We start from the raw sequence: 70,952 nt of genomic DNA on the forward strand, positions 1-70,952 counted from the left end.
GTCGAGGTCCCCTGTGTTCAATTGCTCGGGCACACTCGATCGTTGGAGAGTCCGCTGCATTCGATCTTGGGTGCTTCCTACTCGCTCGGATGGCATTACGCTCTTGTTGGGGCCCCATCTGTCTCTGTTTGGGTTCTGCAAACAACGCACCGATTAGCATGACACCTCTCGACAAGTTAAAGTCCTTCAAGTGAGTCAGCCCATGGAAATTTAGACTGGAAATTTCTCACAGCCAGTTTGGCAGCCACTATGACGTCCTACAAAGATTAAATGGCGCAATAAAATGTTCACGTATTTGAGGGCATGGCTACTAAGTAGCTGCATTATGCTGTCTAGAGCAGTCTTTTGCACTTTGAAGCATTTTGATAGCTACAAGTGAGCCTATTTCATCATATCTGATGTTTGCCCCCACATGTTCAAATGAGGAACATTCGCTCCAACTTGCTGGGGTACTCTCAATTGCTCAGAGGGCCTTCACATTTGTCTCCCGTTCTCTCACCTCGCTCGGAAGACCCTGCGCTGTTGCTGGAGCCCGTTAAGTTAACACGCCGAGGCAATCGATGATCAGAGGCCCTCTGCATTGATCTAGGACACTTTCCCTTTGATTTCATTTGTTGGAGACTCCTCACTCTTGTCGGGGCCCTTCCCGTTAACCCGCCTGGGCTCTCTTAATGGCACAGGGGCCCGCTACAATGGTATAAGACAACTCACACTCGCTCGAAGGACCCTTAGTTGTTGTCCAGGGCCCTGCACATTCATCAGTCAAGGGATTCTTGATCGCCCAAAGACATTAACCCATGTATACTGGTATTGAGTTCTTTCCGTTTGCCCAGAGGGCCCTGTGCTCTGGCTAACCCCCCATATGTTATCATTTTCCCTGCTCTCGTGTTGTGCGCGTTCTGTCGGCTCCCGCGATTGGTGTCTGCTCCCATGTTGGTCGTCCTCATGTCCTTGCACACACGTCTTTCATTCCTGTTTTCATGATATTTGTATCCGTGCCATCCGTCCCTGTACGGTGTGCGTCTGAGCAGTGACTTATCCTTACGTTCTGTTTTGCCTTGCCTACCTCCGTGGTTCCTATTTGTGTTCCCGTAAGATACCGTTCCGCTCATGTCCGCTGACGTTCCCACAGCTCATGCCCAGACAAGCTGACTGAGGAAGGCGAGCGCTCCTGGGCAACGCATCTTCCGCAGCGGTCCGCTCTGCCAAAGCATTCGTTTACATGGCCTCAGTTCAGCGAGTAAAGCTCAGAGACCGCCAGCGCTTAGTACAAAGATATCGTGCTGGAATTGGCGCATGTTAAAAAGCTGCCTAGGTCTTCGCCCCCGGGCATGGCATACACCATGCTACGCCACACCTAACTGGCGAATAGCGATCAGGACATTTGGAGAGTTGTATTCCCGGCGACAGTAGAAGTCATAACAAAAAAGCCGTACCTCCGGCTCGCGCTGACCTGCCTGGCTCACATGAGTACGTATCGTAGCTGTTCATGTGACTGTTCGTCGACGAATACAGGTGTTGCGGTCTCTAGTCTGCCTAACAATCCACCTCTACGAAGTCAGTGCGTTTCGCAACACGTGTGTAGTGTGACAGGGTTTGAAAACGAGTGTCGGATCTCGAGGATCTCCGATAGTCTGATGATTTACAGGTCGTGTCGATACCAGACGGGCCGACTGCACTAAAACGCTTCCACCTTGCACTGCCTGTATTTACACGCCGAATCAGACATATACATATGCTATCCCCGCACTCGTGTTAAACGTAATAAGCGACGTGCACATGGAGGTGCCAGGGAGGGCGGAGCCGACGGGCGGGCCGCTGAGAGCTGACCGGAGCAGCAGCCACGCACTCGCTCTTCCGCGCCCGGCACCCTGGCACGCCCCGAAGCCACCAATCAACACGCCCCCAACGCGCCCAGTCGGCAGCGCCATTGTCACTCATTCATTGGTCAACTGGACTGAGTTTGCCGCGCGGTGTGTCCCCCATCTTCATTCCCGCTGCTCATGTATTTCCGATGCTATGCGAGGCCGGCACTAGTGGAAGAATCCCCTGAAATAACATTGGCATGTCAGTGCCAGCGTAGCGAAAAAGGAAGCGTTGGCCTGTGGAAGCATTTGTAAACCTAAACAAATCTTAATCCCTCGTCGTCCTATTATACGTCACAGAGCCTGAGAACCAACGAAGAATGATCGACTTTCTAGCTCATCCTTCCAAGACCCTCGAAATGCCGAGCTACTCAACTGAGAATAAGACAAAACATAAAGTAAGAGAAAACACTGCGGAAATCAAATATGTAATGCATAGTAGAAAATGCGAGAAGAAATTCACTCACTTCCCGCCCGATAAGTACCTGCCTCCTTTGAAGGATCTGCCGGATAAAAATAACACATTCATCAGTGGTAGAAAACAAAATCCTCAACCATTTTACCCCAGATGTTGCCAAGTAGCATGTAACATTGCCCACACCAAAAACTCGTTCGCCCACGATTGCAGTACGACACCTTTCTACGGAGTCGCACTCGTGACCGCCGCGTAGGGTAGGATTATTGAAACGAAGGTACAACAGTTTCTTCAAAGGCTGCTGGCATTTCGATTTCACCACTCAAAAGCCAGGCACTATCGAGTTGCCCTTTTTATTTCCCAAACAGGGACGGAGCCGGAGCCAGCGATTTATATTGCTCGGGGCCCCACAGCGTCTAACAGGGGCCCTGTGTTGTCAAGGGGCCCCGAGTCGGCCAGAGGCAGTGTTTGAGGGGGCCCGAAGAGCCTAGGCGGCCACGGGTCCAACGATCAAGGGCCCGATTAGAGGGTCTAAAGGCATAAAGGGCTGGTCGGATTCTCATACAGGGGCCCCGACCTGCGAAGACGGACCCTCAAGTAGCGATCATAGGGCCCTTAAGCCGATCGGGAGCCCCCTGAGTCGATATGGGCGTATATGTTGGTCAGGCACTACCAGTACCGCACAGCCGGCTTCGTGTCGGAACTGGCCTGAGGGACCACTTCCCCACTTCCCAGTGAGCTACGAGGCCTGGACCAGTGACTTACACTGGTCGGCTCCTCCGTATCCGTCAGGGACCCATAGTGTCTAACAGAGGGTCCTGTGTTCGCAAGAGACCCCACGCCGACCAAAGGCAGTGTTTGATGGGACCCGAAGAGGGGCCCGGGCGGCCCACCGAAACTGATCAAAGTTGGAGGGCATAGCGACCCGAGGGACTGGCTGTAGATCACATAAAGAATCGCGACCTGTAGTGTAGTGGTCTGAAATAGCAAACGAAGGTCCTCTTGCACCGTTCGAGGAAACCCGGAGACATTGCGGGTCTAAATCGGTCAGAGATTGCGAAAAAACGATCAGTCGGCTCCATGTCCGTCTGCGCCCCTGAGACCCATTATCCAAGCAGAAACGAGACCGGGGTCCGCAATTTGCAATTTTCGGGGTTTCTGACACAATGAGGGGTTCCTGGGTCGGTAAGGGACCACGGTGCCGAACAAGGATCGTGTGGCGGCAAGTGGCCTCGAGTCGGAGCGGTGTTTGAGGGGGCCCGAAGACGGGTCGAATGGTCTCTCGAGACCAAACATCAAGGGCCTGTTGGGATGGCTGAAGGGTCGGAATGGCTGGCTGCAGGCCACCTTAAGGACCCCCCCCCCCCCTCCGTCCATAGGGCCGTGATCTTAAATGTCAGTAAGGTGATCGCTTGTCCCGATACGAACCACTGAGACAGGGCGCTCCTCTACTTCGACCAGATATCACGAACAACGAACAGTCCACTTCATGTTGGGCCGAGCTGTGGGGGCCCATTTTCCAAGCAGAGACAAGGCCGGGTCTGCGAGTTACCTTGATCGGGTTCCTGTACCATTCAGGAGCCCATAGTGCCTAACAGGGCATTCTGCGTCAAGAAGGGGCCTCCATTCGGTCAGGCAAGTTTTGCTCAACAGGGACGGGGACAGGAGCCCGAATGACGGAGAGTCGCTTGCGGTGGTCGGGGCTCTCTCACAACTGAAGGAAACATAACGACTTGTCATGAGGGCTCGCATTGATGCAACAGAAGAGTTCAGTGCCAGTCAGTCCCCCCCCCCCCCCGCCCCTACCGAACGGTGGGCCTCCAACCCTATTCCAGCATGGGCCCGTTAAGCCCGACTGGAGTCTACGTGCCAATTATCCGGCCATCTGCGGCGAGCAGGGATGTTGTTGCGTTAATGGCGGTTCATGCCTCGATCCGGGGTCAACTGCACAGGTCAGAAGGCTTCCCGCGTCAGGGAGCGGACCAATGAAATATGACGTATCGCTCTAAGGGCTTCCGGATCGGCCAGGGGATGTCGCCCCGTGTCGCCAGAATGACGGCCGGAAAACACACTGCGGTGGAACGTTGCCCTGCAAGACCCTGCAGCTCTTGACCGGGAACAACAATGTGTCCCGTAGCGTTGTACTCAAGAGGGCCCCTACACCGAAAATAAAGGGTCTCATTAGTGTCGAACGGAATAGGTCGAAATGTGTTCAATACACACGAGGCCATTTCACGTTTCCCTGAGAACGTTCATTATTTTGCAGAATCGGCAAGTGAAACAAATAGCATCCAAAGGTTTGAACCTCCGCGCTGGGCGCCGTGGTAAACGCGCCTGCATTAACCACTGCGCGTCTGGGAAACCACAGGTACGGGTTCGATTCCACACGGTGTCCGCCCTTCCTACCAGGATGAGAGGCCGGCGATGGCCTCAGCAGCTGAGTGCATCATAAAGCCCCGATGACACACCCGAATTTTCGGGAAGCAAAGAAAGCGATGGCTTGGGTTGCAGCTCTCGCGAAACCGAACGGCGTTGGCCACTGCATGTAACGCCAGGGGGCGGGCGTAGTGCGCGCAACAAGGACCGTCGTAAAATAACGTTCCTAAATGTCTTTCAAAATTGAATGGTGCAGTCCATAGATTCCCAGGGTAAGTCCTTTTTAAGACTTTGAGGTTGCCCTCTGTACAGATTAGCGGTTACAGCTATACGGAAAACGGAAATTTTATTCTATGTCACGATTCGTCACCATTTTCGCCCACCCTTTGATCACAACCCGGCATTAGCCGCGGGGCCGACGCATCGCGACCTGAGGAGACTGCAACGCCTGACGTTAAGCATTTTGTTACCAAGATATGCGACCGCGCCTGCCCAAAACTACCTTACATAATTTGTACCACCTAACATTCCGATCGAATGTTGAACATATCCAGACAAAATGGCTTGGGCATGTTACCACAAATTTTTGACCCATTTCGATCTTCAATATACATTCGCGGAATCCTTGCTATCTGTACAACTCAGTTAACCATTCTGACAAAATTTGTGAGTCCTATCCATTTAAGAAGTAATTGGACCACTGTAAAATAAAGAGCGCCAGCGATTTATTCCATGCAGCCTTTCAACGCATGATTTTGTCTAATCATTTACTGTAAACTTAAGGCAGAATTGATCTCGCGGTAGCTTCTGTCTTATATTCCTGCTATGGAAGGCAAAAATGTGTAATACATATATGTACACATATATACACACACACACACACACACACACACACACATATATATATATATATATATATATATATATATATATATATATATGCGTGTATATAAACATTCCCTCAACAACAAATGCGTCAAGTCAAGCGATTTTTTTTCTTGGGAGGGGGGGGGGACTTATACTATCAGGTTGCCAACCCTGTGTCCCCTCCCCCTTGGCAAAGCTCTGGCCGTGCCCAAAGGTGGCAGTGATAGGACGACCGCGGCCGGAATGGAGGGGCCCTCATCAGAGTTCAACAAATCGATATTTGTCAATGCCATGGGCTCGCAAACAAAGAAAATGAAACACAATTACTTTAGGAGGCTTTGTGTGCCCTTTGAAATGAAAATGAAAGATATACTTTATTCCTGCAATATTCTGGCATACATGCTGTATATGATTAGATACCAGACCCGCTCTCGTCGTTGTTATTAAGGCTTCGCGACGCACCCAGCTGCTAAGGCTTTATGGCGTCGCCTGCCGCTCACCCTGGCAGGAGGGCGGACAACGCGGGAATCCAACCCCGCACCTGTGGCTTCCCAGACGCGCAGTGTATAGCGCGGACGCGTTAACCACTGCGCTACCGGCACCCAACCCGCTCTCTTCCGTCACATCTGGAAATGACTCGCTAACCCAGCACTCTGAACCCTGTCGAAGGCAACTGTTTATCACTCATGTTCGTAATTGCTAATATTTGCAATGATGGGCAACTATCCGTATATTATATTGTTGTCCATAAACACAGATCCTCAAATTGCAGGTGCTTGTGACGTAAGCTCAAAAATAAAACATGGAACGCGAAAGAAAAAACAGCTGGTTTCTTTTCATAACCTGAAGCTCGAAGACTTTTCTACAAAATGGCAAGGTTTTAGTTTCGTTAGGGCCCAATATCATTATTGTCAAATCTTCGGGGACCCTGATTTCTTCTAAACAACGGTTGGAAGCCCTGCTATGACTTGATGTCTCCATAGACTAGAAACATATGTGTACGCCACACACTGCACAAGCATCAGGACGGAATAATGCTATGATGAATTTTATACGCGTGTTGGTCTGTGGCCTGACAGGCTTCATCTCCAGCGTGGCTCATAGATCAGCCAAAGAGATAATACAATTTGAAGAAGCACACGAGATGTGGCTGCGCTTGGCTCAACTACTTTTGATAATAGCGAGGTCTGAGGCCCAATTAGAGTACCATGCGGTGGCCAGTTATGTGGCATGAATACGAGTACTTGTTTGTCGCGCTCATCTACGGCGTTTTTGTTGTTTTTGCATTGCATTAGTACATTTTGCTTTCCTTTCGGGTGAACTTACAAATTTGCGTCTACGAACATCTCAACTTTAATGTTTCTGAATTTTAATGTCCCTGCTTGTCGTGCGATGATCCGACATGCAAGCGATATCTGTGAAGTGCCTTAGTGCGGCACTGAACAAAGGCGACGAGGAGGCAAAACAAATACATAGTTGTATCGCTTACCCGTATCCGATGGTGTGCCCCCCGGCTACATGAACGATCCTGGAACACATCAAACCGGACGCTCAGCGTATGATAAATGACGTGCCCACACGACAAATGTGTAAAACATGCACGTTATTCAGCCATCTCAGTTCTCATCACGAGTTATTCTCGATACGTTGCTATGCATGCATCACGCATCATGACGTCGGAAGGGAAAATGGAATGCTTCCCGTAACATAATGTGACGCAATCTTCCTGTAAACTGACAGCTCTTCTGAAATGCACAACTGATCGGCGCAGACGAGCTGGGACCACTGACCCTGATCCGCCGCCGAAACTCTTGGGGCCCAGGCGTAGGCCAGGCAGAGTCCTGAAGCTCCGCTGGCACACGTTGAAGTAGTCCGGAGCCACCCCGAACAGGTCACTGTGGGCACGCACGAGACGGGCTGAAGCAGCGGGCAGTGACTGGGCGAAACTCCATCGGGGCTGGAGGCGGCACCATTCAGATAGCAGACAAATCACTTGTGCTGAATTTATAGCAAGAAGTTGAGTTTACCACAGAGGTGGTCAAGAAGTAGGCGAGTGGATTGGTCGGCACTCGGTAACAGCGTCGTAACCGAAGGGTCCGACGTCTTACGACCGAACGACCGATGCCGGTCGTAAAAAGACATGCTGCGATTAGGCCACCCCTCTCACAGTCAGCGGCATGGTATGTTAAAGAATACAGCCCCCGCCCTCTGAGCCTTGACGGGAGACTGACCCGAGGTTCCCGAATTTGCGTCCCCGGAAGAAGCTCGGGACGACACTGCTGGAGAAGCTGGAGAAGACGCTGCCGTGACGGAGAGGCTGGCTGAACTGGTCGCTGCTGTAGTGCAGCAGCGAGTAGGCGGCGTAGGAGCCGAACAGGTTGTCGAAGAAGTACCGCTGCAGGCGAGCCGGGCTGGCGGAAGTGCGCCGTTCGGTTGGTCACCGGTTGCGAGCCCGGACGACGGAAGTGGCGCGGCTCACACCGCTGGACAGTCGCCAGGTACCGAGAACCGAGCCGTGCGACGCTCCCAGGTGTGACGTGTCATTCGATCTCACGGAAATGAGCACCCTCGTGTTGGGTGATTTCTCCCAGACTCAGCATCACTGCCTTCTCTCCCACTCAAAGCTGGACTCCGTCTCACATCTCCCGCCAGCGCCAGCCGTCTCTCCGACATGTGCCTCTCATAACATACGGCTACATGGCAACAGAACCTACCACGTGACACAACCCCTACTCACTATTGGAAGAAGAAGCGAGGCAGCCACTTATGCTTCCTGACCGACGCGAGCAGGCCCGAGAACTCGCCGTCACTCAGCGAGAACCCGAAACTCTTGAACGGACCGCCGCTAAGGTAGCGCGCGAAGCTATCCACGGCGAGCGCCGGCTTGACGGAACGTAGCGTCTGCACCTCGTTGAACGCGTACGACAGCAGCTGGCGGGTGTACGCCGGCAGCAGGCTGCCCGACGGTCAAACGCGTTAGCACGGCACCCGCTAGGTGGCAGGCACGTCCGGGGTGCGGTGCTCCGCGGAACAGTGTGCGAATGCGGCCGCGAGCGGACGGTGCGGGTCCAACAATCGCGCCTGTAGGTTTGCTCAGTGGGCAGTTTAGTGGGAATACATGCTCCGAGAAGATCGAAACAAGATGTAGCACGCGAAAACAAATAATAGCGTGTGAATCTACGATGAGTTAGCGGAACGTCACATTAAAACTGCAACTTAGTCCACGCCAAAGTACCCGGAGCCCCCTCAAACGAGACTGGCCGTCAGCGCTGTGTTATGGCACAGTTACCGGCAGCCAGATCCCAGCCGGAGCCCCCCCCCCCCCCCAAGCGAGACTGGCCATCAGTGCCGTGTTATAACACAGCTACCAGCGGCCGCGCCACCAGCCGGTCGGCACCTAAGTCCCAGCGGGCGTAGTGTGCGCTGGGCGAAGGAGGACAGCTGCCGCGGCCGCAGCGTCAGCCGGCCGGTCGGGATCTTGAGTCGGATGCCGGCCGACAGGGAGCCCGTCGTCAGCGCGTCCACCAGGAAGCGGTTGGTGAGCAGGTTCAGGTAGGCCGGGTTGTAGATGCGGTTCACCACCAGCCTGGCCGGAGCGGCGTGCTGTGGTCAGGCGGACAGCAGAGGGCGCCGTCCAACGACACGCCGCGTGGTAACGCCAAGGGACGTGAGGGCAGGCGACTGGCGACGTGTTGTGTAGCCAATGACCGACGACGTCAGCTCAAAGGTGATTGGTTCATTCACGGCAACGGTAACTTGCAATGCATGCATATTGGCGCGTCAATTCTTTTGCCATCAAGCGCCTTCAAAGTTCTCCTTAAGTCGTTCTAGATTGCCAGCATCCTCCTAACGTCTACAGCATCAGTGAATGGAGTCTCTGTCTGCCAGCTTCTGCAGCGCCCAGACGGCTGTGGGCGGACAGGTACTCACGGCTTCCTCAGGCGGGCGAAGCTGGTGAGCGAGTCCCTGAACAGCTGGTTGACCCGCAGGCTGTAGACGCTGCGCGGGATTCGCAGGTTGCGGATGCCGTAGGAGAATAGGAACTGCAGGTCGGAGACCGAGTAGGTCCTGTCGAACACGGTCCTGCCGGCGCCGCACTAACGCTCAGACATCGCACACCACGGGGGTGACATGCGGGAGCCACCTAGCCACCGGTGCTGTTTGAGCATGTGAACGCTGGGAATTTACGAACAATCATGCTCACGAGTTAAATGATAAACAGCTCACTTCGGACATGATTACAATGCCTTTTGCGAGACCAAACAAGTGATAGGTTGCTTGGCATGGTAGCAGGCATGTCCGTTTCAGCGCAAAACAGCGCAGCTGTGATTTGTGATTGCATGCCCCCCCCCCCCCCCCATACCTCCAACCATCCCTCACATGTCCACATGCTTCCACCACGCAGAGCCGTTCGGTCTCCCCGCCGCGCCGCCGAAGTCAGGGCCCGGCCGATCGGCGTACTCACAGCGGTTTGAGGATGCCGCGCACAGCAGTGAGATCGGCGGGGCTCAGCTTCAGCACGGGCCGGCGGCCGCCGAGCGAGAGCGCGCGCACGAGCGCCCCGGCGTTACCGAGGTCGACGCCGCGCAGCAGGGGCGCCGCGCCCGGGAAGCCGAGCACGGTGCCCAGGCCGTGGTAGGTGACCGGGCCGTAGATGGGACGCAGACCGGCCAGCGTGGCTGTCACCACGGGACGCGAGAGCGTGGCGGAGCCGAACTGCAGCGGACGCACCAGCAGGCTGGAGACGGCCGCAGGGCGCGTCATTAGGAGTGGAAGGCGCCGTGGGGGGGGGGGGGGTGGCGCTGTTGGGGGATGCACGGGGTCACTGCGAGCGGGAAACACAACTGGGAGTGATGGCAATGGGAACCCAGAGCCGCAGGTTGGATGGGGGGGGGGGGGCATCGGCACGAGAGGTACGACACTGAGGTCGCGGTACAGAGGACGTCGACACTGAACACGGCGTGGGACACCGGAACAGCCACAGCACTGGCTGCGACGTGCAGGTCGTTCACCGATGCTCGGCGTTGTTCAGCTCAGAATTCAGCGACACAACCGAATGAACAAGATCGTTAAACGAAGCGTTATCGTGCAGTACGGTTCATTGACGAACCTGAATGGGCCCCCCCCCCCCCCCCCCCCCTCCTGTTTCCGTTGTCCTTACGGCACGGACTTGAAGGCAGTACAGTAGGCTCATGCTCGAACTCACCCGCCGAATACCAGCTGCGGATAGTACTTGATAGCGTATGCCAAGAACGTGGTCGCTTTGAACACCCTGGAATCAAAATTATGCTGGCATTGACTACAGTAAAACCAATCTAAGCACAGCACATGCAACTCGTGCACCGTTCGGATTTCAGTAGGCATATTCGATGAGCTGCATAAAACGCATTTCGATCACTTTCTAAAGCGATCAAGTTTTGCCCATCTGGAGGACGTCAACCATTTCAGACGGGCAAGAGTAATCTAGCTATAAACAAGCCCGTGGCAGAAACAGAAAAGGGCCTGCCGATGAAAGCAAGAAACCTCGCAGCCTGGTAGCGCGGCAAAACCAAAAATCGGAGCGCTGCCAGGTGAGCCAAGGTCGGATTCGGTACTCCGCACCGTCTGGTCAAGGGTCACATTCATCTGCCGCACACCTATCAGTGGTACTGACTTGTGAACCCCGTAGTAGGACCGCAGTGTGGCCTGCACTGTGGTGGTGATGATGGCGCCCTCCAGCTTGGTGTAGCCGTGGCAGTGAATGACCAGCGTGTCCAGCACGTAGGCCAGGCGAGCCTGCCATCAGCCGGGAACCATTAGCCAGCCGGTCTCGCTTTCCCATCACATAATGGCAGCGCTCTTAAGCATGTCAGCTGCTTCGAACGCTCCTTGCTGCGTTTGATTTCTCCCCGCCACTGCTCAAATCCAAGGAAAGGCTGCCATCAGATTGCATAATTATTGCATTGAGTTGTTAGCGCTAAAGTCGGCCCAAATACCTTTTTTAGGGGACACCACACTCACTAAGCACCCCATTTACACTTTAACCCAATCCGCACATACATACTTACAACGGCCTTGGTGAATGCGCTGTCCTTGACAAAGTCGGGGACGGTGGAGATCTTGATGGCTGTGGTGACATCAGGCTTGAGTCGCGGCAACAGCACCGATTTGATGTAGTCGTACAGCTTGTCGGGCGTCCGCAGCAGCTGGAGCAAGCAGCGGTTGCGCCAATAGCGCAGCCAGGAATCCGTCCAGAAGGGCCGAACCGGGTCATGGGGCCTTTCTAGCCAGCGTACGCACTTTGTCGCGTAGGGGTCATGTTTTTTATTCGGGGCCTTTTTAGGTTCAAGGTCCTATCTTAATGCCTCGGTAACCAGCCATTCGATGTTTTGGAAGCCAAACGAACGTTTTGAACTGCCGAGGAGTATTTAAGTCTGGCTGAGAGGCATTCATCATCTTCAGGGGAACTGTAGCTCCAAAAGCCTGGCCTTGGCTACGCCACCGACATATGCGTGGCGAATTGACGTATGGCTTTGAGCCTTGCCCGATGAGCCCTGCGTTTTGTACGCCACTGGCAACGACGGGTTATCTTCTGCGACAGATTCCGCTGTCGTCGAACGGACTCAAACTAGAGTCATCATAGGTGACGAGACCTTGCCTTCACTCGCTTTCAAGCCCGCAGACAAAGCCAGGACTCATATCAAAGACATCACGTGTGCTTCGACTCGGCAAACCCACCTGACGACAGCCCCACAAATCGCATGTCACACGGTGAGAAGACGATGTTGCGCCCGGCGGAAGCCGCGTACCTGGACACTGATGACCCGTCTCTCGACGAACAGCTGGAGCACGGGCTGCAGCAGCTCGACCGTCAGCACTGGAATGCCACCGCTCAGCAGGGTGTAGACCCGGCGGGCCACGGCGCTGCGCAGGGTGACGCGAGCCACCACGACGCTGCCAAACAGCCGGCAGAGGCATCATGACGGTTCTGCGACGCGACAGGCGCTGGACATCACCGCTTCGGTACGTGACAGAGCGGGCAGTGAACGTTATCACCATGATACCGCAGCATAGGGCCCGTGGACACCGCCGGGATGCTGGGGAACAGCGAGCGTCGAGCCACAGAGAGCTGAACGGAACAGACTCCTGAACTTGTGAGGACAACGGGCCATCACATCGGCAGACAACCCGATCATTGCCGCCTACGCCCCGCCCGCACGGACCAGCACACACACACACACACACACACCACGCAACCCGGGTGGACAGCGCGTACGCTCAAAGGCCCAGCCGGTGCACACCAGCGCGGCCCAGCCAGTGGACCGGCCTGCTGCACCGGTGCTGGGCGGCGTACCTCGGGAAGGGCGGCTGGGTGACGACCGGCACGGTGGGCGAGACCGGCCGGCCGGGCACGAGATGCAGGCCGTTGGGCAGGCGGATGAGGCCCTGGCTGAGGGCCGCCTGCAGCGACAGGATGCTGTTCAGCGGCACCAGCTGGATCTGAGGGCTAACGCGGAGAAGCCAGGTCAGCGTCGTGCCCGCCGACGGACAGTCGCAGGGCGTGACGTCACGGAGGGAGCCGCGGAAGCGTCACGTCAGCGTCGCGCCCGCCGACGGACGGTCGCAGGGCGTGACGTCACGGAGGGAGCCGCGGAAGCGTCACGTCAGCGTCGCGCCCGCCGACGGACGGTCGCAGCGCGTGACGTCACGGAGGGAGCCGAGGAGACGCCCCGTCAGCGTCGCGTCCGCCGACGGACGATCGCAGGGCGTGACGTCACGGAGGGAGCCGCGGGAGCGTCACGTCACGAGAGGAGCCGGCTTGTTATGTGGGTCAGGTGACGGTATCGGTGGAGTTACTGCCCTTGCGTTCGTCTGCTGCTCACAGGTACACGACAACCTCTCCCGACGGAACAGCTAACCTCATACTGTCTACTGCAGTCAATAACCACTGAAGCGTGGAATTTTCCACGCATGCCTGCCGGGTCCAAATCGTAATCCGCGAAACGTGAGCACGGTTGGGACTCTGCCTGAAGACTGGCAGACTTGTCTGAACAAGACGATGCATCCACCGAGCGAGCCGTCGCTCGACTGCTGGTCACGCCTGAAGAGTGGCGACTCCCCCTCCCCCCCCCTCCCCAGCTCGCTGACGCACGCGTGGCACGAGCGCGCGCTCACATGCGTCGGATGGCTGGCAGAGTGTTGGGCAGAATGACGCGGTTGAGCAGCACGAACGGCCGGATCGGATCGGCCAGGAACGACTGGAACTGGGCAGGGCTGTAGCGCTTCTCGTGCAGCAGCCTGCGGCAGAGGCACGGCCATCAACACGTCTGCGGTGACCGAAACAGGTTTCCTGGGGTGGTGTGCGATCACGGTGGGCTCATTTAGGGTATATCCCTTTGCACGCGATCCTAACTGACCAGAACTGAAATCCGGAAAAAGTCTTGTGCGCACGGTGGCATGCATATGGTGTTCGAAACTGTGCGCATTGAAATTAATATATCAAAAAATCAAACAGATGATCACGTACATTTCGAGAACCGAATTGATACAAGCTAGCACCGACTCAGACTTTCATTAACAAGCATTTATCCAGCCTACAACCCTTTGCAATATAATTATCCCGGGGTCGACTGTAATCCCTTCACGACTTCCATGACTAGTCTACACATCAAACATACCTGAGCGCTGCAGGTTACAATGACGCCCACTCCGACAGCGGACACGGCCCACAGCCAAGCTGTCCGGCGCCCGCGGGCGAGGCTCAGTCGCAAGCCCCGCGCGGGGGCGGCGTCACTCACAGACTGGCGAGGATGTCCCGGAACAGCAGCGTGCCCTGCTGGGGAGTGGTGTAGCGCACACCGTGCAGCAGGGCGGCCAGCAGCGTCTGCGTGATGAAACGGTCACTGCGGGCCGCGCGCAGAACTCCCGGAGTCAGCCGCGGCGCCAGCCTGTCAGAACACAGACACAGTGACGGTCTGCCACGGCGCCAGCCTGTCAGAACACAGGCACGGTGACGGTCAGGTGCTGCGCCAGCCTGTTAGAACACAGGCACGGTGACGGTCTGCCACGGCGCCAGCCTGTCAGAACACAGACATGGTGACGGTCAGCCGCGGCGCCAGCCTGTCAGAACACAGGCACGGTGACGGTCAGGTGCTGCGCCAGCCTGTCAGAACACAGGCACGGTGACGGTCAGGCCGCGGCGCCAGCCTGTCAGAACACAGGCACGGTGACGGTCAGGTGCTGCGCCAGTCTGTCAGAACACAGACACGGCGGCGGCCGACAGCCGTTGCCGTGCCGAGACAACGGCCGAGAACACACAGCCGACACCGGAAGTCCTCGGCAGATCGCCGGTGACCCACTGTGTCAGTCCTCTACAGCCACCCCAGCCAGGTCAACAGCGGTAAGTGATCCTGCAAGGGCTCCGGACTGGTATGCAGGACCACTGGTGGTGTTGTTTGGCTGCCGACTCGACACAACACGACGTCGGTGGGAACGTTCAGAGAAAACGCGTAACTCAGTCTGTCTCTGAGTGGCTGACGTCAGTATCATCACTGTGAGGTCCAGCCGACCCCGGAGCTTCCCACGAGCGCTGACTCCAGGGACCTCAGGATGACCTCGCGGCGTCACGCGACGCTGGGACGCGGTTCGGCAGGCTCTGCGGCCAATCAGCGCGCGTCTGGACTGACCCGGGGATGTTGAGGCCGGCCAAGCTAGCGCCGAGGTCGCTGCCCTGGATGGCGCCGATGACACCCCTCGGCAGGCCGCGGACGTAGGGCAGGTACGGCAGCGTCTGGATCAGGCCGGCGCTGTCGGCGCCGGACGAGGCCGCGTCAGACACACACACGTCACGCAGCCTAGCACGAGCTGTGGAGGCAGCCGGGGAGCAGCCACCGCTCAGGATCACTGCGCTAGAGAAACAGGTCCTGCGCAGCACCGCTGGGCTGGGGCGACACGACATGATTTACGACACAGCAGCCAATCGCAGCCGCAGCAAGACACTGAGACACGACCGTTCAGCCTTTGAGCGACAGCTCGCCCCACAGTGTGCTGCGGGGCTCCGGCACACTGTCGTTCTCCCCGACCCGATCAGCTGGCGACCTCCGCCGGGGGCGCGGCTGACCTCTTGTCCAGGGCTCCATAGCCGGAGAGGGCGCGCAGGATGTACCGCGCCACGATGTCCGTCTGGCCGGCGTGCAGACCCGGGTAGTAGCGGTTCGCCAGCAGGCCGGAGTAGCCGAGTTGCGGCAGGCTCGCCAGGCTGGCACGGAGCGCGCGGACTGTGTCAGAGCGACTGACGGAGGCAGACGGAGCGCGGTGCGAAGGCGGTGGGCTTAGCCCTGCTGCGTATGAAATTGGGCCGCGTTCATTTCGAATTCATGCGTGGTTTATATTACAGGCCGTACCGTATTTACATGCTCATTAGTGCCATTGGGCTGGTCTGGCGCCAGGCAAGCCCATGCTAAATTTGACCAATGCTGACGTCACAGATAACATGACGCACCAAAAAGCATACAAAATAAGAGGCGGTGTCGCCATGCAGTGCTGAACACTTTTAGCTCGCTCAGTAAACCGCGTGTTTTCAAGTGATAGACGTCACCCTTCCGAGAGGCCTACTGAGGTCGATGTCACGGTCCTCGAGTGACGCCAGTACCTGATGCTCTGCTGGACCTGGAATATTCCGGAGAGCACGCTCCTGACGGCGTTGAAGTGATCCTGCTCAAGCTGGAGGAAGAACTGGTCGGCCACATTGGGCACGCGGCGCCTGCAATGTCCACGGTGCAGCTGGCGTGAGCAGACATGTCCACAGATCAGTTGGCGTGAGCAGACATGTCCACAGATCAGTTGGCGTGAGCAGACATGTCCACAGATCAGTTGGCGTGAGCAGACATGTCCACATATCAGCTGGCGTGAGCAGACATGTCCACAGATCAGTTGGCGTGAGCAGACATGTCCACAGATCAGTTGGCGTGAGCAGACATGTCCACAGATCAGCTGGCGTGAAGCAGACATGTCCACAGATCAGCTGGCGTGAGCAGACATGTCCACAGTGCAGCTGGCGTGAGCAGACATGCCACAGATCAGCTGGCGTGAAAATACATGTCCACAGTGCAGCTGGCGTGAGCAGACATGTCCACAGTGCATCTGGCGTGAGCAGACATGCCACAGATCAGCTGGCGTGAAAATACATGTCCACAGTGCAGCTGGCGTAAGGACACATGTCCACAGTGCAGCTGGCGTGAGCAGACATGCCACAGATCAGCTGGCGTGAAAATACATGTCCACAGTGCAGCTGGCGTAAGGACACATGTCCACAGTGCAGCTGGCGTGAGGACACGTGTCCACAGTGCAGATGGCGTAAGGACACATGTACGCAGTGCAGTGGGCGTGAGAACACATGTCCACAGTGCAGAGGGCACGAGAACACAGGCAGCTAATGATCTCAATAGCGTCAAATCCAGCTACACTGAACGACGGCCACCAGAGCTTGTGGCCGGATATCGAGGGCTCGTGCATAACTTTGCGAAGTTACGCAACCGTGACAGATGTCGGCTTAGTGAGAAAACTCTGCTGACGTCTGACTACAAACAGCTGCAGACAATAAATCACGAAGACTGTCCCAGCAGAGCCATAAAACCCGCTGCCACGTCAGCGATGCGCTACTGTCCCAATACACCAAACAAGGACATGACTACACGGAAACAGTACTCACTTCAAGATAACACAACGAGATACGTGAAATACCCGCCATCAGGCTTAATGGAGAAAGGCCATGATAAGTCATGCCTTCGCAGCCCGAAGGCATGACTTATCTCTGTCTTAATGATGCATGGCACAATACCGCACGCGCGGAGATGGTACGTCACAACGATCCTGCCGCGTCACACACGTGATAATTCTGAACTGGGCCGTGTACCGTACCCAAGAAGACCGATTCCGCTGTTGTGCAGAATGTATCGCCCATCGACGTTGTTTGCGAAGTCCTGAATCAGCAGAGGACTGAAATGGAACGTCTCAGGTCAATTCAATGAAACAATGGCGGCGATTTGCCAAGGTGGGGCCTGTTGTAACATTTTAGATTTGTTTGCCAAGCTGAGATTTTGATGCCGTCTTCATGCGCATCCCCACAGTCCAGCAGGCAGACTGACATGTTCCAGACAGCTGTGGTGCCATTAGTCAGCCCAGATCTGACCCGCAGTCATTCGCCGCTAGTTCTGCCACTTCACTGACGGTGACACACTAAGCCAACAATGCTGATGCAGTGTGGAAACACGGGACCCCGCAGCGCTCGGCGCCGGGCCAGCGTCTCACTCGCCGTGTTTCAGGGGTGGGCTGCGTAGCGACGACCCGAACTGTTTGACCTTACAGCTCTGCTACATGCAGTATGCAGCAAATAAGCAGGTCCAGTCAGGTCGAGGCTCGCCGCGTTAGCAACTCAGCAGTGATCCTTAACCCTCAGTGACTGTCAGTCCAATCATTCCATCCTCAGGGATCCAAGAATCTGAAACTGCGGCTGCACTGTCCAACTGCCGGACGGCTTCTCTGAGGGACAGCTAGGCAGCACCGCACCAGTGACGACCGTGTTCCGCCGGTCCTCCGCCCCCCCCCCCCTCCCCCGCGCGGAGAGAGGGCCGAGACCGGGGCGCAGGACGCACCTGTTCCGCAGCCGGGACGACAGGCCGCCGCCCAGCTGGCGCAGGTACAGGCCCAGGCTGGTGGAGAAGTGGCGCACACGCAGCTGCGGCGTCAGGCCCAGCAGGAACTTGCTCCGGCCGCTGTCCGGCAGACGGCCCGGTCACGACGCTGACCACAGCTGATCACAGCTGGCGCTGACCGTAACACTCACAAGGTGCGCTGTAGAGGCCACTGGCCTCTCCCATCGAGGACTGGTCACAAGCACACGCATATAGCACAATTTCGAACAAACCATGACAAAAAGCGTTTATTTCCCATGAACTGTGCCAAAATGCAGGCTGGATGGAAGAAACTGACAGCTGCTTTGGCGTGTGGCATGCTAAGAGGTGTCATGAGGTGTCATCGTTATAATCAGTGTATCGCTGCCAAAGGAACGGCTTGATCTTACTTTCCAGCGATGACCGAGATGAAGGTGTTGTAGAGATTACGCAGCAGGGGCACCGGGAACCTGTACCGCTTGTTGAGCTTCAGCAGGTCGGAGCGCACGGTCGAGAACACGCCATTATCGACACCGGAGTTGAGCAGCCTGAAAGAACAAGCAGGGCATGCCGTCACGTGCCGAAACTCAAGTGCGGAAAACATCAGTATAGCTCGCGTGGTCATCGCCAGTATGCTGACTAGAATACAGGGGACGATCTTCGGCACATGTTCCTACATTGTCAACAAAACTTGCTATTAGCATCGCTTAGCGCTGTTCGAAAGAACCGGTGCCCCCGCCCCTGCCTGGGAGCCACCAGTCACCACCACACACTGAACGGTCACGAGTGCGCGGCGAGGTCCCCTCCCTCGTGCCTGCGGGCCACCGGTCACCACCACACACTGAACGGTCACGGGTGAGCAGCGAGGTCCCCTCCCCGTGCTTGCGGGCCATCGGTCACCACCACACACTGGGAACGGTCATGGGTGAGCAGCGAGGTCCCCTCCCTCATGCCTGCGGGCCACCGGTCACCACCACACACTGGGAACGGTCATGGGTGAGCAGCGAGGTCCCCTCCCTCGTGCCTGCGGGCCACCGGTCACCACCACACACTGGGAACGGTCATGGGTGCGCAGCGAGGTCCCCTCCCTCGTGCCTGCGGGCCACCGGTCACCACCACACACTGGGAACGGTCATGGGTGCGCAGCGAGGTCCCCTCCCTCGTGCCTGCGGGCCACCGGTCACCACCACACACTGGGAACGGTCACGGGTGCGCAGCGAGGTCGTCCTCACCGGGGGTCGATACGCGTGAGGAAACGGATGAACTGCCGCTGCACGCGCGCAGCGGTCAGACGCCTCAGCGGGTGGAGGACGTTTCTCCGCGAGAACAGCCGTGCCCTGAGGAGGTCGGAGGTCAGAGGCAGCAGTTGGTTACACCATGGCTCTGGTTAGTGGACACACGCCGCTTGGAGCGGCTCTCCTCTCCTTGTCCGCGCAGCAATATGGGCCATTGGGCGACAGGGACTCAGCCTGGCTGGCTGCGGCGGCTGAACACAGGGAGCTGATAGAGAGGCATCGGACCGCGTGGCTGAACAAGTCTGACCTGAGTTGACCCTCGCGTCACAACAGATCACAGAACATGGCAGTGATCAGTCATTAAGCTCCCGTCACCGGACGGAACAACTTAGCAATGCCGCCGGCATTTAATGACGTAAGAAGTGCAGATTTGACACAGGTCTGCGTGACGGCCGTGGGAAAGATAAAAGTGTATACAGTGCCTAACTTCTACTCTGTGCTTCACCTGATCCAGTTCACCGGTGTAGTGGTCGGTTTACATTCACAGAATCCATGCTGCAGCCACCCATCAACCCCAGTCGTAAAGGTACAGAGGCTCTGACTGTGCCCCTGGCCATGCGCCAGTGCGCTACCCACCCGCCGCGGTTGTACAGGTAGTAGGGTAGCAACCCCGGGTAGATGGGCTCCACGAAGCGGCGGTACGGCCCCCGCAGCAGGCCTGCCAGGCGCGGTGCCCGCTGCGCGCCGACCAGCTGCTGCAGCAGGCCCAGCTGGGGATTCGGGTAGCGCGCACCGATCAGCTGGCGCAGCAGCCGTCGGGCCAGCTGCGCCTCCACGAACGAGAAGCCGAGTCGCGGATTGGCTGATGGCGCGATCAGCGAGCGCACCGGCCGCCGGTAGGCCAGCGCCCGCGGCGATATGTAGGTGGCGCTGGCCCACAGTGCCAGCGACACCAACGCCAGCAGCGGGAGAGCTCTGGAACAGCACGACCGCTGGCGTAAGCAGAGACGCAGCTCGGCGACATCGAGACCGACAGCATCAGCGACGGCGCAGCTTGCGGCAGCGGGATCGTGCACAGTGCCAACAGCGGAACAGTTCTTCAGCAGCGGATCCGTCAATGGCGGTGGAAGCAACCACGCAGCAGCGGAACTGCCGGAGTCAGCTGAACTGTAGCCGACGAGCCACCGTCTTCTTGGGGGCCCTTTTGAGACGTTATCATGCAGACGGATCCGCGCCACCTGCTCCCTAGCCCTCCCCCTGCTCTCCTAGTCCTCCCGTCTGCCTTTCTTGAACTCCCGCCTGCCCTCCTAACACTCCCGCCTGCCGTCCTAGCCCTCCCGTCTGCCCTCCCAGCCCTCACGCCTGCCCTCCTAGCCCTCACGCCTGCCCTCCTAGCCCTCACGCCTGCCCTCCAAGCACTCCTGCCTGCGGTCCTAGCACTCCCACCTGCCCTTCCTAGCCCGCCCGCCTGCATTCCTAGTCCTTCCACCTGCACTCCTAGCCCTCCCGCCTGCACTTCCAATCCTCCCGCCTGCCCTTCTAGCCCTTCTGCCTGCCCTCCTAGCCCTCCCGCCTGCCGTCCTAGCACTCCCACCTGCGCGCCTAGCCTCTCGCCTGCCCTCCTAGCACTCTCGCTTGTGGTCCTAGCCCTCTCTCACGCCCGTCCAGCCCGCCCGCCTGCTATCCTAGCCCTCCCGCTTGCAGTTCTAGCCCAGGTAGTTTACATATAAGAATAGTTCTGCGCAAAATGCGAGGCAGGATCGGCTCAAGATTTTCAAGTGGCCATAAATCGCACGGTCTTGTCCGGCGTTGTTGTAGGAGCAGTACGATGAGGTAGAAAAGGCGACTACGGCGACTTTAAAATCACATGAGGGTGCATCTGGACGAATTACACTACACAAACATCACAAGGTTGAAACGGTTAACGAACATACCCATGTTGGCTGCACAAAACACATCGCGAAGTGCACAAGGTTTGCGGTACGATCGGGCTGAACTCGACCGGTCGGAGACCCCCGTCTGCGCCCTGCGGATGCCGGCCGTGCCGGGTCCTCTCGCCTTACCTCATGTTGTGCTGTGTTGGGTCGCCCTGGGCACGGTGCTCGCCGGCTGGTGGCGCCCCATGGGGGAACGGCGCTCTTATACGGGGCGTGACGGCTGGTGACGGCTCGTCGCGCCGCGACACATGGAGGCGCAATCAAACCGTCTGCAGCCGGTACAAACAGGCCGACGGCCGCCAGCGCGGCTGACGGCCGGCTCAGGGCCGGCTGGGCCGCGCCGCGCCGTCACCCTACCCCCGCCTGTCCGCGGCGACAAACACACGGCCGGCCGGCCGGCAGCGGCGCCGCCCGACTGGCTAGCGTGGTGCCACCGGTGCGGCACTTCCACGGATGCTCCGACTTTGTACACGGATGCGCAGGCGGTATCGGGAACCACGGAGGATCACGGCACGTCGTGACGGCGTGTCGTCGCTAAATCTGTCACGTGCGATATCGGCCCACCAGCACATGGCACCTCCCGCTGCTGTTGACAGTGGGGTACAGACTCAGTCTGGTAAGCAGGCATTGCAATAGATTCTCGGATGATTGTACGCCCATAAGCCCTGGAATAGTCATCATTACACATTTTGAAACCAGCTGATAGTTCCAAAGCAACCGCAGAATATGGCTAATAAAACAGACGAATTTGACGACAAGGAACGTCTCCGGCCACTGAGAGGCGGTAAATGTCTGCTCGCTCCTGACCACATGATAGCGCATTCGAGCACGCGCCTGCTTGCCTGCTCCAAGCTACCAATATCAGCGCGTGACTCACCTATGGAAGAGGAAATCTACCGCAGCGTAAGTGGAAACATAACGCAGCGGCAAGCGGAAACATACACATGGCGCGCCAACTGGATGTCGATCTTCTGATTATTCCTGTTATTTTGTTTGCTGTTTTTGTCTCACACAGCACTGTATTTTTGTCACCGTCATGATAGACTGTGTCACAACGAAGCCACTGACCAAGCCAGTCAGATGCACCGTCTATTTAACAGACAACACGCGTGCGTATGATGTTACAGAACTGACCTGACTGGCCCAGCCGCGGGCTTTGCTGCGACAGTGACACCATGTGTGTGACACCAGTGACACCTACAGCGACACCATGGCAGGAAAATCCGTTTCGCGCCAGGCAGCAGTAACAAGCAATGTGCCTGGACGGTCGACGCTCCGCCCGACGGCGTCTGCATGCGGACCGCTCACGAGGTGTACTTGGCACAGCACATCTGAGCGTGGGGAGCCGGGTTCAAAACCGACACACCGCGCAGTTTACGGGTCTTGTTGCGACAGCTGCGACGTTCGTGATCATGCTGGCTACAGCTGTGGGTGAAGTAAGTAGGTACCGTGATGGACACGCAGCACCATACCTTAAAAGACTAGTAATTGTGGATTTCAGCTGACAAAACATCACGCTTGTCGTTAAGCCGGCACGCGACGGCCGCATGTCGCAGCACGTGCAACATCGGCGCGCCTCTTTCATAAAATCCGTGAGAAGAAGTGTGTCGAGTTGGCCTGGCCAACACGCCCCGGGAGCATCGGCGCGGCACCATTCCACCGCCGTCCGGCCCCCTGTGCCACGGTCAGCCGGGTCGAGTCGGTTCTCCGAACCCGGCGCCCGAGGCGACAGTGCGTGTTACACACCTCCCGCCGAGCCGACGCCGCTAATGACGACCCAGTTCTGCTGGCCGCCCGTCCTCCGCCGGCGTTTTTGTGTGCGTCTCACTTTCTCTGTGACACGCCGCTGCCCCGCACATTTCGCGTTCCCGCGGAGGTGGCGCTCCGCCTGGGCAGCCCCGACCAGCCCCGCGTCCCCGCCCGCCGACACGGCGCCGGGTCAGGGTCACCCATACCAGGGATCGTATCCGGCGCCACATGCAAATTCTGCTCCGGATCCATCAGCGGCGAACGCCCGGAGATGGGGCGGCGCGCCGGGGCATCGGTCGGAATCCGTTAGATGTGTCATGCTCCGTGGTACGGTCGCCAGCCGCAGGGAAACGGCGTATCTTTCCGCTCGCGCAGCCGCCACACAACACACCGGTGAAAGGCAGCGTTCGGATAAACTATAATGTATTCTGCACCCATATAAAGCATCGGACAGCAGGAAACAGAGGCGCATCTCGGGTGGGGACAACCTGCGACCGAATAAATACATGGAATAAGTTACAGCGACGACCTATGCCGGCCCAAGTCAGGTTGTCATGCCGTCAGGTTCTGCACGACGACACCCCGGCCGCCCACCTCGACGCTGCGGACGCCGTAGCCGAGCTGAAACAGAGCGGAGCGTCGGTCAGACGGGGAGACGGAGCGGCCACTCCCGGCCGAGGCGGGCGTCGCAGGGAAACAGCGAACCCTCCGGTCGTGGCAGAGACCGATGCTCTCGTCCCCCGTCCCGTCAGTGTCGCAGCAGCGGGTCGGGGGCCGGGAGCACGGCACGTGTGCTCGGTGCATGCTCTGTGCATATCGCTGGAGCCCTTCGGCACAAACGACAGCGAATACGCCAACCCCCGCCCGGTACCGCCAAACTACGTACTGGCGCACCACCGGTACTCCAGTAGTTCCCATTAGCTCCCACTAGGCGTTCGCGCACAGTCTGCAGCACGACCGGGCCGTGCGGGATGTACGAGGATGGCCCCAGAAGCTGCCGCCAGCGGCGTCACTTCCGACCCGCCCGACACGGGAAGGGACAGGCGCACGCCGCCAGCGACGACCACGCCCCATGCTTCGAACACTTAAGCCCCGGGAGCGTCGTCAGCACGCCGCCTGGCGACGCGCGCCCACCCAGCCACTAAAGGATTGGTTTACGTTACAGACCGCCGGCGCAGACGACCTTCACTCCCCATCAGTGGACGCCTCCGAACCCACAGATGTGTCACGCAACGGCCCTGGCCTTCCTCTGCCGGGCAGGACGCATGACCGGGCACCAATGGAGCCAATTCAGCGCGTCGCCCGGAAATCGGCCATCAGATCAAAGCCGGGTGACGGAGCACGGGTACGAGGGCTACGGTGCGCCGCCTTTTTACTGAGCCGCTGATGACGCGGCCAAAACACTTCCGCCGCGGAGAGGCGAAAAACAGCCCGTGAGCGCGAACCAAAGCCGACCCCCACGCACCCCTTTGGCGACCTCCGCCGAGGCGGCACGGCCCTCACCTTCTCCAGATCCTCCTGTATCTGAACCTTCTTCTTGTCCGGCGTGTCGAGCGGCAGCATCACGATGGCGAAGCCGCCGCCGCCGGCGCCCGTCAGCTTGGCCGTCAGGCCGTGGCGGGCGGCCACCAGACAGATGGCGTCGAGCGCCGGGTGCGACACGCCCAGTGTGCTGAGCAGGCCCTGGTTCATCTGCACCAGCCGCTCCAGCGCCGGCTCGTCGCCGACGGTGAGCGCGTCGCGCGCCGACTCGGCCAGCGCGTCCATGGCGCACAGCACGGGCTCGATCACGCCGGCGAAGCGGTCGTCGGCGCGCCGCTCACGCACGCGCTGCACCAGGGCGCGCGTGTCGCGCGGCACGTGCGTGTCCACCAGGAGCACCTGCCGGGCGGACGGGGCACGGTTAGGGGTGGCCTGGGGGCGGTCAGGGACGGCCTGGGGCCAACGGCGGACGCCGAGGTGGGCACAGGGGGTGGGGGGGGGGGGGGGGGGGGGAGGCGGATCACAACGGCGCCATGAGCACAGTGCGTCACCAGCTATGGATGCGTTCGTTTCTGCATCTCGGAATAGACCGTCGAGTGGTGGACGATCCAGCGACAGTCTCCCGCCAAAAGCGGTGAGTTCGGGACGGTCAAGCCTTGTGTTCCGCGAAGACCGTCGAACGCGGCATGGGTCTTTACATCCAGCGGGTATTGAACAAGATGCAGAACAGCCTGTGCCTCCACATACAGGGTGTCAAGTGAGGAACGTTTGACTCTGTGCGGTACTGTGACGGGACGGGGGACGAGAGCACCGGTCCCAGCCAACAGCGGGGTATCTTAACTACCCTGTCGTCAGCTCGCGCAGCCGAAGCTCGGGCGCTGATAACGCCGTGACATGTCTACCGGATCTCGATAAGCTCTCGCGTCAGCAAGCAGAGGCGCACACAATACCCGAGCAGCTAATGAGCCAGTGGCGCGCTTCACTGATGCATATGTACACTGACATGCGTCTGGAGCCGGCACAGGGGTCGTCAGCCCACCGCGACGGAGCACGCCACGCCGGTGCCTCGGCCGCGCCGCTTGACGTGACACCGCGCCGAGCCGCGACGGCATGCTCGGCACCCGGGCTTACGTCACGCGGTGCGGTGTCGCCGGTCGCGCCTGCGCCCGCCCACGGACCGCTTGCCCTGCCCCGCCACAGTCACGTACGCCACCACCGGCGCCCCGCTGGCCGGGCAAGCCCCCGCAGCCGCCTGAATGGGCCCGCGCCGATTGTCTGCCGTCTGCAATCTAATCTGGCCAACGCGGCCTCTGACTTCGGAGGTCAGCAGGTCACCGACTCCAAGCACCACCCCACACGTGCAGGAGTCAGGAATGGGCCACCAAGGCGGTATTTTCGGCTAAGGCCACGGCTCACAGAGCCGACCAAAAAAGACTCACAAACCCAGTCCTCGAGGTTACAGCCAAAGCCATTCAAGTAAGTCTGCACGACTTAATCAGGCTGGGTGCGCATTTCGTTTTCGCAGCGCGATTTCGTACACACGTGCCCGACAACCGAGTATCGGACAGGTGCCCGTCAGTGACTGCGCCGTGGGGTCATTCGTTTGCCTAGATGATTGGAGTATGGCGGTGCGCGCATCTGTATCGTGTGTGCCTGATCCGGGCCAGTAGCCGAACGCCCGTGCAGCACTGTCAGGAGCGGCGCGAATTCAGGTTCTGTCAGCGTGGAGGGACTGGGTGCGGGGATACATCATTTCAAACGTTACCACCTGCGCGAGGCATGTGAGGGTCCCCCAATGACCTGGCTTTGCACGCATTTCCCGTGCATACGTTTGGCCCGGCGTGGGCGCGCCACTCGCACGACTCTCCAACCGAGTGCGAGCGTATGGTAGGGGGCGCGATCGCACCTCCGGAGCGCGCGCGCCCCACACCACGAGCATCTCCACCAACCTGAATCAGCTGAGTATCCTGCAGCGGCCGAATCTCGCTGGCACGGAAGGTCAGCGCGCCGCCGTGCGCGCAGATGGCGTTGTCGATGCCGCTGGCGTCGCCGTGGATGATCTGGTCGCTGGTGTACGCCCAGCCGGAGATGAGCTCGCGCGTGACGGCGTCCGGGCGCACCTCCTCGCCCGTGTGCAGCGTGAGCCGCTCGTGCGCCGACGGCGCCACCTGGTGGTAGCGGTAGAGCAGCGCCGTGACCAGGCTCACGCCGTACGCGGCCGAGCTGCCCAGGCCGGCGCCGGTCGGCAGCTCCGAGCGCACCTCCACGTGCACGCCCGGGAAGCTGGGGCACAGGCTGCAGTACAGGTAGAAGAAGGAGACGAGAGCCAGCGCGTGCTGCTGGCTCAGGTCGGGCACGTGGCGGTGCACGGCCTGCAGCAGGCGCTGCTTCAGTTCGCGGCTCGGCGAGGTAGGCACGCGCCAGTCGTTCTGCACCAGCTCGGCCATCCAGGCGCGTACCTGGGCGACGGGCCAGCTGCGCCGCAGGCCGATGTCGGGCAGATCCAGGCTGACCTCGCCGTCCGTCTGGTAGAGGTTCAGTTTGGTGCGCAGGCCCACCGACACGGCGATCGCCAGCCGTTTGTACACGACGGAGTGTTCGCCGAACAGGATGATCTTGCCCGGCGCCGAGACGTGCAGCACCGGCTTCCTGGCGTCCGCCATGGCACTGCTGCCGCTGCCGCTGCTGCTACCTACTGCTTCTCCTGCAGCTGCCGCTGCTGCTCCCACTGATCCGGCGTCAGTGTCTTCTGCGAGAACGCGTGGATCTCCTTCAGCTCTTCGCTCAGTAGTGAGTTGACGAGCCTGCGGGCGATCGGAGAGAGAAGCGTCGGGTGTGGAGTACGCACAGCTGTCGGCCGTGACTCACGCCGCCAGTCAGCCCACCACCGGGGAGTCCCACCTCCGCCTTGCACGGTCCGGGCACACCCACCCCTCACCACGGTCAGGGCCACATCACGTGACCGGCGGCGATCAGTCTGGGCTCGTTAGCGCGGGCGGCCCAAGGGACGGCGCGAGGCCCTGCAGCCGCCACACACGGCGGCGCGCCACGGTCCGCCGCCGCCCTGCGGCCCGGCATGCTAATGGCTTGCGTCAGATGTGAAAGTACCCGACCCAATGTCGGCACGTTCTCACCAATATCGACAGTTCGTCAGCTACCGTGGAGCCAGTGCGGCGGCGGCGGCCGGCGCTCTCCACCACCGGCCGCTCGCCGCCGGACCGCCACACCTCAGCGTCTCCGCCGGAGCCTACGCCACTCGGTGCACCCCTATCGCCGGCCCTGGCCGTGGCCGACTCAGCCGCAGACGCGCCCGGGCGGCGACGGCGGCGGCGGCGGCGGCGGCGGCGGCGGGACGGCCCGGCCCGATAGTGCAGCCTCACGCGGGCCCGGCGCCGGCGCCGGCGAGGCGGCAACGAAGGGGGACGGGGGAGGGAGTGGCTGATACGGCCCAGAGGGCGGGGCGATCAGCGCGACCCGTCGAACCGTGTACGCCGCCAGCCGAGCTCGAATAAACAGCGGCAGGGCTGTTGTTGGGATAGGTTCGAGGGACGGGCAGCGGCAGAGAGGAGCCGTTCGGCAGGACACACAGGCCTCCTATAAGGCATGCACGGTGCTGCATCTTAGCTGATCTCCCTCTCAAACGAATACATCTCGAATGCTCTCGAACAAACGAGCACGGCAGCCGCCAGCCACCGGGGGAGCCGGCAGCGTCACCACCGGGTGACGTGCCGCAGCGTTCACACCACCGGGTGAAGTGTTCACGCGGGGAGGTGAAGTGCCGCTCCACACCAGTGCGCGGAGACAGCAGCCACTGGCGACGCCGGTAAGCGTCGTTCCCAGGGCTAATTATAGCCCCGGGCCGTCAGACGGCGCACGGCCGCCGAAGGGAGAGGGAGAGGGAGAGGGAGAGGGAGAGGGAGAGAGAGAGAACGGCAACAGCGGCCGGCGCAAGGCCGGATGCGCCGGCTCGCCGCCGACTCACGCGGCAGATAGAAAGGGATGGGGCGGCCGGCCAATCCGGGTCACGCGCCGCCGCCGGCGAGAGAACATACGCAGTGGGCGCGCCTTAGGAGTCGACGATTGTTTAATTAGGGGAATGCATCATACCGCAGCGCTGCTTACCAGCCTGAGACAATCACAGTACACGGAGTGCGTACTCGGCAAAGGTTAGGTTGAGCCAAGACGTTCCCGCGCTTGACAGCGAATGGCGCGTCATGCGTGAGACGCGTTCTCACCGGCAGCACCTGACAGATAGCCATGCAGAGCGCAGTGGCTGCAGCCAGGAGCCTTACACAAGGATCGTCATGGACAAGACGGTCCCGTCGACCGGGTCCGATCCTCCCATCCCTCCCCAAAACGCCGCCCCCAAGGCACAGACTGTACGGTCAGCCGGCGGCGGCCGCGCGCCAGCCCCGCCGTGGTCAGGGCGGGAGGACCGGCTGCCCGCAGCCGTCCCGCAGCCGGCGGCGGCGGCCCGGTCGCCGCGGTCGGCGACGCCACTTTCTCTGGCGATGACCGCGCCAGTCCACACTCCGACGCCGTCCAGAGCTGGACGGGCGACACGCGCCGCCGATGTCGACAGACCGGGCACGGCCAGCAGAGACGGTCCCCTCTGACCACGGACGCCCCCCACCTACGACAGCCCGTACGTCCCCTACGGTGATCCCCACGGCCGACGAGCGCGATTCTCACGCAACTGACCACGGTGCGCAGCGCCGCTCCACCGCGGCGAGGCCGCAAACGGCGGCGCTTCAAACCGCCGACAAGCTGCTTCGACCTGTCAGCCGCGCACCGTTACCATTACGTCATGGCGCCAGGCAACCGAGTGCGCCCGCTCGATTGACAGCTCATCGCTAACGTGATGTCACCAGCTGCAACCTCCGCCTCCTCCGGGGACTGTCTGGCCGGGGCCCAGCGGCCGTCGTCCATTAACATTCGCTGCGAGCACGGCTGGTGCGATCAAAGTCGCCGCCGCCGCCCCGCTGCCGCCCTGTACGCCGGCGCCCCGGGACCGCCCGGCCCGGGGGCGACGGCACCGCCCGGCGCCGGCGGCCACGGTCGTCCGTGACCACCGCCGGCACCGGGCCGCGGTATCGACGTGCTACGCCCCCTCCCCATGACAACGACCCAGCGGCTGACGCGTCGGACACCGGCGCCGGGCCGGCGGCGCAACACAAAAAGCAACGGCAAAACGAGACGTCGCAACACGGATGGACGGACGGACGGCTTGAGACGCGCCGGCGAGACGCCGACAGCGAGTGAATGACGCAATGACAGATCGCCTCCGTCGAGCGTACAGCAGACGCGAGAGGAGCCGGCGCGCCGCGTCTCGTGCGCCGTCGTTGGTGCGGTCGCGACGCCAGTTCCGGTCCGGACGTCCGGCGGTGTCGGCACGCTATCTGCGGAGCCGGCGGCCTCAGGAGCCCGGCGCCGGCACCGACACGTCCGCAAACCCGGAACCGGGCGCGGCGCGCCGGCTGGAGGGACGAAATCGTCCGGAGGACACGGTCCGTGCTCACGGGGCGCGCCGCACGGCACGTCGGCAGCGGCGGGCCGCGGGCGGAGGCCGCTCTCAGGCGGTGTACGGCGGCTGCCCAGTCGAAGACACGCTTGTCATTGGCAAACTGTCCCGAGTTAGTTACCAGTGACGTCGCACGCGAGCACGACTGCACGCCTCAGGTGTGGGACCGCTGAGATGCGCATTCCTGTGACACCGCGGCAGCACCGCGTCGGGAGGGCGTCAGTCAGTGGGACGGAGTCGGGCCGACCGCGCGGCTGGGGACAGCAGCCACCGGGCGCCCAGGCGGCCGGCCTCATGCCCGCCGGTCCCGACGGGTCACGACCCCGGTCTGGGACGGCTTGGTACACCGCACAGCGAGCTCGGCCCCGGCCCGGCGCGCTGACGACCGGGCCGCGCGAGCCCGCCCCGGAATGCTGCCGCTGACCTTGAGCGCAGCCGGCGCCGGGGTAAACACCTGCAGTCGCGCGCGGAGCATATCGCCGGGCGACATCACACGTCCATCGAGTCCTCTGGGACAATATCGGATGCCAATGGCCTCCACCCACCGTGCAAACTTCAACCCGGATCAAAGTCGCGTTATCGCCTCATTCAAACGACAGCGCAGCCTACAAGGCATGAGCGGCCAGAGCGCTTGCCAGCGTCGGCCAGCGTTGTGGGGCCCGGAGACGGCGCCACCCCGCCCGCGCCAGCCGCACCGCCACTCAGCCGGGCACGGCTCTCACCTGTGGCGCGCCAGCAGTGGCTTGCCCTCAAACTGCTTGGAGACGACCACCACGGAGAACTTGCCGCCGCAGCCGTCCGACTCGTCGAGCACTTCCTGGAACGGGGCGAGGAGCGGTCAGCGGCGCGGCGGCCGGCGGGCGCACGCAGTCGATACTGGAGCGGCCGGAATACTGGCCTGGCCCGGACCACCGACGGCGAGCGGCAGGATAGGCGCCGCGGCGGGCACGGGCCGTCGGCCGTGGGGCGGGCGTCAGGGCTGAGCTCAGAGACGTGCGGCGCGTCGCACCTGACTCACCCAGCCCTGTTCACAATTCTGCCACCGTGCCACCTCCCCCAGCAGTGATTACTCCGTCTCCCGCAAACACCGGCGCGGACGCCGCGCGTAAACAGACGCGCTCAAAGCCAAGCCTCGTCCGCCCTGCCGAGTCAGCAGGGGCGGCGGCGGTGGCGGCGGCCCAAAGCCGCCCGGTCGGACCCGAACGGGTGCAGCCCGACCGCGTCGGCCGGTGCCGCAGCTGGGCGCGGGCTGCCGGGCGCCGCGGCCGGCCGGGGCCGTTAGTCCTCTCTGGGCCACCCGCTCCGCCGCCGCAGCGCCGGCACACCCGAACGGGCCACGGCACTCCCTGGCGGGCGGCGCCCCGGCGTTCCGTCCGCACCTGAGACCTTCGCACACGAGGTCCGAGGGCGTCCTCGTCCCGATGCATGCCGGTACAAACACACGCGCACACGCGCGCAGTGGCTTCTGCGGCTTAACGCACATCACGCTCGACAGAGCCGCCGCCTGCGCGCGGCCGACGGCAGCCGGCGAGGACGAGTCGGCAGCCCGCGGAGAGCCCCCGGCCGGCCGGCGGCCATTTCACGGGAGGCGGCGGCGTGACCTTGACCGCGCAAGCGCCGGACGCGGTCCGATACGTCCGGTGACGGAGCTCGTCTCGACAGTGCCGCCGGGCGATGACCGCCAGCGAGAAGGACGGGGTGACGGCGACGCGTCCGCTCTCAGCAGCCTCACCGTGCGCAGGCAAGTATAACTGAGTGCTGCCGAGACATCCGACACGGCAGCCATGCACCGAACAAAGATGATGTAATTTTTGTGGAATGTGTGAGCAATGCGTGCATAATGAGCCAAGGCGATCAGGACAACCCACGACGTATCGTGCTCTGCGAGCCGGATCAGCCGTTCGTCACGGCCGCCAGCTATCTACACACGACGCCGGCGCGTCCCGCTATTTCAGAATAAGTAACAACAGCCGCGGCTTGGACCGTGGCCGCCTTTCTCAGCGCGTTCCGTTTACACGGCGTCCACCTGGTCCCACGGCTAGTTTCTCTGAACGCCGACGCCGCCTGGTCCTGGGGAGCGAGTCACTTCCCACCAGCCGCCGCTCTCCCCCGCACCCACCTGTCACCGGTCGGCCGCCGTCCGCACGCTCTGCTCGCTCTGCCCGTCACCACTCTGTCTCCCGCGTGCCGCCGCTCGCGCCCGCCGCTCGAGTACTGCCGGCCCAATGCGCGGCCGCCGCCGCCGCTGGCCGATATAGCGTGGCGGCGCGGGGGGCGGGACTTCACAGAGGGAGCGTGCGGCTGACGCATGCCGCTGGAAGTCCCGGCGGCGGGACACCAGCGGGGACGCGGCGGCCGCCCGAGGCGCGGATAGCACCCGCCAACAACAGGGCCAGGGCCGGCCGCGATCGGTGACGCATCGCGGGGATCCCCAGCCCCGGAGCCGGTCCCCATCATGGCATGCAGATGCATGCCGCATGTAACAAAATGCACTTCACACGCCCAATGAGCTGTAAGTTTTAAGTCCCTAAAAATGCATTCACGCACGGAACACTACTAATGAATGGTGTGATTAACACCTCTGTTATCACAACCTGGTAAAATTAGCATCACCTGGCGCCAGGAATGTCTATTTGCATTTTCCTCTGATGGAATGCCCCCGATTGTCCCATGACCAATGCCCCCCTATGTCCCATGGTCCACAATGTTGATTTCGCTCCCCCCCCCCCCGTCCACCATGCTGCTTTGGGTCTTTCCACTCTCTGTGCTAGAGTGTAGGAAAAATGACCACAGAGTTGGATATCACACAAAGCTTACCCTAGCTGGATATCAGTTGATAACCAATGCTGCTAAAATAAATGGCTATTCGGTATATGATCCGAAATTTTTAAAAAGGCCATCCGCCAAAACCAAAGGGCAAAAGTCATTGGGATACACATCTGGGGAGAGATGAGCTTGTCGGGCCCCAGGCTCGAACCCCGACAAACTTCTACCTGCCGCCGTTCATCCCATCCCATCCCATCGCGCCATTGGAGCTTTATGACGCCTTCAAGTACTGAGGCGTCTAGGCTGAGGCCCAGCGCTCTGACAACCCCAGCCTCTCACCCTGGCAGGAAGGGCGGGCACCGCGGGGAATCGAACTCTCCGAATCAAACTTCCGGTCTCCCAGACGCACAGCCCAACCAATACACTTCTGGTACCGCACGGTCGTGTCACCACTCAGGCCTTCTCTGTCATATATAGCACGGTCAACTGGCTTGTTTTTCGTACTTCTTCCCAGCTGATGGCTCCAGGCAATACGCGCCGTGCAATATCACTGGGGAACCACCAACGATGAGCTCTCTCGGCCGCCCAAAAGCTGACGGTGCCGACTGGTTTGCACCGGATCAAGCCCGGAAAATCCTCAGTACAAATCAGTATTGATAACATCAATCAACCTGCTGCCAACCAGCTGGCTTAGGCCATTGATGGCCAGCGTCTCAGCATGCTCTACGATTTGACCAGCTTACTTCATCCCCTAACGCGGCGTATAAGCCGAGCCAAGCCTTGATTTGTGCCACTTGAATGCTGCTGTATTAACGGCCCGTCAGTCGTGATGTTTCGCAACCACTACTTTTCGTGAACTCCTAGCATAATACTTTGTTTGCATAATTTGTTAATCATTACTTCTGACCGCAGTAATTTACGATGCTAATTTTATCATCTTGCACTTGCCGCTTTCGTTGCTTCCTTAGTTTCATTTGCAAAAGTTCCAGCGGGGAGCTCTTTCTGGCCAGGCTATCTGGCCAAATTCCTACAAGCATTAAACCACGCCCGGATTCGAAGTTCCCCAAAATGCGAACGGATAGGGTGGCAGGAACGATGAGACACCCTGCGGATTCCGAACCAAGAATGATAGAGCTTCTCGGAAAGCAAAACAGTGGGTTGTCATGAACGAAATCTCGCAATTGGTTATACGTCTGATTCTACTGTCAATAACTGACCGCACTTATACCGGGTCAACATTCCATAATCCCTGAACGCATCGTACTTTTTCAGTTTTACATGCGAATATATACAAAACCACACAACGTAGCAACATGAAAAATACACACGCGTGTTCGTTAGTTAATTTTGAGCATAAAATGTGGTTAATGTGTTCCGTGCGTGTATAAGAGTTGAGGGCTACGTTAATTCACGCAGCACCACTCTGTAACCGTGTCACCTCACCACCCGCGATCGGCGGAGTGGTCAGCTACCGCCCACTCTCAGCGCCGGCAGCGGAGGTCGTGCAGCGCCCCTCAACAGACGTCGCTGCCCAAAAGCCAGAAACACTAGGGCGCATCAACCCACATACCAAGACGAGGACAAATTGCACGGTTCTATGCGCCGCCTTGGACAGGGGAGGGTATTGCTGACCACCAGCCCATGCGTGATGAATATGTAGGAACGAACAAAATCAGAAGCAAGGAATCATTGAGGACCATAAAAACGCTAGTGCAAACAACTTGCATCCACTCTGAAGTCCCGACCAATACTAAATATCAATAACCGTCGCACTTGTTAATACATCTACATCCACTTCCCGCTACCCACGCCACCAAAAAATCAAGCAAAACTTGGGCACTCCAGTCTGACCGGAATGACTTGGTTTGTAACATAATGCACCTATGCACTATCAAATCTGACTCTGCCTTAGAACATAACCAGCATCGATGCACATAATGTACCTACGCACTATCAAATCTTACTCGGCCTTAGAACACAACCAGCATCGATGCACATAATGTACCTATGCACTATCAAATCTGACTCGGCCTTAGAACACAACTAGCAGCGATGCACATAATGTACCTATGCACTACCAAATCAGACCCGGCCTTAGAAACACAACCAGCAGCGATGCAAGTTCTCTTTTCACTACCCACGTCGGGTCGAACCAGTCTAAAATGGCTGAAGTAGAGACATGTAATTGTTGAATATGGCTCCGAGCCAGCGAGCCCTTCGTTAAATTCAAGATCTAGTCAGAGCAACATCACAGGCACTTTCAACCTCCCTACAGTTGTGCTGAGACGCATTTGAAAGAGTGATGCAGCTAAGTTTAACCGAAATTGGCTTCTTAGTCATGTCTTAGTTATCTGTAACTTCAGCCTAGCAGATATTTCGAGCCAATGGGATGGACGTTTATTTCGGAGTTAGCATATGCCTTATCGACCGACAGACAGATCGAAAAAAGAGTGCTATCAACAAAACAGCTTTATGCGTGTGAAAGGTTCATTGTAATCACATTTTTGAAAGGAACGTCTTGCCCGAATTCCTCGCGAGGCTCGTTTTTATACCGGGACTAAACCGAACCGAACCGAACCGATTGAATTCACGTAGGACTGACCAAAGTACGGGTCTGCTCAGAACATGATGCATCGCGTCGGTGAAGTCCTTCTTTTTGCTGAGGACCGCAGTAGGACACTACTATTCGTGATGGGATCAGCAACTGCACTAAAAACACATCTTTGCCTGATATCACGTACCTACCGGGCCCCGCCTGGATTTATGAGTATCCACCTGGAGCCGAGCAGGTTTGGTTGCCACCGGCTTCATCCCTCGTCCTGATTTGTCGCTTTTCATGACGCGTACTGTTGGGGGGGGGGGGGGGGCGATGCAGCCCCTGCCATTTCCAAGCTAAGGAAGTTGCTGTTTATTGGAGTTTTCGGGTGCGTCGACTGCAATGGCCATTGCGCCCAACCAAACTACGAAAGATAGAGCTTAGCGGAAAGTTAGCTTCAACGGGAGCTTGCGATTGGGAATAACTTAATGTTGCCAGATCAACAACAGACCCCATTATGCTAGGTGATAGGTGAAAATTTCCCGAAAATTTTCGGCTGTACCTTTTATACATAAGAGACCATGCCTCGTAGCGACACGAAAGAGAGCATGCCCCAGGAGTGGATCGGGTGCCGGCGGATGTGGCGGTGGCTCCCCCGGTCTGACGAAAGCCTGACTAGTGCTGTGGATGGGCTGAGCGCGCGGCCGGCGGCACGCGGCCCTCCCCAGTCACAGACCAGCAGAAGGCCGCGGCGGGGGGCCGCAAGTACGGCTCCCAGTCAATGAGACTCCATCTTCACACGTCTCCGCCTTGGGACAAAACTCTGCGGTGTCCCGCAACGTAACACCGGTCCAGGGAGCTAGAATCGCTTTTGAACTAGGGTGGGAATGAAAAATTCCATCGCAAAGGACCGTGCGGGAGTGAAAAAAATCAATTTATAAAAGATGGAACTTACGAGCTCGTGACTGATGCTTCAGCAAACAAAGACATCTATATCAAGTTGGCATGGACGTAATATCAGGAACATGACAAAACAATTTCGTTTTTTTAACATCATAGCCCATTTAAGTGAAACAGAATACATTAACACGCGCTCGGGAAGGGGTGGGGGAAATTACTCCCCCCCCCCGAAGACTTTTCCCGAATGGTTTCTGAACGGCGAGGCGTAGCCGCGTCAAATTTTCCATAGCTGTAGAAAATTGCATAGCAGATCGTTTGACAAGCAAATTTTAGATGTACCTTGTCAGGTCGCTGACCTATGACAGGTCAAAGTCAGCCCATGGTTTCAGCGAAGGCAATTTCTGGGGAATCGTTCAATCTGACACAACAACGGAGTGTTTTACGAAGACATACATCTCTGAGATGCTTTCTTAGGCACCACAAATATTGAATGAGCACATAACGTTGATCTAAGGTCAGGTATGAAAGTCAGACCAAGGTCAAAACCAGCCTCATTTATTGCTCTAGGGTTTGCTATACGGGATAGCTTCTGGTGCTCATTTCGAATTTATAAACAGCTGGGACCGCATCATACATCTTCAGTTGACTTATTGGAGGTCAGAACAGGCCATTGATCTAAGATAACCCAGGTCGAACTTTTTGTTTTAGGAACATGCTGCCTAACGTGATCTTTGCCGCTTATTCAAATACAAAACTCAGAGTAAACTCAGTCTTGTATCATTTTGGTCAGCATGACCTTCAAAGGGTCGAAAAAGGTCAATGACCTCAAATGGGCTTGTGACCTTTTGCTTAGAGACAGTTGCCTCGGTTCTGGGAGCGCTTTGGAGACCAATCTGGAATTTGACCTTGCCTGACCTTATTTGACCTGAAGGTCATGACCTAGGAAGCTGAAACCTTAACCTAAGTGAGTTCACGTACAGGTCAAGACACCCTGTAAATTTGGTGTCTCTAGCTTTTTTAGTTTCCGAGATCTCAGAGGGGCGGTCAAATTGACCCCCATCCCAGCGAAGGGTATCTAGCCGGCCAACTGGGCGTGTGTTAAAGCATAGTTATTTCATCACAGTATTATGAGCATAACAGATTATTAACACCAATAAGTTGATGCTGCAATTTTCAATTCTCTTACACAGCACTTTTAAAACAAAACAAAGCAAAGGAATTCAATACAAAAATAACAACAGAAAATTCAACAAGCATAAAACACTGAAACAAAAAACCTTGGACTCCTACACATCAGCCCATCACCAAGTCAAACACAATAGACATTCTTCTGGCTTCTGTTAAGATGGGGTCAGGGAAAACAAACATTCTGCCACTGTTTCTTACAAAATGCCAATGCTTATTGCCATGAAAGTAGCCTATGCCTAAGCTAAAGAGGCCTTGCATCATCTCAACCTGCATAACCTGTTTGCATCACAGCAGCAGTTGTGAGTTACTGATTCTTGCACAATTCCTCTCGCCACTTGACATGCAATTGACAAACTTAACCTAACTTAGAGTAGCCCATATCATGAACATCATCTCAACTCACCTATTTGTTGACAGCAGCACTTGTGATAAAAGCATGATACCTAAAGCTAGTTTTTGGCTGGTTTCAACTTGCATTTTTATTCGGTTCATTTGTGTATGCTTGTTGACATCAGACAAAGTTGACAACACACAAATCAAAACACTTCAAATCAATTTGAACAACTGATTTTGATTGTCATGGTTAACCTACGTCAAGAGCAATAATAGCTATGATCTACAAAACAATCTCTCTTCTCCAAAAGTAGGATCATTTTTAGATGACCATGCAGGTATTGCTGCTTGTCTGTTCAGCTGCAGCAAATGCATCCATTTAGGCTTGTTTATTCATATTTAATGACAAAGTTTGAGATGTTGGCTTCACATTTTAAATGGGATGGTCTATGTGCTACATACTAATATTTAACTCATTATAATTGCTATGCAGCTTAGAGCATCCCTGTGTTAAAAATATAGTGCATATCTACAGTACAGCCATCTGCCGGTCAGCAAACCATGACAACTATGGAAAACATCTCGTTAAAGCAGCCATCAGGGACCACTTTAAGAAATTTAGGGCAAGTAACCAAGGATACGGAACAAAATAAACCCATTGCATGCCTTGTGGCATCATAATTTGTCTCATGACAAAACTCGATGGATTAAAACAGAAAATGCCTAACTCTGGTTACCAATCATGTGTTGAAAGCAGGTAAGGTAAGCAATTACTTCGTCCACAGGAGACTTACTGGCTTCTCCCTGCTCCCCACCCCCCCCCCCCCCCCAGACAAAAAGTATGTACCTTCTGCATGGTCTGCTGGCAGACAGAGCCATCCCACTCAGCCCCCAAATATGTGTCAATCATGCCCACCAACCTACGAGATTAAAATGCGAAACAAGTAAGAGGTGTGCATGATAAACATCTCCGGAGGGCAGAATTTCGCCATCAAACACTTCTGTAGTAACTGCGTCAAGTCTGTCCCAAGGCTGTATATGGCAGCATTAAGATGGCCTTGCCAGGTAGCCTGGTGAGTCAGACACTCGAAAGGCTTAGATTTATCATTATTGAGCACCACCATGAACCAAGAAAACGGTTGACCGAGGGCTTAAGAGGGCAAAAATGGCGGCAAAAATAAGTTCCGTGCTTCAAATGGTCTCCTTTATTCCCTGTGAATTGCTCAAGCTTGGGTGCATATCAAACATGTTTGGGCGGCTGGCGAATTAATCCAACTTATGTATGAAATACGTACAAGTTTGCAGTTGGAGCATCTTGCAGATAAATTGGTCAAAATTTTAAGCAGCAGATGGAACCAATAAAAGCAATCGGAAAGGAAGGAGGAACAAAGTGGTATCACGCTCGTATGATACCAAGAAAAACAAAAGTAACTAAATAAATATAAAGACCGGTACTTTTTCGCGAAATTTCGTAATCAGCTGATTTCACTTAAAATATGTTAATTTAAGTGCTCAAATGGTGATATTCATCTTGTAAGTTTAATTTAGAAGACATTTCTTGAACATTTCATTCCTGCATTTGGGGAGTGATGCAATTTCGTGGTCAAGTCTCCTCGGGGAAAAATACGTGGAGTAAAATTATTTACCAGGCCTTGCTGGTGTTTGCACCAGGCTCTGCTTTCGTGGTGTAGCGGTGAGACCAAAAAAATAGGGGATGCGTGAAAACCTTGCATTTGGCGCACAGCTGCAGCTTGTGATGCATTTTGTAAACAAACCAAACAATGCGTGCAGGCGGCTAGGGTCGCTGGGGTTCTTGGGCTTGGAGGTGCCTGGCGCACTTGCTCTGTGCATGCATAGACGTGATTCAGATGTAGGTGAGGCAGGACATAGCCATAGGTGTCCAGGTTTTGTGGAGCCTCGTTTATGCTTGGTGGTTTCAAGTGAGCTCAGTTTTTGATGACATCTGAACACCTCAGAAAGGGAAATAGGGGTTTGGCATGTGCGATTAGGCATTGTCAGGCAGGAGTGAAATATTCACATAAAATATGGGGAGAAGGCGTGAAAAATTCCTTCTTATAAGGTGTTGCTTTACACCCAAAGTCGGCAATTCTAGGACACTGCGCCGGTCCCACCTCGTTTCGCGCCCGATGGCATCAGCCAGCTCAACGCAGACCGTTTCCAGGGGCTTCACCCCGCTGCAGTCATAATCCCCGGACTAACTGGGTGTGTCGGGGAAGCACGGGGACTCGGCGGGATCCGAGCGGATGGGGCGACATCGCGCGATGTCCGGGGGGGCTGAACAGCTCATCAGTCACGCAGCCCAAGACCTCAGGCTGATGGTGACAGACAGTGGATGCCGCGGGCAGGGCGGGGTCTTCAAGTGACATTTAGAGGTACGTCAGGTCTTGGATTTACCTTCCAGTGAGATACTGATTTTCCATACACTTAGTGCCGAACAACCCAGTCAATATCACATCTACCGGCACTTGACAAAACAACCTCTCTGGACACATTTGGGAAGCGCTGTCCTGAATTGCGCCCTCCCCCGCCTCCCTGCCTCCCTCCACCCGCCAGGTTTGTGGCCAACGCTCCACATGTCTTGAAGATTTAAGCAACACAAATTTCGGGGGAGAAATCGGATTCTGGGATTCTTTAAGTCATTTTCCCCTGGCTCAGCACTGGACCTTCCGGCTTCGAAACCATAAAACTGTTTGATCCATGTGATTCAACAAGGTAGAAACGCCATACAAACTCACCCAATCCAGGAACCAACCTGCCCTGCTCGGGAAGTAAATTTGACAATATAATATGGGGCGAAAGGCCTCATAATGGGCTAACAAACTCCAATATACCAGGCGGTACTTAAAGCACGTTGTAATGTTTTAAAGCGATTATATTGTCCGTCTTCCAGACCATCGCGATTTAGTATTACGTCGTTTATCAACGCGCTAGAGAAGGGGGGGGGGATTTGTCCCCACGAAGGTTTTTCCAAAACAACGTCCGAACACCGCTTGCATAACTGTAGCCAATTAGATAACCGGTCATTTGGTAGGCAAACAGGGGTACCTTGCGGGGCCTCTGACCTCTGGTAGGTAAGTCAAACCCTGGCTGTCAGCGAAGGTAATTCCTTGGGAACCGTTCCATCTGACGCGACCGCAGTGTTAGACAAAGCCATACCTCTTTGAAACGGTTGTTTTGACGACTAAACCATTGAATTTAGGATTACGACGTATTTCATTGACCTTAGGTCAGGTATAATGGTAAGGTTAAGGTAAAATAAAAGGGTTCTTACTGGAGACCTCGCTTGACGGGGTGCATTTGACGCTCATTTCCAATTTTTCCATCACAGAAGGATTAAAAACCGTTACTTGAACTTCAAAAAGATCAGAAGAGGTCGCTGGCCTAGGATGACTCCGATCAACCTGTTAGGTAAGAAATATACCGCCTGGCATAGTCCCTGACATTTGTTAAATTCAAAAGTCAAGACAATCTCGCAAGTTTCTGATCACTGTGACCTCATGAATGTTAATAAGGCCAACGACCTGAAATAAACAACAGTGACCTTTCGCTTAGTAGAGGTATATACATGCCAATGGCGGTTGCATGAGGTCTTACGGAACTTCGGACACCGATCTGGAGTTTTACCTTGTTTGACCTTACTTGACCTGGTCATGAGCTAGACCTCAAAATTAAACACAAGTGGATTTACATATGGGCCAACATGTTCTGTCAATATGACGTATCTAACTCTCTTAGTTTTCATATCTCAGGGGGCCAAACTGACCTCACTCCCACCCCCACCCGAACGGCGTCATACCCGGGAGCGTATTAAACGGAGTGCTCCACATTTGTATGGGGTTTGAACTGAACTATCGATAGTGAGGATCATTCGGCACAGTTCGCCGCCCTACTCTTCTACACACTTCTAGGTTCTGCGCTTCACATCCGCGAGGATGTGCAGACTATTTCTGGGAGACCATTTAAGGTCGTCCAGGCATCCATAATGCAACAATGTCAATCACATCTTGCCGTTCCACTGGCCATGCGACGATCAAGACCCGGACAAATCTAACTGTCGAGTCGTTCATGCCTGGCGTTTGACGACTTCCAGACATAACAGCCCAACTGGCTCTCATTCAATGTTGTGCACGGTACGATGACGTAATCAAATAGCGACGTACTGAGGAGCACGGAGAGATTCCATTGACTAGCGCAGCCTTTTCCACTTAAGACAAATGTGTAGGTGGGCTAGATTACTCACAGTTCTGACCGGCAACGAAAACCCATGGATGTTACCAGTTATATGGCCGAATAATGAAACTCGATTTTACCCCAGTATCAATTCATACAGGCAGCGAACAGGTCCTGCACACCTTTACATACCAGCTGCCGCCAGCCACCTCGCCCCAGCGCGGCCCAGTTACTGTTGTTGCTGTTAAGTGTCCCCCCCCCTTGGCTGTGGTGTTCCCCCTCCCCCAGGCCGGCGCGCCACTGGCCGGTCATCACCAGCGGCCGAGGCGCAGCGGGGACGCACTGGTCACTGTGGCACCGCCCCTGTTAACCGCAGGAATCCGGAGCTGACGCTGAACAGGCGAGGGCTGACGCTGGTCGACTTTTACCATTAAAACAAACCAAACTTGACTCTTCAATTGCGTGGATTTATATATATATATATACATATATATATACATATATATAATATATATAACATATATATATATATATATATATATATACACCATATACATATACGACGATACTGAGGACCAAAAGACTGGAAAAAACGACCAAGTAAAACGCATAAGTATCTTTGGCTAGGTTGCATGTTCTTAGATTTTTGTATGGAATGCCTACATGGCGAATTGCGAAACGCCCAGCAGCAGGAACATAAGACGACGTGATAGACATCAGCTCTTAAACGATACGCTAACAAAGACATTGGATGCACGCGCATTAAGTGTAGGCCTAAGATCCACTAGAAGGCAGTGAGGTCCGTAGTGCAGATGGGATCAAAGATACGTTCCATAAAGACTGTGTTCACAGTAAGGATCAAAATATAAGTCTGATGTTACGTTCTGATCGTCTTGTCAATTTGGAATCGGGTACCAGTACATAAATCCATGGCAAACTACAGTGCAAATGGCCCAGCACCTGCGGCTCATATATGATAGAACTAGCCGGTGGCCATAGCGTCAAACTTGAGAGGCAACGACACTGCACATAATATATACACGATGGAAGAACAAATTGCGGATAGGGTCCATACAGCATCACGAAACTAGAAACGCCTACGCCAGATGACACCCCACGATACTCTGGAACGCACCGAATTGACGCAGACCAGCTAGTATAATTTTTAGCCACGGAGATATACCAACTCCTAACTTCCGACTGACACTTAACGGTTTGATCATCATGACCTAACTACCAAATGGTGATACTTTCTCTGGGCAGATTAACTTTAAGGACTTCCACTGACATAACAGTCATTCTATGCCATTCATCCCCTGCGCATGTATTACAAGTGGTTACCAATCTTTGCACTGTGCGACTGAAGAAAGTATGCAAATTTGATGACATCGTATCTTTTTTAACGATTTTATCTCGGCCCATCTCGTTTTTTAACACTGTTTGGCTCCTGAACGTGCTTCAAAGCATTTGCGAGGTGTGACACCAATACCAAAGTGCAGCTTTGCGCGATTCAGTGATAAACTGCATCTACATACTTTAAATCAAGGCTTTCAGAAGTGGACGATGTATTTTGGTGCTTGCAACAGTCAGAATTTACGAAATGTTCTATCTTTGGAAATTTTCAACACTGCTTTTCTTTGCCTTTCAATCTATGTTCAATTTGTTGTAATTTTAGCCTCGATAGCCCTGTGGGTTCGGGCTGCGACCAGGGATCACAAGTGGCGCTAGCGGTGCGGGGAGCATCTTCCAAATCTCAAGAAGTGACGGCTCCGGTCCACACGACGGCATTGGCCGCCGCCACCGCCCAGGCGTGCGGGGACAGCGTTGCGGAGCTAACCAGGTGCTCACCAAGACCACGATGCGGGGTACACGCTTGCTGTTATTTGTTTTCCATGTTGTCCTTTTTTGTCTAAATCGCAGCCAGATATAAAAGGTACTGTACTTCAACACATTTTGAATGACGTGCTGTCGGAAGCTAGAGATGTCCTGCATCAATCATGTAAAAACCAACCTGATATATCCCTCACCACGCAATGCCATCGCTTTGAAATCGCGATTCAAGGGTGGGTATCATTCTAAATTCTAGATCAAGGTGTTCTATGAAGAATTCATGCACCTTATTCAAACGATTCTAAAACTATCCGCTCATTTGCGTCTATTCGGTGCGTTTCAGAGTATCATGGGGTATCATCGGGTATACCCATGCATTTAAAGTTTTCTGATGACATAGGGATCCGGCCGCGATCTATTGCTCATGCAAAAACATTCAGTGTGGATCCACTTTGATCGTTTTGATCCACTTTGATGATTTGATGATTTTATTGATTTGATCAGTGTTGATCCACAGTCCCCATTTTGAAGCCATACCAGTGACTATATCCTTCATGAGCCGGTGGCGCCAGACCGTTTGCATCGTAGTTGCTCTTGGCAGCATGGCTTAACGTACTGCCGATTGGATATTGATAGACGTACAGTACGGTCACTAATCCCAAACGGACATGTGGACAAGACTGCATTATAACATTATATTTTAATCCTTTCTGTGAACGAAGACATTCTTTGCTGTACACAACCAACACCAGAGTTGAACCATAATCTGATGCACGGAACATAGGTCTTAAGCTAATAGTTTGTGGCATTTAAGTTTGTATGCCGAAAATAACTGAACTTCAATTTACCAGAAGGTATCGGTTGAAATAAAAAAGCAGACAAATACAAATAAATGCTTTCTCCGAATCACGCCCATGGAATATCGCAGGCTGTTTATTTTCAGCATAAGAGCAAAATTGTTTATGTCCACCATCAGTCCCACATACAGCTGACGTCGCGGAAGCCCAAAGAGCCGGGCGGCGGTGATCGACGTGAGGCGGAACTTGCGCCCGCGCGCCCTCCGACATTGATGCCGGTATGTGGTGGCATCGACCGATACGAAGCGGCTCTTGTGCCTGCTCGCCTACCGACATTGATGTCGGTATGTAGCATGGACACATGCTAATGGTCAATGACCCTCGAACTGACGGCGGAGCTATTCGCTTCCATGGCCTTTTCGGAAATACCTGGAGAACGGTTTGTGCAAGCCGCCCAAATTTGCATTGTCCTCTCTCACACACATACCACGCATACCCTGATATTTGTATGTCAAAGTCATGTCAGAACAATGACCTGGAACAGTTACAGCCTAAGCACGTGGAATCAAAATGCGGATGAACTTCTGATATTCTGTCCTTGCGTCACAGCGTATTTTCCTGCAGTCTTCATAACCTCGTTCACCCAATAATGTCTCTCATCAACCTGTCGATAACATGTTGTGGTCATCACACGTCAATGTCCAAACTTGACCGTACCTGACACCTCATTACCATTCGTTGGAACTGCAGCATTGTATGTTGGCTCACTTGAATGCTAAACGGACGGGAACACCACAAAACACAGATTTGACACGTGAGGGCCAAGGCTAAGCGGTTCCAACTCCGGCATGCGCAGTTTCGTATAATTTAACTTTGTTCTAGCTCCAGTCGTTGGTAACATCCACTCTAAAAACGGAATTTCAGACACCAACGACTCCTCAGCAACCCTACCAGTGGCCATTCCATCTAAAGCTTAATCACAGGCCAGTATCCTCACTTGACTGGAGATCTGCACTGCCAAACAGCGTGCCCCATTGCCTTTTTCTGGGAGGGGGGAGGGTCTTGACCTCGCACTCTTCACCATCAACGCATATCTAAGTGGCAACGATAACCAAACGCATTGGGATAGTGGCCCCCACTTACCCTACAAGACATTGAGATATGCACTATGTCTAGTTGCAGATTTTTGTTAACCTTCAGCCTGATGCATTTATCCTATCAGCACCACGTTTTTACCCCCACATGGTACCATGACCTCCGAACGGTCGACGCAAGTTACTGATCTGAAGTTGGAAACGAAACTGAGCTGCCCCCATTGCCCACTTCCGCTTGGGCAACGCTGACCCGGAGTAGCCTCCGTGCGTGGCCGAAATCCGCAGCGTTAGAGCTGAAGCGCGCTGTTAATGTCCGTCACTGCACTTCCATTTATGGTCTACCCTCCGGGACGCCGCCTGCCCGGCGCGCCACGCGTCTGTGCCACTACGTCCACCCGCATCCCACCGCCGCCATCCTGCCTCAGCCCCGAGGCTCCTGGCTGACGTCATCCGCTCGGGGCGGTGACGTCAGCCGGGGTCCAGCCCCGTCCCACCCGCTCTGAGACACGCGACCATCGCGACGTCAGAGCCACGCCGACAGGAGCCACGTGGGCCGCGGCCGGCCAGACGGCGCGGCCGCACGTGACGCCCCTGGGCGACTCTGGCGACGGGTTGCGCCACGGCAGCATCACCGCACCGATGGGCAACCCGTGGCTAAATGAGACCACAAGACCTGCTCAAATTAAACCCTTTTTGTACACAATTAGACGAGCAAAACTGGACTATCCACCGCTGGCCTGCTTCGTGTTTCAGCACACCGCTTCAGCTGGTGTATCGATGCAAAGTTGACTGCTTTCTACACTCCGTAGGAGTCGAGGAAGGCGACTACCCTAACGTCTTTCCTGGACACCCTTTTCCTGCTTTGCACCATTATCTTTATATTGACTGAATGCCAGGGATGCTCTTCGGCTGATGACAGAGTAAAAGCTCAATAAATTTGCATACCATATTTGATATTTGCGCACAAAATTCATAGTTGACAACAGCATGATGCTGTTCAAGGATCATGTGAAACTTGAGGCAAAAGCTGATATCCTCCTCCGTCACTAAATTTTTCTGCATTTGGCTGTTCGATAAAATGGGTTGTGCTGGATGCAAATGGACTTAATGACACGAAATTTCCCCTACAAATTGCCCCTACCAAAGTTGGAACAGCTTGACTCTGGCCCTCACGTGCCATATCTGCGTTTGGTAGCGTTACCGTCTTTTTGATATTCATGTCAGCCACCATGCATTGCTGAAGTTCCAACAAATGTTGATGAGGTGTGAAGCATGGAAGACTATCACGAGACAAGTAAACGATTTCAAAGCGATAATTTATGTAGGTTCGTACTTATGCACTCTCAGTATCAGTTACAACTGCAGTCGCTTATCGGTCGTACTCTATCCTAAATGAACCATGCTACATTTTATATGATGGGGATTTATGACTCAGTCATTCTCCGCAATGTTTGCATGAACTTTTCCCAAGCCCATCCAGGTAGCCACGTAGCTCTTGTCGCTAGGTAACTTTCTTTTGCATATGTGCTCGCCACTCTTCCACATCCTAATGATGTAAAACGTGTTTGAACTGTGGCGTTGAAAAAATTACAAGTAGCCGTTGCATATTTTTTAACGGCTATTCTTCCGCGCAATAAATGCCATGTTTTCGACAACACACAAGCTGCCTAAAATCTTGAGATACTGATGTGACGCACGGAAAGGGTCCTGGCCAAACCTGTCAACTTAAGTGGCATCGCTCAGGCTGGAAGTAGCCAGCCGCACAGGAGTGGCATTAAATGGTCCTTGATCTTATGTTCAACCCTCCCTCTTGAACCTGAGCGGCAAAGGCGACGAGCTCTTTCTCCCTCGCATTGTCCCGTCTGATCCGCAGTTTGGAGGGCGACATTGCATTTATCATCCGTCCCAAAACCTACCCATAAACATGAACCATGTCTTATTCCCGCAGACTCGTCCCGTATTGCGGGCTTGACGTGATCGCGCATACCAAGTCATGTTTATTGCGGAATACTTCCAATATCGAGAGGTCCCTAAAACGCCCAAAATGGCGACCAGAAGCACGCTCGAATCGACAACAGCTGCTTAGGCCCCGTATTCCGTAGCTGAACATCCACTACTGAGGTAACAAAATGTGGCATCACAAAAGTGCGTAATACAAGGCCTTGAAGAAGGCAAAAAGTCAATATATGGGAAGCCAGTACAACCACATGACGACTGAGAGGCTAGTTATATGTGCTGATGTAAGACTAGTTATATGTGCCGATGATGAGTATTTCACAGCACCCGAACGATGGAACAAAGCATGGGATAACGTCTTCTTGACTACAGAGACATATTTTGACAAATTGAGGGTCTCGAATTCTGTGAGACGACCGAGACAGCTTGGCAGGTATCCAAAGGAAGGCCATGCGTCATCTGTTATAAAACCCATGCAATAATTGCAGGGTACGCATCGCTTTCCGTCTTTGTGACGTCGATTACACCAATGGCATAAATGGCGCTGAGAAAAACCATCCATAGGACTTGATGTATGTGGTGCAGCTAATAGATAGCATGGATGAAAAGAACCGCTAAAACAGTGGGAACGTCGTTATGGGGACCAGCCAAGCTCCAGTGAGTCATGCCCCTGACCTTCCCCACCTCCCACCCCCAAGCTCAAGCCCAAGTCCAAGCCTGAGTCCAAGCCTAACCCTCATCCCCAGACCCCAACCCTCAACCCCCCTCTCCCCGCCGGCGAAGCAACCGGCGAAGACAGAACAAACATTTTTATCTTAATTGATTCCGAATGGTTTGTATGAGTGACTTTGGGTTCAGAGTACCTGCTCAGCACAGCTCATTGCGTGTACCCTGAGCGCACCACCCAAGTCGTACCGTTCAGTTCAACGATTGATTTCGCCTCCGCCCTTGCGCCAGACAGGAGTGTGGAGGGCTTTACGTACCGCACAATGCCGCGACACGGCCGCCCCAGGTGAGGGTTCACCATCATTGGCCAGTTTCCAGGTGACCTTTCGATTTTAGTCGAGCCAAGCAATGCCCCAGCTCTGGGACTCCTACTCAGTGCCGCTGGATTACGAGCCCAGCATCTTTCCCCTAGACCACAGAGATGGCAAAAAACAGCAAAGTAAATAAAATCAGCGCCGACAGAAAACCTGAAGCACGATTTTCTTCTCGTTCTTTTTCAAAAGAGCCACGGGAACCAACGAAAGCCACGCCCAGACCCGAGTTCGCTGCCAGTCAGCATCGGCGGACAGCCAGGCGTCGACACGTCACGGCGCCGGGCCGTCGGAGGGCTCGACATCATTTCCTGTCGGCCGGACCGGGCACGGTCACGCGCGCGCCCGGCCACCGGCGGGCCGCCCCCACGCGCCGGGCCGCCGACGCCGCCAGTGTGTCAGACACCCATCATCGCAGCGTCGGCAGTGTGACATCGACACCAGCTACTGGAGGGCCACGTCCGGGACGCCCGCAGCGACGGCACCGAGACGGACCGGGCGCGGGCCACCCCGGCCGGCGGATGCTGGAGCTCGAGCGGACGGTGTCGGGGAAAACCACCGCCAGAGCTCACTCGGCGCTCGCCAGCGGGACAGGCGAAGCGGTCAGCCCTGCCAGAGGACGGACTGCTGCGCAGCCAGCCAGGCGGGAATTCAGCCGAAGCAGCGCCCGACTAGGCAATGGGAGGAACTCGATACGTGGCCGTGCCGGGCCGACGTAAGCATCGTCAAGACGATGTCCGTATTCTATTTCGGCCGTTTCTGCATGTGATTTGTTCTTTCGCAAGACATGCTCCCCTATCAGCGCCTGCTATTTTCGGTCACTGGACTTCCCGGCAGTGGGGCGTCCTGTAACCGAGAGCACTCCGCGTTGATCTCATAGGCAAGCCCGCACGCTGCAATGCGACAACAATGCGGGGTAGCCCATCGCTCGGGTGTTGACGCAGCTGCTGGCTGGCCGGAAGCAGGACGCGTCAAACTGCTGACTAACGCCAATCTGTTGCGGTGGCCACGCACCATCGCCTCTCATCGCAGAGCTCGTGGCAGCCCACATCCAAACAAACGGCATATGGGTCGCGTCACCGACTACCGGTGAGCCATGCAAACGGCGTCTTCCCATTCGCCGTGCATAACAGCATCTGTCATTCTGACTGCAGCCTTTAAAAGATTCGACCTCACGCAACATCTGCGAAATCAGAACCACTTTGTAAGATACGAAAGCAGTGTTGGAAAACTTGACGTTTTCCTGGTACAATGTATACCAGGAGCTTTGTACTCCAGGATTGTGACTAGGTAAAATGAAATACATTGTACTCCATCATGATGCAACAAGAACAGCTTTTGGAAAAACTCATTTTACCTCTTTGTGTCGAGACAAAATAAAACCAGAGGGTGCAACAGCTTGAGACTTGCGGCTTCCATCAGGGGCCATGTATTGATATCTGCAAGAGCACAAATCTTGCACCCACCAAACTAAGATGCCCAAAAGCAAGCAGCCCGCGTTGCCAGGTAGGTATAAGATAAGCCATGCATGGAGATGTGAAAAATAAAGCGCGTGAATGTTGGATGGAATCGCCTTTGAACAATACCGGGAAATAAGAAAGGAGTACCAAAATCGCACCGGTCTGTAGATCAGCGTTAGGTCTGTAGATCAGATCACTTCCTATACCCTACGCAGACCCACTCAAACTTGAACATGACTTAACCTACCATTGACGACGAACCGCATTAATTGCCAAGGATGCAACGAACATTCATAGAAAACCGCACGCCCAAGCACCTACCGCAGACGGCCGCCTACCCACGCGCCACCACTGTGTCATGGCAATGCAAGTAAGAGAATCACTCGCAATTCAGCGTGGGAAACGTCTCAACTATTCAGTGGCTTGCGCCCGCCTCCCAGCTCAGGTTGGAGGTTGAACATAGCAAAACTCTGCAATTGGTTTTAATGATTCGCCTCCTCGTGACTGATTTGTCAAGAGCATAAATATTCTGCTCGCGCTCATGCCTTGAACAGATTTGTAAACATTTGGAGGAAGCTGTATAGAGATGGGCATCACGATTATGAAGAAAGACTTATTTGTACTCATCCAGAACCGTCATGCGGTTGGATTTTTGGCCACTTCCTGGCATCCGGAGAATAAAAATGTTACGGCAGCTGTGGATTTAAACCAAGTTCAATTTGTCACTTACGGGTGTGAAATTGAAGCTGGTAATTCAGCCTTTACAAAAATGCCCTTCTAAGTCGAAAAACGTTGCTATAAATAGCCAAAAACTGTTCGGAGACAGTCATCTTACTCCGGCAAAAACACCAGGACACCAGAGTAACATGAACCCATCACTTTGGTCCGCCAAATTAAGGAGAGGGGTTTATTAGGACAAAAACATCAATTAATTGCTAACATAAATTATCATATTTCGCAATGATATCGGTCAAAGCGCATCAAAATCCATAAATACCTTGCATTATCCGCCGGCGTCAGCGGAGCGACTGACTTCAAACCCTTTTGGCCGGCCTGCACGGGTCTGTCAGGCATTGTACTTGCGTTGGCTCGGTAAATCGGTAAGAGTGCCGCCTGTCTCTACTGTTCGGGTGGGACGTGCAGTGCCTCGCGTGTTGACCGGGAGTGGAAAGGTGGAGGGCACTGAATGCTTAGCTGTTTTTTAAAACCAGTTAGCTGGTGGAGCGTGAGTAGCGTGACCGTGGTGAAGCGTGAGTAGCATGATCGTGGTGAACTATGAGTAGGTGGCCGTCTGTGGCATGTTCATTCGCATTTGTTGCGTACCATTTTTGTCTGGCTGTGCGTATCGTACCCACCCTCCCGTTTTGGAAGGTGTATAAGCCCGATGCGTAATTACCCTCTGTTTTGGAGGGTGTATACACTGAGCCTTTCCTAAATTGCAAACCAAAGTAATATGCACATGTGTTTTATAGTACAGAGTATGAGACTAGTGTTGTTACAGTGTCTCATGTTTGATACTGATGTTTCCTTTCATTTAAAGTGCTTTTACATGACTTCCTGTATATGAAAAGTGGCGCTTATGTTGAGTGCCACCCACTGTCCTACTATCTCTCAAAGATAACGAAAATAAAGCTGTAATGGCCCGCAGCACTTGGATAATTTTGTACTCCATTATAGAAAATGTGTACTCCGCTACCAGGAAATCTTTCGAATTCGCAACACTGTACGAAAGGGCATCCTTGAATGCGCTTATTGAGTGCAGGCTCAGTGAAATAAACCACTGAATATTTCATTTCACCACCGCCAGACTAGCCAGAACGGTCTCCATGTTTGGACAACTGGGACGAGACCCGTTACCATGCGCTCTCACGTGCCGCCATTTACACCATATGCGCAGTGTCGGCAGATGAGATCGGCAAGTCACGGGGCCCATATCTGCCTCACATCCGCCGTATTGGTAGACGCGCGGCAGTCGAAACTTCCGGCGGCCTCCGCAACTTCCGATGCGGATTATTGCGGATTCTATTATTGGGCGCAAGGCAGTGGCGCATCCCACTGCACTGGCATCTTCAAAATTTGGTGCAGGGGGGGGGGAGGCAAGACCGGGTCATAAGATGGCTTCAAAGGACCCCATTCGTCACCACAGGGGTCCTGCTTTTGGCTTCGGAAGCTCTTTTAGGCTCTGGATTCTATCTTTATGCATCAGGAGCCCACTTTTTAATGAACTGACAACAAGCAATGGGCCCATAGGGCCTTTGGCTCCAGAGGAGCCTGCACCACATCTAAGGGAGGGCAGGGGAAAGGTTTACCCCTTCGCAACGCAAATGTTCCGCTCCCACTCAGTCTAACGCCCGGTACGACGGCGGACTGACAAATGGAGCCACCCACATGACAAGATACATCCGATGTTATACATCCAGTGCACTCAACGTGACGGGAAAGTGGCACGGCTCTCACTCAGCTCCCGGTTTCGCCACCGTCACGTCCTCAACACGGACATCTCCCTGGGGGCGTGGACAGACAACTGGCAACTAAGCTTTGGTTTTCAGATGCGCTGGACTCCCGCTCCCCAAAGCCGACCAGTGGATAAAGTGAGCAGCGACGAACGACCTCCAACCACCTGGCGTCCAACCTCCGGGCGCAGCTGATACACGCCAGGTCAGGCACGTCATTCCGCTGGTCGGGCTTTTAATAGCAGAAGTCTTCTTTCTTTGGAAATTGGTATGTAGTTCTGCAAGCAAGTCTTTGGCCAAATCACTGTGCTTCACACAATTCTTGCAGATATGGGCACCCAAACCTCAGTGTATGTCTCCAGCAGATGCTGCTGCCAACACAAACTTGCCTAATTATGCTTAAAATGATGGCCACAGACAGTGTAGTTATAATGATTAAGAGCAATCCTACTCACCACATGTAATGCCTCAAGTCCGCTTGTAAGCTTTTCTTTGATGTAGCTCTCAGTGTAAGGCATCTTGGTATCTCATGAAGGTTCCCATTCTTCTGTAACACCATACAACAGTGATTTCTGTATTAAGAACATCATTCAGAGAGATAACAGCAAATGCATGCAAAGGGACAGTCAGTGCATTAGACATTTTTGCAATGCAATTATGACAAGTCCATAGGAACTCCAAATCCTGTGATGAAGGTAATTTCTGGCATTAGCAGGCATTAACTTATGCCTGGGAATATTGTACATTACATATATAAACATATTATAGATATATGTACACATGTATCTGAAACTTAACTGCATACACTGACTGAGAATACATTGCCAGTTCCCTCCCAACATGGGATGCTAAGGGACATGGTAACAGATATAGCAAATAGGTGCTGCCAGCAATAGATTTGAGCTTGATTCTGCCCAAATGGAAATAATTTTGACATTCTGACTGTCACCACCAATTTCAGAGTAAATGGAAATAAATTGTGATATTCTTAGCCAATGTATCTCAGATACATTGGATAAGAATATCGGATGGACGATGTGTCAAGGAGTTATGTGATGTTGCTGGGATTACTTCCAGAAAAAATTGTCTGGCAATTTTAATAAGAAAATACAGAGCAATTTAATCTGGCCCGAGTTCGTTGCACGCTTTTGACAGACTGGTCTATGGATCTGTGGTAACGGGCATGCATACAAACGGATGTCAGCAACACCTGTTTAAAAACGTCCTATTACTTCTGTCATACTGCGTCAAAAATTTCTATAAACAACCAAATTTACCGTAACATCCACTCCACAACTTACCGGTCGCGCTTTTCGGGCACTTTTTGGCACCTTTTCAATGGCTTTGTCAAGGCTCTACATATTAGGGGAAAGTCACCAAGTGATTTGCGCATATTCTGAGTAAGCCGCTGAGTGACGTCAGCGAAATATCTTCGCCGGTGGGACCATAGATATGGGTGGAATCCAGTCTTCCCTTGCCGAATACCTTGCTTTATATCCCGATTTCACGGACGCGGTATCGTCTTGTATACCATATTGCAATAAATGCTAATCCATGCTGAAGATTCCTCGAGCGTTTTGGAGTCGTGAACGGCAAACACGAAAGCTCAATATTGCGTAGTGATTGCTTAGGGATGACTAAAATATTGTTGTTTTATTTATGTGTTTCGGTAATGAATTGTGTTTAAAAATGAAACGCACAAAGGGCCGGGTGACGGATTTGTGTTCTGGTGATTCAGTGTTGTGTGTATCACCGTCGCGAGTCGGAAAAACGTTACAAATCAGATGCTTGCTGTGGATCTGTGCCAGGAGCATTTGATGCTTTCGCGAGTGCTCTTGGACATTGACAGATGTTTTGCCCCGACGTTACGTTGCGGGCGCTCTGGCCCACTCCAGCGTACCTGAAGGTGGTTACCACGTCGCCTGTCATTTCTGTACCTTACGATCTTCCCTTTTAATCCGTAAAAGCCTTGAGAGTCTGCGTCGTTTCCAAGACCGCAGCCTTCGCCTCAGATGCCACATCCTAACATGCACTGCAGCATTCACCATTGCCTCCCCCGCCCCCAGAAAAAATGGCAGTGTCAAGTTACGAGCGGGTATGGTCAGAGCGGTCGGCTTCATCTTAGATCCCATAAATCTACTCTGAGCATTGTTGTGTCGCATGGAGGTAACCGGAACAAAAATCACATTTGGATTCAAACTCTCTAGGGGGGTTTCAGCGTTGCTTTAAACCAATCGGCCAAAGGTGGAAAGGTCTCACTTGCTCGTCAAGCCCACTGGCGGGGTTGGTCGGGTTTCTCACACGCCCCGCTTTGACGTTTTCTGGCTCCCACATGTCCCACGTCTCCCTCTCTTGTCGGACAGGAGGGGTCAGCGCCCCACTGATATTTTAACAATCTTCTTGCAGGAGAAAATATACTTCTTTGCAGGCTGGAATCGAACACGGGTTTTCCAGTGATGCCTCATTTGCACAGGTCAGTCCAATACAGCGGCAGCGCAGCGCCGCCCCATCCTTTCACTTCGAATTTGACCTTGGGTTTTGACTGACTTTGTAAAAGACCACGAATTTTCCGCTATGCCGCTACCACTACCACTTTTATCGCTACAGATGACCTTCAATATTGACTTTGATATCCTGGGCTGGAATCTACAACGGGCTTTCTAATCATGCTTAATTTGTGCAGATAAGGCCCTATACAGCGACAGTGCGGTGCTACATCGCTCTTTGGCCTTGAATTTGAACTTGGGTTTTGACTTTGACTCTGGTATTTTTTTGAAAGTCAGGTTCGAATCGACGACGGGTTTTCTAATGATGCATTATTTGTGCAAATTTGTCCCATGCGATCGCAATATAACTCTCCTCTTTACCTGGACCTTGAAAACTTACTTCTTGACCTGTAAAACACTATAATCGACCTTTAAAATTTGAATCCTTAATATCAGAGGCAGTAACTGATGACTTGCTTTCAGATGAGATATTATTAAAGACATTAGTGCCATACAGCGGCGGTTCGGTGTGCTTGACTTGGTCATTTGGCCCCCGGAATTCATCCTGTTTGAGAAAAAGCAGGATGGACCTAATTTTCATTATCAGTGGGTTGTGTTTTACTTTAAGCTCATGTTAAGCGGAATCGGTACTCGACGCTTCCAAGATCGAATACGAGTGTGTCGCGAACTTAACTGACGCATACTTTATCAGCTTCAAGGGAATTTTATAAAATCAGGTTTGAGGCATCACCCATTGCTTGCTGTCCGATATGAAAAGTACATCAGACGAGGACGAAAGCCCAAATCATATTCAATCCGTTCCCGATGCGATTCACTGCAGAGGCCCAGCCAAAGCCTTGATATCAGGGGGGGGGGGGGGGGAGGCACAAGGTTCAGAAGAGTCCTGATGGTCGGAGCCCTCCCCTTCCTCCTCAAAGCAAAACCACCGGAAAAGGTTCACTTGATTTCAAGAGACCAATCCAGTGATTTTCGAAGGGGAATCGACCCAGCGGCAGTGCGTTGCGCGTTCGTTCATTGATCAAATGGATCCAGCTCATGTCACAGTCGCTTTTTTCAGTCTACTTCGAATTAACAAACGCTTGACTGCGTTTAGGAACGCGCACTAAGCGGTGGTGGATGCGGACCTGGAAGGAACATTTGAAATTTGTGGGACCCAATCAGCTTGCTGTTCGGGATGATATCTCGACGCCGTACTAAATGGCCGGATTTACGCCCTTTTCCTTTCTCTGATAAACAGACGAAACGCCTTTGGAACCGGGAGCCCAAATCATAGCGCATGTGCGGCATAAAAATACATGGCTTATCACCCTGTCAAACTTTTGCCACTGTACTTCCCTACGTTTATGCACCGAAGTGATAGATGCAGCATTTGAAAAGGCCCGGTTTTGCCAGGCTGTGTCACCTTTTCTTGTCAACTTTTAGACATTGCTTGTACTGTTCGCAACACCTTTGAGTTAAAATTGGATATCGCAACCGGCGCTAATCCGGGTGATCTCATGCTCTATAACTTTTTTATAGAGCCAGAAGTGGTATGGTGCGAGGATTTCGTTCTGTTGACATGTGTGATAAGTACGGGTTCGTAAGGATAGAATCGCACAGCTGACCCAAACGTCTCATGGCTTAATATATCACGATTTCTCAAGCGCCCGATTTCTTTTACCAGGGTGAGGACAGGAGAGCGTACAACGCCGGGCGGCAAACCTTGTGTGTCATTATAGGTGGCGCTAGTGGGAATTTTTGTCCAGGGCAATGGCCGGACGTGGTCGTGGCTCAAATTAATTAATTACGCTCTGAATGAGTTGGTTATTCCAAACAACCAGCACAATTCCAAATATTTTCCAACAATCCTACCTTTATCAACTGCAGAACACATTCGACATGCAAGCAATCATATGACAGAGCACATGTCGTTTAGTGGCTTCAGTGCCTCACACAGCATTCGTTAGAGGAGGTGTATTTGGACTCAAACTGACAATCGAGGCGCCTCAAACCCAGCTATAATCAGACGAGATGTACTCAGTAATCGATCCCGTTGGCACTTGCCTTCGCCCCCCTCCTTCGAAGTACATTGCATGCACCGATGTGTAGGTGATTTAATGTCTGCAATTACAAATTCGCGATAGACACGTAAACGTAACAGATTCAACACATACCATGTTGTTTGCAATGCTGTTTTTATATAACAGAAGAGGGGCACATGTCGTCGGGCACCCTTTTATGAAGCGATGGCGGCTACTGACATCATATAAATGCCCGCGGGACACAACTCTACCGGGATTCGCAACCGGGCAGGATTTTCCGAGTTGTTGTCACCACTTGTAAATCCCCGAATACTCCTCTCTGCGTCAGTTAAATCTCTAGCAACTCGATCTGACACAGAGCTGATTCATTTAGCACGTACGTCCGTGCGCGACTATTCCCGGTTCTTTGAGTAAATGCAGCTATAAATCAAGATACATGCTCAACTATTCGATGCCCATTACATCTTCCCCATCCGATCGCTGTATGGATGCAGCAACTTTCGACCGCGCGAGGCACAGACTGAGGATGCAGCGACCTCCATGTTGATCGCTGCATTCTCCTCGGGGTAAAGATTAAGAGATCAGTGACCTCATTAAGCAATGACTGGCTGCGTGCGCACTTTCCCCGTCGAAGTCAGCCGAACTGTGGTCCCGCCAGTGGCAAAGTGCTTCGCACCATGACTCAGGCCACTTGACAATGCGCCTGGGGGCCAGGTAGCGTATGCCCGCTGGCAGAGGACGGAGACCAGCGCGGCTGCCGCATCCTATTTCAGTTGATACTATTACAGCACCCTTCGAAATAAGTTTGTTCGTGTTGTCTAAAAGGCTCGGTAGTTATCACCGTTACCACTCTTCATGCGTTTACTGGTTTACTCGGTACTCGCGGCTAGGTATTTGCCAGAAAACAAAGCGAATTGCACCGGTTCCGATACTGAACGGGTTTCACCTTCCAACTTCAATTGCAGTGTCTTCGATATTTGTTGTAGCATGTCTCCCCCCCCCCCCCCCAAATGAGTATTGCCCTTAGACAATTTTGCGATATGGCTGTCGGCTTTAGGTGCTAAGTTGGTGATATGAGACACTCGAAAGCCTGCAACCCTGGACGGGAAGGCATAATGCACGCCCACGCACGAGACGTACACACGCCCCCCCCCCCCACGCCCGAGACGCACGCACGCCCCCCCCCCCACGCACGAGACGCACGCACGCCCCCCCCCCCCCACGCACGAGACGCACGTACGCCCCCCACGCACGAGACGTACACACGCCCCCCCCCCCACGCACGAGAGCATCACAGGGCGCACACTTCCCGGACTTTTGCAGTTGGACTGTTGAGAACACGCTCGTGGTTCCACTGTACAGACGTTGCTGACGTCTGCCATTGTATTTCGGTTGGTCACGCTTATTACTGCATTGTTTGGCGGGATATATGGGTGCGCACGTCTGGCTGCACGGCGCTCCAGCACCAAGCCGCCCCTCCCACGTATATCGTCGCCGCTCGGTGGGCGTGGTTCTAACGGAACCGATCGCACCTCCCCGGCTCCATGACGGTGCAAAGCACGCAGAAATAGCTGAACACCGGCTTGGCACGCTAGCAGACTGAGGTGATCATGTTTTGCTCTGCACGGGACAGGCCGTTACGTTTGTTGGCTTTGAGTGAGTTTGCGGTGTTTGTTTATTGCGTGACATGTGTGTCGGAGACAAAGGGCTGTCTTCAGTCACCGATCTGTATGCAAATCATTCCATAAATACCCAAGCCTGTCGTAGTTCAAGCCGTAAAAACAATGCACTTCGTAGCTTGTCTCTCACTCCATAAAAAAACAACGGCTTTACACGCGATTGTATGTGTAAGGGGCTGTCAATTTATGTGCGAGGCCCCACCATTCAAACTCGGCACCTGTTTTGTGCTACACCGGCCGACCCATTAGCCGAGAGAGCAGCCCCTAATCTCGACACTCACCTTCTTACATCCGGCCACGGCGGCCGGCGGACGCCGCTCGCCGCAGAGATTATGCATGCGATGACGTCACCGGACCCAGGTCATGGCCGGCCGTGCACCCGCGCCGGCCGGCCGGCAGCGCGCGCCAAATCGGCTCCCGCCAAAACGGCGAGCGCGCGCCGCCGCCGCATCCGGGCGAGGTCACGGTAAAAACGGTGCGCGGGCGCCGATGTCAGCGCCGCATGCCCGCCGCCGTGCGCGCGGCGTGGAGCGGCGCTGAGTCAGCAGTGTTGTCTGGGTGCGGCCAGGTGACGGCGCAGGCCGTCATCGTCTCCACGCCGACCGCCACGCTCACCGGTCCCAGGCCGGCGCGCCGCCGACAAACCAGGCGCACCTGCTCGCCAACCGCCCATCAAACCGCCCGTCTCGCTCAGCTATTTATGTCGTGTAACGCCCGTCACTCCATGAACATTTGCGATTTTCGAACAATCGCTCGAGACCGGAAACAACCCTTGATGAAGTTTACACGTCACGTAACAAGACGAAACAACAATACAACTTCAGGCATCTGGCTTCCGTCAGCGCTCACACGAACACACACATACACAGAGACAGACGCACAGATGCGCTCCGAAAGTCAGCGGGACGGCGCGACCAGTGGCCGACGCTCCAGCTGACTCCATCTTTGGTACCTGCACACAAACACGTCAGGGGTCTCCGCCAAACGACGGTGGAAGCCGGCGGCGCGAGCGGCCGGATACTGCGCCTGCGATAAGCGAGGGTGACGCTTCCAGGGCTCTTGCCATGCATCAAGGGGCCAATATATACCTTTGCTCCCCTTGCAGTATCCGGAGGCCCCACTTCGCCGACAGGAGGCCTCAGAGGGCAGCCAGAACCAGAATGTTCCATCAGCTCAAGAGGACGTCCCCTATGGGGCCATGTATGGTCAACAACAGGCCCGATCGGTCGAAAAAGGCCCTAGACGACCCAAAAGAGGCCCCATTGGATACACAGGAGCCCCCATGGAAAACGCTGGGGAACTCGCCTGCCCAAAAGGTGTCCAGATAAGAGACAGCGCGGGGCTCACGAAGTCATGAAGTGTTATTCAATCATTATAGGTATGCTTTAAGATAAGGACTCCCAGAGTTGTTTGGGAGGCCCTAGGTCTGCTTGCTCGCTTGAAAAGTCGGTGGCGCCCCCCTGATAATAAACAAAGCATAAAAAAACGTTACCGGCTTCCATCCACGGACAGTTAACGGAGCTGCAGACGTGAGTCATGGGCCTAGCCGGTCATAACAAGTAACAACGGCAACAGACGAGGTGGCAATAAGTAAGAGAATGGCTTCACCCAGCCGTCCTTGCACTAAATGAGAATGCCCATGTGCGGCCTACTAGCTCGGGGATGCCGTCCTAGGGCAGTGCCGGCACTACAAATGTCTTATCCAGCGACGTGTATCGGCCAGCGTCGTGGATCCACCGAGCAGCGCTGGGCGACATCCCTCCTCCGCGGCGACGGAGCGCGCCAGTGCGCGGCGCAACCCGTCACGCCCGCAGCATCTCCTCTAGGCGTCAGTCGTGGCGCGGCACGGCCCACCTGGCGCACCGGACGTCTGGAGCCGCGGTGCGGCCTGCCGTGCGGGAATTTGGCGAATCATCAGGTCCGTCACGAAGAACTCCAACGCTTGAACAGCACCGAGCGTCATCGCCGCGGCCAGGCCGGTGAATCGCGGCATCAGCTGTCAGCCGCCGACCGGCCGCCGCAAGACGACAGCACGCTGTGACGTCACTCGGCGACAACCGCGGCGCCCGTCGGCGGGGACGCCAGTCAGCGCGGCGCCGCGTCGCCCTCGACGGCCGACGAGTTGACGTAGTACTCGACCTTACGCTGCGCGGCCCCGCGCCGCCGCAGGTACAGCCAGCCGAGGATGACGCACACCTGCGCCACCACGAAGCAGGCGGCCGCCACGGCCAGCCCCGTAACGTCGAGCCGGCCGTCCGGGCCGGCGCCACTCGGTGCTGCCGGCGCCGGCGCCGCCCCCTGCCGACGGCGCGCCGCCCCCGGCCGGCGGCGCGCCGCCCGCCGCCGCCGCGCCGAACTCGAACGTATCGGCGATGCGGATCTTGCGCACGACGAGCACGTCGCTGCGGCTGTCGTTGGCGACGGCGCGCCGGCGACGGCCGTGAGAGACGACCCGGCTGTAGCCACCGCGGAAGTCGCGCACCTCGCACGTGACGGGCCGGCAGCGCGGCAGGCACGGCGTGACCAGCGCCTTGAACTGCACCAGGTCCGAGCTGGGGAACTTGAAGGCGTCGAACGGCACGGAGAGCAGCTGGCCGGAGCCGGCCACCTGGCTGACGGCGCCCATGATGGACGGGTCGGTGGGACAGCCGCGCTCGTCGATCAGCAGGATCTCGGCCGAGTCGACGCCGTCCTGCGCGATCAGCTCGCGCACCAGGATCTCGTACGGAGAGTCGTAATCGAGGATGCGGAACTGCAGCGCCAGCGAGTCGCCCACCTGGTGGCGGTAACTCGGTCAGCGGGGCTAGACTGCATGCCGGAGAGTGGGGCTGGACACTGGAGGAAGACGCTCGGTCGGTGAGGGCTCGACTGTACAGCGCGGTTGAGGCAGGTGGGGTTGGTCAACTGCGCAATGTAAACTGCCGTGCTATTTAGAAAGAATGCATGTGTAGATACGACAGTACTGTTAGTCTTATTCCTCGTCGAATAATCGGGAGGTACGAGAGATATATGTAGGATAGCTATTAAGACGGCTGTTCATACAATTATCTTTCATTTTTCCTGGTTGTTCGACAAGGAATTAGGCTAACAGTAATATCTTACCTGTATGCGTAATGTTTCCCGCAAATACACTTAACAACCTAACAGCTGACGTAATAATGCAGATTGTGAACTCTCCACTCAAGCAACCATTGCTGTTTTTACACGTGCTCATTAAAAGCTCAAACAAAGAGGTTCTCAAAAATGTCAAGTACAGATTAAACTAGTTTCGATTGCTAGCTAGTTTCGATTGCTATGTCAAAATTCATCACACACGCCACAAGCTTTCGCATGCCGAGATGGTCGAAATCGGCGATGCGTTACTGCCCGCGCATTCTAAGGACCAGGCAGCATTATTACCATGGCATCCGAAGAGTAGGCGGCCAGGATGCTGTTTTCCTTTTCATCAGCCCGTTACCTGGACGATCCGGATTCATGTAGCCCATGAACCAGCACGTTGTTTGAGAGGTGAGGATTTCCCCAACATATGGAACATAGCGTTATCTGGAGAGGGAGGACGCCGTTGCCCTGTCCGACGGTGATGCTCATGCTGACGTTACCTGGGCGGTGAGAATGTCGTTGCCCTGTCGGTCGGTGATGCTCATGCTGACGTTGGGCGAGCGCACCACGGCCGACTCGTGCGCCGTCGTACCCAGCTGGCCGTTGACGTTGAGACCCGCAGCGTGCGCCACCGTCCGGTTGCCCAGCGAGTAGAGGCAGCGCAGCGAGAGGCCCAGGTCGGATGAGGTCACGATTTGGTCGTGGTGCTGGCGGCCGCAGCGGGTCAGGTCAGGCTCGGCTGGGCGCACTATTCGGACGCAGTGGCCGTATGATTCCGCGTCACGCCGCGGTTCGCTTCGGACGAGACGGGACGACAGCGTGAGGGCCGCCATTGTGTTCACGGCGGCTGTTCCCGGCGGCAATCAGATTGCGCGCGAAGAGGCTGCGTTGTTATGTGACCCATATTTCCATAGGGCGTGACATGGAACTGCGCCGCGTCTTCAACCGACGACTGATAAGTTTTTGGGTAGAAAAACCCCCATGGGTCATACCGCCACCCTCTAGGCGTCTTGCCATATGTTATATACACAATTTGTATCTTTACGCATGGGTGTTGCCAAGAACAAAAGCATGAAGATATTTCAAACTTGTCAAGGTTTGCTCAGATTTCGTCTGCTTGGAAATCGTCTGTAAATAGGTCGCGTACAAATGCTTCCATTGAGCACTGAACCTGGTTTGGACCTTTCAGTTCATTCCACTCCATTTGAAACAGCCAGTTTTTAAATTCATTTCAATCCTGCCACGTGTCTTTTGGAGATCTCCCGAGCCATTTCAGTCCAGTCTATGGATTACTTCCAAGCCAAAAGACTTCTCAAATATCCCAAGAGCAGAGTCACACGAACAAGTAACAAGACACGCGTGAGATCAACGAGCGCGTGACGAGCCCCGGGAGCGTACCTGTATGATGATGTCCGAGGTGAACACGCCCGGCGTGTCCTGATGTACATCACAGTTGAGGTCCTGGTAGCCCATCCTGAAGTTGACCGCCATCTGACCCTCCACGTCCAGCACGCACGAGTTGGGGCTGTTTCTGGCGTATATCTGGAAAGATACAGACACCGTCAGTCGTGACGGATCGGAGGTCAGAGGCGCGGGATCAGAGGTCAGTCGTGCCGGGTCATAGGTCCGGTCCGCCGCCCCGTACCGTCCCCATCCGTGCGCCCCCGCCACTGCCGGTCAGTTCGGCTCGAGCAGGCGACAGCGGCTCTGAGGCCTCCGCACTCCCTCTCGTTCAGCGGGACGCGGGGGCGCGCCAGCGCAGCGGCGTCTCTGACGTCATCCCGGGCTCGGGGCTAACCTTGCCGTTGAAGATGCGGCTGGTCTGGATGGTGGCCACCATGTTCGCTCCGTTACACTGCAGCGTCACGTTGTAGCAGCTCTGGCGCTCGTAGCTGGTGGCCTCGGGGATCTTGAGGTAGGGCTCCTGCACGTGCGCCAGCGACGCCTCCCCGTGGTGTGAGAGCCGGCAGACCCGCTCGCCCGTGTCGCCGAAGTCGAACGTGTGGCAGCGGAAGTTGGCGCCCAGGCAGAGTCGTTGGCAGTCATCCCTGGAGGCCACCTCCTGCGGCGGCGCGGGGCGGGCGTTACAGGGAGCCAGGCGGCTCGTGCTGCGCCAGGGGTGTCGCACCGGTCACTGTTAAGCTCGCGGGGCGGGCGTCACAGGGGGCCAGGCGGCTTGTGCCACACCAGGGGTGTCGCGCCGGTCACTGTTAAGCTCTCGAGCCCCGTGACGTGACCTCAAGCTGTTGCGCCATGTCTGTGCTAATATATGTAAACATTGGACATACAACCTCGCGGACACCGTTGGATCTATCAATCATTTTTTGATGATGGATATTTTGTGTGTGACGTGAAATCATGAAAAACGTCAGTTTGCCTGGTCCTTAATTTCCAACGTCCCAAAGTTCAATGGGTCGCGGCATTTATTTAACTGGCACGAAACATCGTTTTTTATGCCGCCACAGGTGGGCAGGCCTTGTACCACGCTCTGATCAAATGTGCCACGTCCATCCCGCCCCGCCCCGAGGCGACCGCCCACCTGGAACACGACGTCCACCGTCTTCAGGATCTTGCCCTTCTTGGGCTCGAACTCGCACATGCGGACCGGGTCGTTGACGCAGTTGGACTCGAAGTACTCGTACTGAGGATCGGGAGTCAGCGCCTCGCCCTGTCGGATGGTGAAGCGGTCCACTTCGCTGAGGGTGCACTCGCCCGAAGCGGCGCTGTAGCTGGCCGACCTGCCGGCGTCAGGTCAGGTCAGGTCAGGTCAGGCTCGGCAGCCGGCGGCCGGCCCGGCGTCCCAGGTCCGGTGTCCGCCGCGCTCCGCTAATGGGCACAGCCGCGTCGCGAGCAGGTGTAACGCGGTCAGACATAGGTGCGCCGAAAAAAAGAAGCTCGTTAGGTTGTGATTGTTGCCGCATTTTGTTTATTGCGCTGGTGCATTGTAAACTTCAACGATGTTCCTAGGTACCAAGTTATGTAACCAGGCGTATAAAGAAGTCGTCGCATTATTCATGATTGTTTGGCTTCCGTGACAACTGCATGGCTGCTTTTGTACGCGCTCTATTTCACAATCCACGCGGTCGACAGTATACGCACTTGCGGCGACTCCAACAGCAGTGCTTTCCAGCGCGCTGCCGTGCGGGAGCGTGTCACATTAAACTGTCAATGAATAGGGATGTTTGTGCTCTCAGGCGACATCAATTAAATTTATCTCCCTTTCAGCAAGTGAAATGTGCCATTGGAGTTGACTTTTACTGGCATTGGCCTGATGATGGATGTTCAGTTTCTTGAGACGCTCAGATGCTTGAAAACAACCTGCTAAATGACCTACATTGACGCATAGGTGTGTACACCAAATGCATGCAAACCAAACGGTACTAAGCTGAACAAGATGCCTTAAAACCCCTCCTTTGTGTGGGTGCATCAACGAGTGCCATCCACGGGCTCATAATTGCACGTGTCCAATCACTTTTTACCCGGAGCTCATTTGGTGTGCACGCTCACCATAATTACGTCGATCGCTGGGAGCCGCGGCTCTATCAGAGGCTCACCCGATTAACCGATCCCCATCTGCGGGGCCAAGTATCCCATTAGGGCGCCCAGCTATTATCGGCTCGCGCTGGCCGGGCCGCCCTCACCGTGACCCGGGCAGGAGCTGGACACACAAAGCCGGCCCCGGTGCGACGGGTCCAGGCAAACACAGCCGGCAAGCCCGGGACTGGCCTGGACAAACATATCAATGCATCGTAAGACAGTCATGCACAAAACACGGCTCGGCGTGACGGTTCGAACGACACAGTCTAGGACACAAGGCACAGGACACCGGACACCGGACAGCCCCGGACGATCACGGCCGGTGAGACTGCCGGCGTCCTGGACCCCCCAGCCGGCCGCGGATCGGCCGCTCAGGACAGGAGCAGCGGGCCGCTGCCGTCCCATGGCCCCCAGTTGGCCGCGGGTCGGCCGCTCAGTACAGGAGCAGCAGGCCGCTACCGTCTCATGGCCCCCACAGCCGGCCGCGGGTCGGCCGCTCAGTACAGGAGCAGCAGGCCGCTGCCGTCCCATGGACCCACAGCAGGCCGCTCAGTACAGGAACAGCGGGGCCGCTGCCGTCCCATGGCCCCACAGCCGGCCGGTCACGCCGCCAGCTAATTGGCGGTGGCGGTGCCTTTCAACACCACGGTAACGACGCTGCGTTACGTCGACGTCGTTCGGGAGTGGTGCGGCCCGACAAAGACGAGCCGCGATGGGGACACGGTGACGGCCGGCCTAATTTATGGACAACGGTCGGAGCCAACCAGGGCAGGTGGAGAGGGAAGCAGCGTTTTGGCTGTGCTTGCTTGGGAATGTCATCCCGCATGCGTGCCGTCGCCAGACGCAGAAAACAATTCAAGGGCTGTGAACAGCCACGTAAGCTGTTCGCTGTTTAGCTGTGCTCGAGTCCGGTACAAAACAACGCTGTGCTGAGTAGGCCGAGTGTAATAAAATATTTTGTTAAACACTCTTAGAGAAATCATAAAATGTGGCGGGAGAATTCATTTCAATGATAAAGATGATTGAACCAAAAAACAAACGACACATTCAAGCGTGCGTTTCATCAGTGTTTTCATTTTGTACGGCCAAAACCACTGTGCTAGACTTTAGAAAATGGAAAAAGCGCTCTGTTGTTGTAAAGGCAAATGTATATATTTTTTATTTCTTAATGTGATGTAGAATCTGAATTCAACATTTCCTACCCTGTGCTCAATAGATTATTAAGTGTGTTCTACCACTCCTAACTATCAAACGGACCATTTCAGCAAATCATTGGGAGGGGGGGGGGGGCGGGGGGACGAACCAAAGGCCCTTCAACCTACCTCCCCCACCCATTTTTTTCTCATCGGATTTAGCCCACTTGAATTCGATTAAAAGCAATATGTTTTTAATCTGTATATGATTATAAAAGTCTTTAATTTAAGCAGTATAGAAGTCACGCAAGGGTGGATCCAGGGAGCAGGCACTGGATGCACGCGCCTCTTCTGATCGGCACGTGAAGGTACCCCTTTAGAGGCCACCTTAGGGCGCCGATGGCGCTCTTCTATGGCGGCCGTGGGAGGCGGCACGCATTTTGGTTGGCGGGGACGGGGGCAGGGTTAGCCACGACAGACTTAGGTCACCCCCATATTCCAGAACTGTTCACTTTAACTTCACAAACCATTGCGTGTCGTATGGCGCTAGGCATGCGAAGTTTACAGCATCGTTTATCCGCTCAGCTGTTACGATTTGTATATTGTGGTGAGAGCAACCATGACTTTTTGTCATGAGAGTGGTACGAAATGCCACTACGCAGAAAGATTGGAGAAGAGAGTCTTTGTGTCAAGATAATTTTTACCAACGTTTTTTTGTAGTATCCCAGCCGAAAACATTCGGGGAGGGGAGAAGGAAACAAAACGGAGAGAAAGGAAGGGAGGAGAGCGAAACAAAACAACTCAACATTGGAGGGGGGGGGGGGGGGAGGCAGGGCCCTCACAAAGGAATCCAAATCGACACCCGTGGAACATGACACAAGCCTCGTAACGGAGACCCAAAGAATGATGCTGACTTCCTCCTTATGTTCAAGAGAGGCGCTGGAGCACAATCAGCCGACGGAGGCGGGAGAGGAGCGCTAGTTCCGGGCCGAAGTTTTGTCACCCACCCCTTCACACTGGCCCGTCGCCCCGCCCGGGGTGTACTAGCCAGGGCAGGCCTGCCGGTACGGCCGCAGCGCCTGGACTTCGTCTCCGTCTGGTCGGGCCGAACTGGCGCGCTGACCAGGCCGGAGCGTCCTGTCCCGCCTCAGCCCACAGGTGTCTCCGAACCGTCGCGCCGTGACTTCCTCCCTCCCGCCGCCGCCGCCGCCGCCGCCGCCGCCGCCGCCTCGGTCGGGCCGGGCCGGCGCGCTAACTGTCCGAATTTCACGGCCGGGGCGGCGCCGCGCGGCGGGTCCCGTTCGCCGGCGGCGGCGCGTGCCACCTGCGCGCAGCGGCCGCCGCCGGCCCGCCGCCGCCGGCTGCCTGACAAACGAGCGGGGCCGTCTCGCACGCGCCGAAGCCGGCGCCGCCCGAGACGGTGCGAACGGGGCCCCGCGGCGGCCCGCGCCCGCGGCAGGCTCGCCGAGAAGCATGCCCGTAAATCGAGCTGAACGGTAAATTGATAGCGGACGATTGTTAATGGCGAGTGGCTCGATTCGGATGTCGCACGCTCCGGTACGGCCGCGGAGTTTGTCCGCGCGAGAACGGAACTGGCTGAGAACCCTCAAAACAGTCCGGTCCGCTGCTGCCGTGTGCTCTGGTGATCGGAAGGCTTCGAGACGCTAGCCAATGCCGCCGCACTGCTGGCGGGTGAGGACTTGTGATATAATTGTGCCGGAGTGGTGTTATAATGACGCCGTCCGGCTAGCGGGCCGTCGTGAGTAACATTCCTCGGTGACGTCACCAGCTGAGGTCGGCGTCTGTGACCCCCTGGCTGCCTGCGACCTACTCACATGACAGCTGACCCGAGCGCCGCTGCGATTACAGCGTAATTGCACTGCGGGGCTGCCGGCGTGGAATTGATCCCGGCGCCGGCTAATGCCTGGCGTTGACTGGGCTACTGGGCTGCCTTTGTCGGCGATCCAGGAAGGCAGGGCATCAGCACTGAGGTATGAAGATCCGCGTGAGATAGGTGTGGGGATGGTGTAATCCGACCTACATCCGGCCAATCTAGTCGTGTGGCATCGAAGCTTTACTACGCTCTCAGGTGTTGAGGTTTATATATAGTGTCGCCTGTCTCTCAGCGTGTTTAGGAGAAGCGGGGTCTGGGGGAACTGAGCCCGGTGACTCTGATTTCCAGACGTGCAGCTCGGTACCCCTCGGCCAACTCGTATATGTAGGTACTGTTGATGGAGTACATCCAATGTCCATAGATGTGTCACCGTCGAGATTAGCAAAATCCGAGCTTAATTGAAGCAGACCACGATGAACTAACTTTTCCCAACATCCCTTTACGCACGGATAATACCCACATGTGGTTCACCCTGCAACCGAATATAAACATTTTTCATCATAAACGCCTAACGAAGTCTTCTGTGCCGTGAGTTGACTTCCTGAAGCGGAGTTGTCTCCGCTAGAACCAACAACTGGAGCGCAGCTGGGCAGCCGACACGCCCCGACCCAGCGCGCCGCGGACCGGACGACCGCCGCAGTGTCACGACCCGTCGCGTGTCCCGGCAGCCGGCCGTGCGCACGTGAGGCGGCGCGGGCGGGCGCTGGGGCCCCGGCGTCGGTCGGACCGCAGCCTGCAAACTAGCGGTGCGACCGAGCTCGACCGAGGTCTGTGTCCAGTCCACGGGAGGGCAGCGCGTTCAAGCGTGACGAGAGGACTGGAGGCGAATTGCAAGTCGTGCCGATGGCTGACACAGCGGACGCTCAGCAGTGCCCGCAGAGATCGGTGAGTTTTTCGGCACTCGACGACATACAACACCACTCGATTACAGGTGTCGGTGCTTTAACTGACGGCAATTGACGCAAGGCATTAGGAGGCGAACTAATCCACACGTCCGTCGAAGCCGACCAGAACATGTCGCCGCCTCTGCGCCTGGCGCGGCTGCCTCTGCAGACACGGGCAGCTCGGCCGGAGAGCGGCGTTCAGCGCGGCGGCCCGGGGTGTGCCTCTGCGCCGTGCCCGGTCGCCGGCCTCGGGCCGGGCGCGCGCGGGAGCGGGCTGGTTGAAGTGGGCTTGACGCGATAGGCACGGCCGGCACCGGTCCAGCTAACTGTAGTTACCAGACCGGAGTGGCGGCCGACGGGTGGCCCTGCGCATGGCAAGGTCAGGCGACCGTGCGGACGGGTGGAGCAGGTCAGGGGGTCGAGGCGGACGAGCGGGGCGTGCTCGGACAGGGTGCAGCAGCGGGTCAGAACGTCCGGTCGGCGTACAAGCTCCGGTCCGTGTATCACACCGGATGCTCTCAGTGCAACAGGTCGTTGGAGTCATAGTACCAAGTCAGAATTGTTATAGACATGAGTATATGGGTCAGGTATGGGCCTGAGATTAACTTGTAGAGGCACCAGGCCAGAAACAGTGGCTCCCCCGTATCAGGTCAGAGACCCACGTCAAGCTCAGCTGGGCCACCTGAGGTCAGAACACCAGTTCTGACCTCACCGATCCCACGCCAGCTCGGCCGCCACCTCAGACCGCAGCACGCCACGGGAACAGCACCTGAACCACACCACTGACAGGCGCCGGGCCACGTGACCGACGCGGCGGCGCGGCCCGGGCGTCACGTGACGCGCGCGCCGCGGGGGGCGCCATTCAGCGGTTCATTTTGATGCGGGCGGCGACCGGCGGATGGGCGCCTCTCGCGGAGGGTCCTGTCAGCTGGCCATCGATCAGCTGGGCGCCGAATTCTGAGCAGGTGCCGCACCGCGGCCGCGCCAGGCGTGCGCCGTTTGTTCCTGTTCACATCGAGACAGCCGCAGAATATATCGAGCCAACCCACAACGATGACGCTCTGGTAGAGGAGCGCCTGTGGGATCAGGGTTATTGGGATCTCTGCACTGTTGATGTCTAGTGAGGAACGCCGTGAAAAGCATGAGCTCGCGTCGAGCCCCGGTGTCTCTTGTCTTGCATGACCACAAGGAAATGCACATACGTAATGATGCAGTTTGCATTATTCAGTTAGGTCAAGCTTAAGTGGTGTAAACGTAGCACTCCGTGGTTTCCGAAGCAATACGCTACACATTTCGGATACGATGCATCGATATTTCTCATGCCCATTTCCACCGCCAGGGCACGCATTAAATCACTGATGGACCACTGCATGTGATATGCGTGCTATTCGCCCGACTCGGCCTTTACGTTACATTGATACGTTGACCTTTACGATACGACCTTTACATACATTGATACTTACAACGACCTTGCAAAAACTCCCGTCGGATCGCCGGGCCCTGATACCCTGTCTTGCACCCCCTCCGATGCTCATCTCCCCCAGCAGTTGAATGCGTCGT

At 55.6% G+C, this 70,952-nt stretch overlaps 3 protein-coding genes across 3 annotated transcripts in view; all 3 read right to left on the minus strand.

Annotated features, from left to right (window-relative positions):
* Positions 1 to 1,709: 1,709 nt before the first annotated feature.
* On the minus strand, positions 1,710 to 21,476 carry LOC119109868 (uncharacterized). The gene is made up of 25 exons (XM_037233620.1): positions 21,472 to 21,476; positions 20,045 to 20,383; positions 19,406 to 19,510; positions 18,584 to 18,721; positions 18,156 to 18,275; positions 17,388 to 17,499; positions 16,154 to 16,236; positions 15,623 to 15,760; positions 15,189 to 15,308; positions 14,301 to 14,450; positions 13,678 to 13,800; positions 12,857 to 13,009; positions 12,312 to 12,456; positions 11,571 to 11,708; positions 11,177 to 11,298; positions 10,730 to 10,795; positions 9,989 to 10,261; positions 9,454 to 9,606; positions 8,921 to 9,109; positions 8,261 to 8,479; positions 7,755 to 7,934; positions 7,314 to 7,418; positions 7,013 to 7,051; positions 2,333 to 2,368; positions 1,710 to 2,049 (listed from the first exon to the last, which is right to left on the minus strand). Exons 1-25 carry the CDS (start codon positions 21,474 to 21,476, stop codon positions 2,034 to 2,036), a joined length of 3,267 nt encoding a protein of 1,088 aa, XP_037089515.1. The 3' UTR covers positions 1,710 to 2,033.
* Positions 21,477 to 23,500: 2,024 nt separating this feature from the next.
* On the minus strand, positions 23,501 to 32,316 carry Mvk (Mevalonate kinase). Its single transcript, XM_037234428.1, has 5 exons — positions 32,217 to 32,316; positions 30,820 to 30,914; positions 26,526 to 27,380; positions 24,598 to 24,975; positions 23,501 to 23,715 (listed from the first exon to the last, which is right to left on the minus strand). The coding sequence occupies exons 3-5, from the start codon at positions 27,237 to 27,239 to the stop codon at positions 23,647 to 23,649; spliced, it is 1,161 nt and encodes a 386-aa protein (XP_037090323.1). The 5' UTR covers positions 27,240 to 27,380; positions 30,820 to 30,914; positions 32,217 to 32,316; the 3' UTR covers positions 23,501 to 23,646.
* A 28,614-nt stretch (positions 32,317 to 60,930) lies between these two features.
* Positions 60,931 to 70,952, minus strand: part of LOC119109869 (uncharacterized) — a 21,423-nt gene continuing 11,401 nt past the window's right edge. The window contains exons 3-8 of the mRNA XM_037233621.1: positions 64,484 to 64,682; positions 63,743 to 64,006; positions 63,343 to 63,486; positions 62,445 to 62,651; positions 61,187 to 61,621; positions 60,931 to 61,041 (exon numbers count right to left, since the gene is read on the minus strand). Of these exons, the coding sequence (XP_037089516.1) occupies positions 60,931 to 61,041; positions 61,187 to 61,621; positions 62,445 to 62,651; positions 63,343 to 63,486; positions 63,743 to 64,006; positions 64,484 to 64,682 (1,360 nt within the window). The remainder of the gene's footprint in view (positions 61,042 to 61,186; positions 61,622 to 62,444; positions 62,652 to 63,342; positions 63,487 to 63,742; positions 64,007 to 64,483; positions 64,683 to 70,952) is intronic.

This window comes from Pollicipes pollicipes, unplaced genomic scaffold, assembly GCF_011947565.3.
Source record: "Pollicipes pollicipes isolate AB1234 unplaced genomic scaffold, Ppol_2.1 Scaffold_7231;HRSCAF=8579_pilon_pilon_pilon, whole genome shotgun sequence".
In the NCBI taxonomy this organism is placed as follows: Eukaryota; Metazoa; Arthropoda; class Thecostraca; order Pollicipedomorpha; family Pollicipedidae; genus Pollicipes; species Pollicipes pollicipes.

Bases quoted from the DNA above. Each gene is read 5' to 3' on its own strand.
- LOC119109868 (XM_037233620.1), bottom strand. The intron at 15,761-16,153 runs GTACTGGCGTCA...GCTCCGTGCCAG, and splicing joins CAGGTCCAGCAGAGCATCAG to CCTGGCGAGCCTGCCGCAAC. The intron at 11,299-11,570 runs GTAAGTATGTAT...GGCTGATGGCAG, and splicing joins GCGCATTCACCAAGGCCGTT to GCTCGCCTGGCCTACGTGCT.
- Mvk (XM_037234428.1), bottom strand. From the start codon at position 27,239: ATGGCGGACGCCAGGAAGCCGGTGCTGCACGTCTCGGCGCCGGGCAAG. The intron at 24,976-26,525 runs GTTGGTGGAGAT...TCCGCCCGGCAG, and splicing joins AGGATACTCAGCTGATTCAG to GTGCTCCTGGTGGACACGCA. The intron at 23,716-24,597 runs GTGAGGGCCGTG...GCTCTGTTTCAG, and splicing joins TACAGGAGGATCTGGAGAAG to CTCGGCTACGGCGTCCGCAG.